Source organism: Varanus komodoensis, unplaced genomic scaffold, assembly GCF_004798865.1.
Source record: "Varanus komodoensis strain SLA01 unplaced genomic scaffold, ASM479886v1 scaffold24, whole genome shotgun sequence".
Classification (NCBI taxonomy): Eukaryota; Metazoa; Chordata; class Lepidosauria; order Squamata; family Varanidae; genus Varanus; species Varanus komodoensis.
Window position 1 is genome coordinate 11,877,061 of NW_025335641.1, and position 72,089 is coordinate 11,949,149.

The window sequence follows — 72,089 nt, forward strand, 5'->3', positions numbered from 1 at the left end:
AAGCAAAATGAGTCACTTTCTGCCCATATTCTTGAACGAGATTTTCTTTATTAGTGGTGGCATCCTCTAGGTGGCATGGGAAGAAAGCAACTTAGGAAACTTTTCAAACTTAGGAAAGTCGAGTCTCTGTGACTATACAATTTCTAACGCGGTCAAAGGATTAAAAAATAACTGGCGAATGTGATCAGCCAGACGACCCACAACAAAGGGTTTCGCCAACTGTAATGCCGCACGTTGACCGGCAGGAGGGTCGGAGCGCGGCCGCGCTCGTGTCTCCAGAGCCCTGAGAAGTTCCTAAACCGGGGCAGCTGCGAGAGGCGGTGTCGAACCTGGCCCGGTCGGGACGCCCTCCAGGCACGCCTGCCACGGTCACGCAGCCAGCAGTGCCGCCGCCGCCGCCCGGATGCTCCCGCTTTGTAGCCAACCCGTCAGGAGGGCAGCGGCGGCGCAGAAAACTCAGTGCTTTCTGCTGATCACGCCCCACAAAGGTCGTGCGAAGCGGTAAGGAGAGAGTACAGCGGGCAAAGCAAGAAAAGCACTGAGCCAGTCAACTGCCTGACTATCATGTCAGCCAAGTGTTCCAGTGTTTCTGTCTCCGGAAAAAGTCTGTGTCTTTAAAATTGATGCGCTGGCAGATATTCACCCGGTAAAGCTTTTCCTGTCATTGCGTCTCGTTGGGAATAACTGCATCTGTTGAATGATCCGCCCAAGTCTTAAAAAAGGTACCGTAATCTGCGCGGAAGAGACGTGGGTGGAAGGAAGAGAGAGATGCGAATGCAGTTTCACTGGGCTTATTATGTGCGCAGGTTGCGGGTGCACAGATCTGAGCCTCTCACTGCAGCAAGATGTTGCTCTCTTGGGCTTCCTGAACAGGAATAGGCAGGGTTTCCATGACTGGATGAGTGGAGAGGGTCTGTAGAAATTTGTTTTCTTGTGCGAAAAGCATGGAGAAAATGCATTGAAGAGAAATGCCTGTTATGCTTTTGGTTGCCTACAGCGAAGAATTGAAAATTCAGCGGGAGTTAAGCCCAGAGGCTCACCAGTTCATTCCTGAAGTGTTCTAGCTCTTTGCATGCCAACTCACATATGAACATAAGATCCTTCACACATGCAAAACTAAATAAATCTGTAGTGCTTCTTCTAAAAAAAAAAAGTGAATCCAGAGAGCCTGATATCCTTCCCTGCAATCATGTTTGTTATGCTGCCCAACCCTAATTTACCAAGGCTGTCACAAATCAGTTTTGTGATTCATAAGATGCTTGCATAGCACCAAGACTAAAGAGGGAGGAACTTTTTAAAGAAATGGGCATTACCAGCACCCAGAGTAACAGAGGATGCAATCCTATGCATATTTAGATAAAGGACTACAACTTCCAACATGCTCAGCCATGATAGCTGGGAAATGATGTGAGTTACAGGACTTTTTTCAGTCTAAACATGCTTAGGATTGTGCCTTGAGGCTGCAGGCCTATAAACACTTACCTAAGGAGGAGTAACTCCCATTGAGCTCAATGTAGTGTTTTCTGAATACATGTATAGAATTCCCCAGCTGTCACACTTCCATCTTCTGTGTCCAAGGATGCAAATTATCATGGCTCCCCTCCATTTTATCTTTTATCTATAAGCAATATACAAAAACATGCATTCTTGTTCATATCCCAGAGTGCATTCTCCTGGACATCATAACCCCATTGTTGAAGCAAATAAATCAGTTAATGGAAGGTTACCACATAATTGCCTAAATCCCCATACCCGCATCAACATCACATTTATTTTCCGGCCTTTTCTCCTCTTGCAAGGCACCTAAGGCAACTCATACAATTTTCCTCCTCCTCCATTTTATTCTCCCAACAAGCCTGTGGGAGTGGGTTAGGCTAAGAGTCATGACAGTACTAAATACTGCAGGACCAAATGGAGACTAGAACCTTCTGAGTCCCAGTCCAGTACTTTAACCACTGTACCACACACTGTGCTATGCTATGCATTCCACTGTAAGCTTGTTCCAGCTTGCATAAACATCTGTGCAAGACTGCAGTTATTCCTGCTATACTTCACCTTGTCTCTAGTATCAGCAAAGCTCTTCAAAAATGGCAATCTTGTGCATCTGGTCTCCTGATTTACCTGCCTGGATGTTCCCCAGGTCATGATTCAGAAAAGACCAAGCATTTTTATGACCCATTGGTTTCAGTAGAAGAGATTTATGTACATGTTTAACTCTCATGTTGAAATAAATAGAATATTGTTATTGTATATGAATGTCCGCAGTGCAAGGGGGTCATTTGGAGATTCATGCTGTTTTGCAGTGCCAGGAGCTCATATTGCAAATGTTCAGGTATACCACCTCCACCAACATAGAAAGGTGTGGCAAAAGGCCTCTTTCCTTTTCTGATGTGTGTTGGATTTTCAGTTGCTCACTGAATTTTTCAAAGAAGTTTGTGCCCTCCACTGCACACTCTACAGTTGAGTCAGGTGTGCTGCTGAGTTCTACCTCACACAGCATATAGTTAAACTAAGGAATTTGCTGCCATGATGTCCAACAACTTGACAATCTTTAAATAAGGAATGGTCATGTTCATGAAGAGTAAACCTGCCGATGGCTATTTGTCATGATGGCTATCCAGTACCTCAATTATGAAGAACATAACAAGAGCCCTGTTGAATTAGGCCGAAGTCCTGCCTAGTCCTGCATTGTGTCAGACAGTGGGCAGCAACATGTCTGTGAGAAACTTACGAGTGAGAGATGAGTGGAGTAGAGGAAGTATGTCTCCAAGCACCATTTGCTGGGGGAGATCAGTGGAAACGGGCTTTTGTGCTAATGTCCTCTTTGTGGGCTTCCCAGAAGCATCTGGCTGACTCCTGTGGGAACAGAATGCTTTTGGTTTGAGCAGCTGGAGCTCTTCAGATTTACTAATATGCTGTGTTGCCTTTTGCCAGTGTGTTTGCTGCAACCTTAGTTTTGCTTCAAATATTCAATAGAAGTGAGAATTTGTCCCCTTCCAGGCTGCTTGTGCAATGGTCTGTTACCTTATTGACACATTTCAAATGTTTGATTTCTTCACAGATGGAAAAATTGCTTAATCTCTTTCTTTTTTGGGAGGTGCTTTCTTCAGCAGTCCTCAGCTACCCAAGTGGAAAAATCAATGTGGCCTGCAATTCTATGTTACCCAGGCATGGAGACTCCATTTCACAGACCTCGCCACCACCGTATGCCATCTCCATTTCCAGCTCATCATTTACTGTAGGAGATGAGATCGTAGGTGAATACAAAATGTAGCATCTTTTGGTGAAGGTGTTTCCAGATGAGGTTTTGACTGGCAGTTGCACTATTTCATTCATGCAAGTTTAGAAAAGGTCCAGAGTTTGTTGTTTTCATTAATTAATTGATTAAGGGACAGAAAAAGGTCCTAAAACAATAGGACTAAAAAGTCCTTTGCTTATACAGGAAAAGGTCTTGCAACTACAAAGGTCCTGGGTGAGGCATGCTAGGAGTTGTAGGACCTTTAACAATCAATAAATGTACAGTATTGCACTCTAATTTATTCATTCATTTCTGTATCACCCAATAGCCAATGCTCCATGGGCAGTTTACAGCATAATGAAACATGACATCAAACTTTTCACATACACAAAATTAAACAGTCTGAAACATTTAAAATAAAATAAAATTATCATGACTCAATACAAAACTCTAACATTAACAAGCACCATCATGTGCCATCAGCTGCCTGGGAGTAGCCCTCTTGCGTTTCCATACCGCCTCTTTCAAAATGTTTTCCTAACCAGAAAAGATCCATCAAGGGACAAAAGAAGGAATGCTTTCTTCTGATGGTTAGTTTCATGAGTCTTTCCCACCCCATCCAGGAATACCTGGAATGTGAGAGAAACAAAGGATATTCTCTCTCTTTTTAATGGAAACCTTCATTTTAGGAAGTATTTATTACCCATAACTCCAAATGTCACAGGATCAGCCTAACCAAGAGGCCCAGTGAAGCCATCAGACATCAGATGCTCAAAAGCATGGAATGGGTGGAGTTATATGTTCCATGTGAACCCGCTTTGTATCCCCTAAGTGTCCCTGCTTCCCTGAGGTACAGTGGAAAACTGTCCTAGTGTCAGAATAAGACTCTCTGGTCAGCTTTTGTACATGAAAAGGAACTTGACGTCCTTTGGTTCAGGCAGCAAAATATTTTGGGCCATCCCTAAAATGTGAAATGACTGCATCTGGTTTCCAAATTGCTGTGTGTGTACGTGTACAGGCACACACTGATTTTTCCCGTCTGACTTCAGCCACTTGCACAACAGCAGCTGCCTTTGTCTTGAAAATCCCCAGATTACCAAGAATGGCTGTAGGGTGAGTGGGTGGAAAAGGGGCTTCAGCAACACTGGGGTGCAGGTGGAATGGACACCAGCCAAGAGCTCCAATGAATGTGTTCTCCGTTCCCAGCCAGATCACAGCGATTTGATAATGAGCAAGACAGAAGATTCTTTGTCCAGTTGAAGAGTTTCCTATTTCAATCTTATTGTAGTCTGCTATAAAGAGAGAAGAAATGCAGCTTATTATTCCTCTCTTGAACACAGCTTGGAAAGTTAATTGGTGAAACCAAACCCAAAGACACCTGTAGTAAAGCACTCCCTCTCAGCAAAGGGAATCTGCATGTTGTTGTGCTCCAATTGTTTTGGCCTGGGCTTCTGCCCCACCAAAAATATGTGATTTCTCATGTTCTTATGTGTTCTACAAGGAAAGCTAAGTCGAGGGATACCAGGCATGTTCCAGCCAATTTATATAGCTTTTTCATTGAAATAATAATGCTTTGTGTGAGCACTATCGTTATACAATGTTCTTGCTCACTGCTTTTTAAGAGAGATTTGATCATATATTTAAATTGGTGCCCACTGTTTATGTAACTGTTATATTTCACACTGTTTCTCCAAGTTGAAATAGCTACAACCTTCACTTCTGCCCTTTCCCCCCTCTCTTAATACCAGTCATAGGAAGGGATTCCAATGTGTGCTTACTTTCAAAAATATTTTTTCCTATCCAGTATCTCTAACAGCTACCAATGACTCCAGCTTTAAAGGATTTTTACTACAGGCCCGAGCAATTGGAGGAGATGCAGCTGTTGGAAGTTTTCGCATTCTGAATCCTAACATGCAAGGCCTTGAGTGCAACAGCATTCAGGTATTTGTAGCTCAGTCTTATGGAGCTCTGCCTTTGTAGCATCTTGCAGTGCAACAACCAAGCAGGCCTGGCACAGTACAGCTTTGAACTCAAAAGGGACAGAGCTTTCTGGGTGTGCATGAGGGCTTGACTCTGACCCTTTGCCCCATTGCATATAAAAATGCTTGAAATGCTCTCTGCCTGGTTTCAAAAGCAGCATGCTATGAGGGTTGGGGAAGAGGGCTGCTCTTTGAGAAATGGCACCTGGGTTGCCTGTACATCTTGGATGCATAGTAGTAGTCTCCTGGTTCTTTGGCTCTTAGCAGAGTGGCCACATATCCACCATAGAGAGGACAATTGTCTAAGGATTTTCAGAGGACTACTGAAAAGCTGTCTAAGTCTAGTTTAAAGATAAAGGACTACAAGACAACCCAACAGGTGTCTTCATTAACAGCTGAAAGCTGAGCAGCAGACAGAGGTCCCCACAGGTCATCTTCATCGCAATGGCCAAATGCATTGCCTTTCTATTTAAATTATACTAATTCTTTCTAATTTTGAGCTATACATATTGTAATGAGATCTGGAGTTAGTTTGAATCTCTAAATGGATTGAATTACAACTCCCATCATGCTTGACCAGTTCTTAAGGAATGTATTAATTTGGACAAGCGCTGCTGATAGAGGCTGCCTGGGAGATTATGGAAATTGTAGTCCAACATATTTGGAGGGGATTAGTTGGAGAAGACTAAATTAATGGCGGTTTGAGAGAAGAGTCAAAGAGCTGGGTGTTGGCTTGTCTCCCCTGGGATCAGATTTAGCAGCAGTGAAAGTTGAAGCATTTGGTGGAGCTTTAACACTGTGAAATTCCCTCTGCTACTCAGACTTGTATGTATGTGTAAAGAAACCTTATATCATAAAAAAGCCATAAGCCTGTAGCACCTCTTTGCAAGGAAAGCAAAAGTTTGGGTGACTGTTGCACCTCTGGAAAACTGGGGTGCACACGCACAGTCTGGAGAATGGGGTGCAGAGAGCATTATCAATATAAATCAGTACATGCAAATCTGCATGCACTCCTGTCCTCTAGTTTTGCCCATATGTAGGTGCCCACTCTAGATGCCAACCATACTGCATGGGAGTATTAGGAGTTTGAGGACTTCGGTAGAATTGGGGCTGCTGTTAGACATGTGTTATGGGATGGAATTTGCCCATCTCTATTATGACTGTCCTCATCTCCTCCTGAGGTTACTTACCACCCAAGACTGCTGCACTTCACCCCAGTACCAAAGCTACCCCTACATCATGGAGTTATTGCTTCAAAATGGACCGAGCTCCTTTTTGGACCAATGCTGGGATAGTAGGTTGGTTTGTGTTTTCTTCCAATGGAAATTGCAAACTGTTCCCATGTTGGTGACTTAAAATGTGTGCTGAGAAGGTTGCCTGTAGCCACCCAGATGAGCATGAGGCCACTGGGTAGGAGAGCCCTCGAAGGGGGGGGGGGCTAATTGGGTCATCTGTATGGGTTCTTCATGTGAAGGCAATATTGAGAACATCAGCTGCATTTTTAGAATCCTGGAAGAGTTAATTTTCTTTTCTATCCTTGCTTTTTTTCATTTATTGTAGAATTCTTCACTGAGTCACACAAACCGGAGAAACAAGCAAAATGTAACCGCAGTTTGGATTGCACCTCCTGGTGTGGGGCATGTTGTATTTAGGTACAGGCTTATTTTTTATATATACATAATTCATTTTATATAAAGCAGGAGCACTTCATCAAGCATCAATCTGAAGGCAAAAATAATTTTATTGTACAAACCATCTGAATGAGAACACTATGCACAATCACTTTCTTGCAGTTTTGTTTTGTTTTAGGTATGTTAGCAAAGATAGCTGTTTTCAGTGCTTTTTTTGTAAAAAAAAAAAAAAAAAAGTGCCGGAACTCACGTCGCAGGCAGTAAGTGTGGGACCACACACACGGAGCGTCCCAAGCCGAGAGCAGATAGCAGATAGCAGACACTAAAGCAGCCCACAGGCACTATGTTAACGAAGTTTGCTGCTGATCTGCTAAGATTCAAAATCACTTTGCAAAATCCATTGGAAAAAAAGGTGCGGAACGTGCGTTCGATGACAAAAAAAGCCCTGGCTGTTTTTAAAATAACCCTTACGGAGTTGCAAATGTAACTCATTGGATAACTTCCTTTAATTTCAACTGTTAAATGCAGTCAAAGGAATTTTATTTCTTTTTATATACGGACTTTTAAGATGGATTGCAACCTGATCTGAGTACAGATTCATAATAAAAAGATAAACATTTTTTTTTCAAGATAAACTCATTGGCACCCCAGACCTCTAAAATGGGTTGACTTTATTTGCATGCAATTCCAAGTTGCATATGTAAGTTATTATAATGATAAAGGATTGAGTTCTGTTCAATAGTGTTATGAGGGACGTTGAACTGTATGACCCAGGATTTTGGAGTCTTCACATTCCCAGTAAACATGGGCAAGTTTCTGAAGAACTTATCAAGAATGCTGTGTATACAGCAGTAGTTTTCTCAGTTCTTTTCATGGCAACATGGCTAAAGAGGCAAGTCACTTTCCAAGTGGCGGTATGGCTTGACTTGTTGAGATTTAGGAACGGATGCAAGACAAATAATGCAACAGTGTGTGCAGTCCTCAGTTCATATACATGGTGAAATACAAAATTTTATTCATTTATTTTATTATATTTAAAACATTTCTACCCCATCCTTCCCGATAAAACAGCTCAGGAGGGCTTACAATAGTTAAAAGCAGTGTTAATAAATAAACAATCAGTAATAATAGCGATAATACAGTAATTAAAACAATAAATAGCAGAACAATAATTAATATTCAAGTCTAACAAAACTAAGAAAAGAAAATGTGATTGGATCTTTGAAACAGCTAAAATCCTTAATTCTTAAAATGATGGTTGAATAAAAAGGTTTTACCTGGCACAGAAAAAAGTATAAAGTCGAACCTCTCTGCTTACAAAAGGCTTTTTACCTTCCATTTATTGGGAACTGATGGCTGCTACTTTAAATTACTTGATTTTGTAACATACTTGATTGCAGAAAAAGAAACAAGAATTGTTTAGACTGCATTACATGAATGGTGTGCTTCATGTTACCTGGTGAAAGATACTTGCCAGTGTATGAAGTAGAATCCTTTTATTCTCTGTATCCAATATTGTTTTATATTAAAATGATTTTAGTTTTATATTAAAATGATCATTTTATATTAAAATGATAATATGGAAGAACTAATTTGTTGTACCTGGTCAATTCCTCCTCAATCGGTTCTTTGCTGATGTTTTCCTTTTCCCCTTTTCTAGAGCAACAGTACTCCAGAATTTTAGTGTATTCTGGGCTCAAGTTGAAAGCCAGGTTCTTGCATCTTCCAGCCTGCCATTTGTTTCAGTAAGTTTTAAGATGAAAGCTTGATTGCTTTGTTTTATAAGGGTTTTCTAATACTGTGCATTTAGTGTTTTTTTAAACAAACCTTAACTCCGGTCCTATACATACTTATGTAGAAGTGGGTCCCATTGAACTAAATGAGCTTGACTAGATGTGAATGGGATTGCTCTTTTAAGATTATTTTCCTATTTAATATAAGGATTTTCAGGTCATGTAACTATTTTAAATTTTCTTATGCTGAAAATTTTGACTATAGAAAAAGTCACATCCAGATGCCTCTCTAATGTAATACACAGAAATTTAAAATACGCTGACACTCCCTCTTAGCACTTTAACCCTATCACAATATACATCTCATTATATTTTGACGTGTTTGCAGTCATCAACTGAAAGCATTAAAATAGCCCTTAATATCCCTGACAAACTAAAAAATTCTTTACTTGACATTGAAAGACCTTAGCATAGGCAGCAAACAGACCTCTTTGGAGTGGTCAATCCACAGATGGAATGCCACTAAGGAAAAGGTCATCTGCTTCACTTCATTTGGTGAAGTGAAGGACCTCAGATGATCTTACTGTCTGGATAGGTAAATATGGGAGGAGATGCTCATTCAGCTAACCTGGCCTCACTGTTGGTGTTCTCTGTCTGTCATAGGCTTTGCCCAATTTTCTGGAGAGTACCAGATCCCCTGCAAATGTCAGTGTCCAGCCTCCACAGTTTGCTTCCTCCGTCCTCTATTTTGCCTGTCCTGGCCTTTTCCCCTCATACTAGGAGTAACTTCCATGTGTTAGCATTTGAAAGAACAGTTATTTTACCATGCCATGGACCACAGATGGTTTATATCAAGAGTGTCCATGTTAAACTAAGAAGAAAGCTATGCAAGAAAAGCACAGAGGCCACATTCATTCAGTTTTTAAACAAAAGCATCCATTCCACTTTAATTCCATTACAATCAGTTCATCCTGAGCCCTTTCCCCCATTCTCATATGATGAAGGAGCCCCAGGAGCAAGTCACAATTAAACAAAAATCCAGACATTAAAATACTTGGCATGGCACAGGAATAAAGGAATTCTTTGCTTATTTTCTAATAACTTTAATACTAATTTTGAATGGGTTAATACAATGCAAACTGGTTTTCTATCTCATGTTGCCATTTCTTAGTATTCTACACAATGCTTTTCAAAATGGCTTTAATATTACTTCACCCTGCTTAATCATGTGTGCTTTTTATCTCTTCATTCTTGGGATCTTATCTTATTTTTAAGAAGGACTTTTAAAAGGTTGACTTTTCAAAGTGTGGTATGGGCACCATTGGGAAACTGCTAAATACCTGATCAGGCTTGATGGTTCAACAACAACCCTAATTTAGATTTGTTGTAGCCAAACAACAAATATCATTCTAGAACAATGATATCTGGAGCTTTTTGACTGGGGCGTCGTACTTATTGAGCAAAATGGGACTGATTTCTGGGTGGAGGTACATAGGATTGAATTGTAAATGTATTTATGATGTAGTCCCATAGGTGAACACAGTCTTATTTAAGAGGTGGCATTAAAAAATCCCCTGCAGCTAAGTGAATTGCTGACACATTTGGTGGTGGCTGGTACTTTTCATTGCAGATTATTATGGAAGAAGGGTGTGGGACACAGAAATTCTGTTTCAGTAGCCCCGCAGGCTGCAGTCCATCTGACGCAAACTGTTACTTCATGGCCTCTGAAGCACTGTGGAATAATGGTTTCAAATTCGAAATGAGTGGACTTTCAGATGGATATTTAGCCATTGGCTTCTCTGATGACGATATTATGGTGAGATCCATTACTAATTAAAAACACTTTTCCCATCTTTCTATTACATAGCAATGTTCAAGTAGCTTAAGGCTTCTCTACATGAATGGTTTAACCTGCTGCTTCTGTTTTCATTGTGGGAAGAAAACATGTCCTTTACACAGGGCTTATTCCTGAGGTTTGCATTTCTGTGCTTTCTATATATTCTAGTAACCAACCGCAAGGTGGCATTGTGGTATAGCTGTGGGGTAGAGAACTTTTTGCCAGGCTTTTTGTTCTCCTTTATGTGATTTGAAATTTAATAGCTGACTTTGCTTGCTGTGAAGAACAACTGGAAATCATGGGAGAGGCCCTGGAGGGCAATGCTGTTGCAAAAAGGCTCTGCAAATGTTTTAAATATATAAATAAATCTTCAATAGGTAGAGTAGCCATGGGATTGAACATGATAAAAACATTTTAAAAAATTAAAAGTAGCAGCAGAAAAACACTATTTGGGTGATCCTATTAAACATGCAGGTGACACAGTGGTTTAAACCGCTGTGCTGCTGGGCTGGTTGATCGAAATTCGCCTGTTCGAATTTGCACAATGGGGTGAGTTCCCATTGCTCCGTCCCAGCTCCTGCCAACCTTGCAGTTCGAAAGCGTGTAAATGCAAGTAGATGAAAAGGTACCACTTTGGTGGGAAGGTAACAGCGTTCCGTGCACCTTGGTGTTTAGTCATGCCGGCCACATGACCACGGAGACTGTCTGCGAACAAACGCTGGCTCCCTCGACTAGGAAACGGAGATGAGCACCGCCCCCTAGAGTCAGGCATGACTGGACTTAACGTCAAGGGGAAACCTTTACCTTTATTAAACATGCAGTTTAACTAAGCCCCAATGTATGTTGGAACAAAATAGCTTTTACACACAGTTCCACCATGGAGGGGGGAAGTCAAGTCCTGGTATAGGGATTTCCAGTGTTTGGGTGCCAAATCAGAGAAGATCTTGCTCTGATGTGGTAGGATACAGGTGTGAAGGCTCATGTGAGAGGAGTCACTCCTCCAGATATCCTGGTCCTAAATTATTCAGCAACTTGTGGTGCTTCAAATGTTTTGTCCTACAACTCCCAGCATAGCTCGCCATTGGCTAAGCTGGCTAAGGCAGATGCAAATTACAGGGTGAAACATCTGAAGGGTCACAGGTGGCTCACTCTTGGTTTAGGACATTAAAAGTGCTTTGGTCCATAGTTTTGAGTTTGTTAGATACCCACAAGCAAATGAACAAACAGGAAATCACCATAGGATTTGGAGCAAATGTGCGTGTCCTTAATGCAGCAAAATGTTTGGGTTTTTCTATGAACTGAATTGGGCTTCCTCCATCTTTGCTCTAGAAGTGACTTTTCCATGTATTTGTGCTGAATTGTTTGCTGATTTCATTTTCTGCTTTCCCCCTCTTCTTGGATGTCAGATGGGCTTTCAGCCCATTTATAAGTTTTTTTAAAGCACTGTGTAGGCTCATTTGATTCAATGTTTGCCAAAATCTGGGAGGGAGAATGCCCCCAAGGAACATGAAGCATGTGGGAGCAGCTTTGTGCTTACAGTTGTGCATAGCTGCTGTGACTGCAAACAGGAGGTTTTCCCTGAGCACTGGGCAGAGGCAGCGGGAATATCCATATGCCTCACAGCCTGGTGATTGCATTTTTACAGCAGGCTTACCCGGAAAGTTTTGATAGGTGTGAAAGGATGATTTGAAACAAGGGAGTAAAGAGATTTAAAAGGGTAACAAAGAAAATTACTTAGCCCAAAGGAGGGGAGGGGCTAAAATCAGATAGCACAAGTTGTGGGGAAACAGGCACATAGGCAGGAGGGCCAAATACTTCCTGATTGTTGATTGACAAGCTTGGCAGAACAAAATGAGCCTATTGTAGCCCACCAGGGGCAGGGCTGGATTGGGAAGAAGGGCTGGTGTTGGGGCAGCGGGGAGTAGGCGGGCGGAAAGCGTGTAAACTCTCAGTAGCCAATTAGGGGAAAGGAGGAGGGAACAAGTGGCTGGGATCAGGGTTCAAAAGGGGTGTGTGAACATGTGCTCAGGTGAACAGAACAATGGAAAGGAAACCTTCCTTTCTGTTCCCTTCATTGCAGTAAAGTTTTAAAAAGAACTCTCTGCATGCCTGGAATATTTTTCTCTTCCGACAGAAAGGAAAGAGTGATTATAACAGTTTTGTACATGGGGATGCCGCCTTAATCAGTCCACAACTTCTAAGGATGAGCCTGGCTGTTTTCCCATGAGCTGGTGAAAAGAGATTAAACCAATATAAACAGAACTTTTATATTGCCCCTGCCCCCATCTTTTGATCAGCCTCCCTACTGCTGCTGGTCTTGTGCCAAACTTGCCATCTTTTCTGTGCCAAACGCTTTCAGCAGAGGCCTTTAAAGATCACGGTGGTTATCTGGGGGCCTGAGGAGATTATTCAGAGGATTCCTTTCCTTTGTAGGGTCTTTTGTACTGTATTTTTTAGCTATTTAAATTCATTTTAACATTGTTGTTTTATAGTTTTTGTATTACAGTGTATTGTTTTGTTTTAGACATTGTTTTAAACCACTCAGAGCTTCAGCAATGGGACAGTATAGAAATGGAATTAATAATAATAATATTAATAAAATAGCTTATCTTGAATAATTGCTGGAAATTGGATTATGGTTATGCTTTATTTATATATCCTTTTCCAGGGGAATGATGATATCTATATTTGTGGTAGGAATGCCACAGGTGAGGTGGAGGTCCAACGTGCCTTTTCAACTGGATGGACTACTCCCAGCACTAAATCTCTGGTACTGAAACTTATCTTCTGCAGCTACAGTTTTCATAAAGATGTTATACAGAGTTTAAGTGTGGAGTAGTTGCATTTCCTACCTGGAGTGGAGAAGTGGCTTTTTCAAAACAAAGGTGGCAAAAATCCATTCCATGGATTTCTGTAAAAACACACATGCTTACATGGCCTTCTGGATTCTCAGTTTTGACATCAAATCATTCCAAACCAATTCCCATGGAAAACTATGCTAAATAGGAAAAGCTCTTCATTTATTGTTCAATCTAATAAAAATACCCGAAATAGTTTAACAGCCTCAAATATTGATTATTATCATAGTTATCACTGATTTTATTTATAAGTATATATAGTGATTGCTATCAAAATATCAGTAATAAGAGCTGTGTTTTTAGGGGGAGGTGGAGATTATAGCAACATCCTTTAACAACGGAATTGTCAAATGTTCCTTCATTTCAAGAAATTCCATATCAACCCAGTCAAGAGATACTGACAGCCTGTATTATATATTTTTGACTTATGGACCATCATCAGCCAGTGAGTATGGATTAGAAGCTGGTCAGAAAAGACAGTATTTCAAGGAAAATTGTATATGCAATTATCTAGTTCAAATCTAAGAAACAACTGAAACACCTTAATGGCAAAAGAGCATTTTTATTTGGAACAGCAAATACACTTTTCCAATATTCTCTGTAGTGGTCTGCTCACAAAACTTCATTTCAAACCATTACTTTGCCCTCTATTCCTTTTTTATCAGCAGGTAGTGGGAGCTGTGTTCAGCCAGCCCTCTAGGGGCTCTTTGCACCCCCGGTTCAGAACATTAATGTTGGCTATTAAAACGTGGGGGGGGGGTGCAAAGAGCCCCTAGAGTCTGTCCTTACCTGTACTTTTTACCATATATAGGATCCTTCCATGCTGGAGCCATGCATAAAAGAAAGGCGTTGGCAGACTTTGCACAATCCCACATTGTGCAAATATCCTCCAAAACATTTAGGGAGAAAGGAACGCATACAGAGCCCTACTTCCCAAACAGGCCATAACTACTCATTAATGTGAAATGTATGAATGAGAAGGGGGGAAAGACTTGACAAACGGTTGGGAGAAGGGAATAGTTGGAACAGGAAAGTGTGTGTGCGCGCGCGTGTGTGTGTAGAAAAGAGATCTCATTGCCTGGATAAGTCTTTTCCTGATTCACACTGAGAAGTCAGTATGAATGAGGGATGTACAAGAGAGCTACTCATAGGCATCAATTAAAAATTAATTAAGTGTAGACAGGGCTAGCCTTAAGTGAGTCTGCCCGCCACCCGCAAAAGATAGAAGGGAAGGAACCCAGTGGAGGGAAAAAGCCCAATAGCCCAAAAAGAAGTGTGCATAATCAGTGGATATGGAAGGCCAACTCACTGTTTTGAGAAGGGTAATTAAAACTGGGCAGGGGGGCTGGGGAAAAGTAATGGAATAGAGTGCCCCAAACCCAGAACAGAAGCACTCCTTACTGCAACATTTTGTTGCAGGGGTCCACTTGTAACTTAGGAATGGTCACCTGCAACAAGGTTGAAACCTGGAATACCAATATAGTGTGATAACTTGAACCCTCTCTTGGGACCCCAGGGCTCCCTGCTCTTCTTAAGTTTTATTTCTTAAGAAGTTTTCATGAAAAAGAGCAAGTTTTGTGTTTTGGGGCTCACATACCATCTCTGCCTTATATATAGGTTCTTTGGCAGATGTCTTTTAGTCTCATCAGTTTGCCTTCTGGGAAATGCTTTGTGAGCAGTCGAATGGTATTGATTTTATGAATGAACAAGTCCCCTGTGACACTCGTTTTGTGAAATGCCTACAGAATGTTTTGAATTTCAGTTGTGCCCACTGACTCAAAGAGGCTGAGAGCCCTGCTTTAGGAAATGGTTAAGGTAACCAGATGCAAGACTAAATCTGTGGAAATGCACTCTTCTATACCCATAGGATGCTTACTTTGCTATAGATAAATAGTGTAGCTGTTTGTAGAAATATTGTATAGTTGTTCATTCAGATGTGTATGATTTGAGGTACTGCTTCATCTGTTACAGCAGGGGGTCACTGTGGTAACTACTTTTTCTTCCTGTTCTTAAAAAAAAGGGCAAATACTGAAGCATCCCAAAAGACCTTTTATTACTGATCGGAAGGTGAACATTTCAGGCTTTGAAGCACAAGATGGCACCAGATCTACACCCTTGATTATTAAGGCTCACGGTAAGCCACCCTCTGGGTGTAGGTTCATTCCATTGCTTCTTTTCATGCTTGCTTTTGCAGTATTTTTATAAAGGGGGGTTCTAGTAGATCTTGGTCTGCTAAAGAAATTCTGCACTTGTTTAAATGAGCCCAAATTGTGCAGAGCGGATGAGGCAAAGGTGTCCTTCTGCTCCTTCAAGGGCTGCCCTCGACAAATTACATCCATCACACACCTCTGGATATCCTGAGAGTGCCAAAAGCTATTAGTTGCCTTTGTTAAGAATCCTTGCAGTCTCTTGAATGGAAATCGGATAGGAGAGTATAATTTTAGTTGAGTATTGCAATTTTAGGAGCAACTGCCTGAACTTGTTTGTTTTCTTCTTCCCTCCCTATCCATTTTCCTCTTATGTCTTTCTGATGATAAGCCTAAGCACATGGATTGACTCATTTGTTACTGATCTAAGCTGTGTTGGGACAGAAAACCACCAGAGTTCCATGCAAACCAGTTTGTTCCTAGTCATATGGCTGTCCTTTAGGCTCTACTGCCACAGGTTGTGACATTGCACTAAACTGATGCTCCTTCCTGTTGCTTACCCAGTGGCCAAGGCCTTTCATCTATTACTGGCATGGGCCTACAGGTATCGCACAGCCTTACCTACCCATCTTCACAGGTACTATTTGCAGGCCTCAGTCACTAACAGGAGATGTTGCTGCTAACTCTGTTACATGATGTTCTCATCAAAAGAGCATTCAGCAACATCAATTAAAGTACTAGAAAACAAAAATTGTATCTTTTTAATGCACTTTTCAGTGCAATGGATTATATCAGTTGCACATGTAATTAGGATCTTTCTCACTAAGTAAACTCCAAGACCAAGTTTCCAGCAGAATGATTAGGTGCCACTTTAATCATTGCGTTATAAACCTGGGAACAGACATACTAAATTACCTGCAAAAATCCATGTCAGTTTATCAAGAAATACTTGTTTCAGTCCAGACTCTAGGGCTTTGTCAATTATTCTTGGTAGACACACCTACTAGGAACATGCAGATTTTGTTAAATCCATTCTGTCAGTGTTTTCAGATTGCCAGAGTCTTTTTTTCTGTCATCTGCTCATTGACGGAATGTAATTTTTTGTAAGAGAATTTCATTTATTTGCACATACAACCTTGTACAAGTACTCATTTGCCCAGATCCCCCCCACACCCAAAAGTAAAATACTGATCCACAAATCTGTTGTGCTTGGAATAAGTTGGTCCACTGTGGTATCCACATGTCTGATCAACATTAATATAGGCCATTTTTTTGGAATTGCCATATTTTTAAAATGTCCCTATGCCTGCTGTTTGCTTTTGTCAGGAGCCCTCATGTTTGCCGCATGGATGACCACTGGCAGTGTTGGAATAGTATTCGCCAGGTACTTGAGGTCCATCAAAAAATCACTTCATGGCAAAGAAGTTTGGTTTCAGGTATGCATGTTTATAGAACCACAACTGGAAAGAGAAGACGGTTATTTTATATGCTTCTGTGAATAAGTTGCAATAAGTGTTTTGCCAGACTAGTTTCAGTTGGTGAAACATAATTTAAGCTTTGGAAGTGTAGACAGCACAAACTGTTTCTCTTCACAGAAATATGGAAACCTGCCATTTGCCTCTCAGAGTTCAACTTTTCTTAAATAAAAGCCTTTACTTGCCTTTATGTATTTAGAAGTTGCCATAGTAATAACATTAATAACACCTAATATTTCTAAACCATACCATAACAGGTCGCTGATATGTAGGTCACTTTTTATTAGCTTATTGCATATGAAGGGCCTACCTAAAATTGTGGTGACTGACGGCACAAATTGGATTTGAACTGGGGATTTCCCAGTTCAAAAAATCAGGATGCAAGAGATCTCCTTTTTGTATGTTGTATATCTTCCAGTTATTGGGAGACAGTGTCTGACAGTAAAATTGTGTGAACAAATATGGCCTCTAACTTTTGTTCTTCACTGTTGCCTCTTGTCAAATTCGCATTTCACAGCACAATCCTCTACACATCTACTTGGAAGAAAATTCCACTGAGTTCAGTGGGGTTTTCTGAAAACAATAGGACAGCAGCCTCAGTTGCCTTGCCACTTGCCACAGGGTGGTCACCAGAGTGAGGCAGGGGCCTCAGGTGGCAAATGCACAACAGAAGGAAGCAGAGGTGATGTGCTGGTGTGCCTCGCGACCTATACTGTGCACTCTAACAGTCTTCTGCCTTTAGGTGTAATGTAGCTCTCCTGCCACCAGTGTTAAAACAGGTTTTAGCTGCCACCAGGACAGCTTTTGCGTGTGGAATGGCCAGGAACCATCTTGTCCTTCACCTCAGACAGCAAAATAGCTTGGACTGATCTTACATAGCACAATATTAAGCTCCAGTATATTCAATGCAGCAGGCAAAAGGAGAAAAAATATCCCCTTGTCTCTAGCATTTGGATTCGCTTGAGGAAAGAAGTGAAATTTATGCCAGTCAATCCTTTTCCTTTCATGTTTTTTGTATATTCAGTACAGCCGTTTTTGCTTGCAGAGTCGCTCGGTCTCTAAGGAGTCTGTGTGACTTTCACTAAAGGGTTTCCACATGGCTGCCTGCAGAAGGTGAAAGTGCATTCATTCCTTTAAAGAGGTTTCATTCTCAAGGCCACTGAGACGGCATGTGACAACAGCACCTGACATTTGGAGGCATTATTTGTTCATATAAAGAATACCTTCTTTAAAAAGCTTCTTTATTAATGTTAATTATACATAATAATACTAAAGCAGGCAAACGGAACCAATCATTTGCTTCCTATTGTCATAAACTAATTTAGGCTGCAATTTTTTTGCATGTAGGGCTTCTGGCTAAATAACCCAGCATTCTCTAGCTTCCACTGCTCCCTTATACACTATCTCTTCTTTTTTAGATGCACCTTTTGATGATGTTGCTAAGTGTCGTGGCAACAATAATTGCTTTCATATTGATCTTTGTGTCTGCAAATGGCTGGAGTTGTGTAAGTTCCGTTTCTCAGTGTATACAGCTTCAAAGGCCCTTGTGAATGGCTCGTTTAAACTGAGAGTTACTTGAAGTTATGAAGGGGTGGGGGCTGAAATGCTACCCCTTCCCCTGGAGTTGGCCATTGGAATTCAGGTAATCCCAAGGGAGTCAGATGTGGCACTTGGGCCCTGCAGCTCCTTCTGAGTGTCAAAACTTGATACAGTGGACACATCTTGTGTCATTTCCTCACATATGGCAGGTCTGTGGAAAGTGGTCTTCTAAACATTGCTGGACGCCAACTCTCATCAGCCCCAGTCAGCATAGCCAGTGTCAGGAATAATGGACATTGTGGTTCTACAACATGCAGAGGGCCACAAGTTCCCACCCCTGCACAATGCTATCAGAATGAAAGATTTCTACAAGAAAAATCACAGATGTTATTGCAGTATTAAAATGTGCTTCAGTATTAAAATGGCTTTAGTTGTATTAACCAAGCAGAAATGTAAATTGCCACTTTTCTTTTCCACAGAGTGCAGGAGCTCATGCCATTATAGGAGGCATGGTCATGTCCCTCTCTTTCCTTCAGGCAGTGATAGCCTTTTTCCGACCTTCTCTTCAAAATAGTCGGTCTGTACATGCATTCTTTCAAGCTAATATATGACATGTCCACTATATTGCTATGTAGGCATAATTAACTGGTTTAAAAGTGTTTCTTGAATTACCAGAGTGGTCAGTGCTAAAGGGCAAAACACCATTCTGTGAAATTTTGCACCGCAATTTAGATACATTAAAAAGAACCAAAAATATGTCTGTTCCACCACAAGGAGCACGTGTAGAAAGAGCCTGTCCCTGCAATTTGCTAATGTTTACATATTTGAGAACAAAGATAACTAACATAGTGTTTTTCATTGCACCAACAGGAGGTTTATTTTTAATTGGTTTCACATGCTAAACGCATTAGTCATCAAAATTTTGGCAGGTAAGTAGGCAGATACTTCTGTCGTAACTTAAAAATACAATGCTTGAATCCCATTGAGCAAGGCAATCTAGAAATTTGCATGTCTTTGACGACTGCTACAGGACAGCCACGTCCTAAGCTCCTATGCTTAGAAACTGCAGTGGTAGGTAGAAACTTGTAACAGCAACTAATATACATAAGGGAAACTGGCCTCAAAGTGCATGTGCTCAGCATCTGACTGAAAAGATCTATGAGGTTTTCCTTGTTTTGTCTCATCTCGTTTCGTTTCATTTTGCTTTTAAGAGGCAGAATTCTAGCTCTGCATTGCTGCCCAAAAACCTAAATGCAAGTGGGCCATTTTGGTTAATTGCATAGAAATGTAAGAACATTAGGCAACGCCTACAAAAAATAGAAAAGATGTACCCCCTGCTGTGGACTTAACTCCTACTGGTCTAACAATAATTTTTTCTTAAAGGAATCCTGAGAATTATAACTATATGAGATGGGCAATAATCTCTATCAGCCAATTCTTACTTTCTCTTCTTACTACAATTCCCAGGATTCTTTATGGGAAGCTATAACTGTTGGAATTATAGATACGTAGTGAAAAAAATCCAAGTTTTATTCGAGATTCCAGGATCACTTTGGTCAATAGAAGCTATGGTAAAGCTTTTCCTATAGTGCTTCAGACTGCAAGTGGAGGACTGCATGTTTCAATGCTTGCGCTCTCTCTCTTTAAGATCACACTCACACTATCCCTGACAGCCTGTTTTTCTACATGCAGGGAATGGGGTATGTGTGGTACCATGAAAAGGTTTGTTAGGCAATTTCTACCTACTTTCCAAGATCTCTCTCTCTCTTTTTTCTTTAGTTGCTGCCATATTTCTGGGACTGCAAATGCTCAGCAAGTCTGATAGCCAGTGGATGATTAAAACCATGTGTGGCTTTGTGGGCTGGGAGGCATTCATGGTGATCATGTTGGATGTAGATCTGTGGTTGAAAAAGAAAGGTAAAGCTTGATTTTGTTCCCACCAGACAAAGCTTTTCTGCCTTTTTAAAAACAAAAATCAAGATTCATTACTGTTCTGCTTTTTTGTTTTTGTTTTACTTTTTTCAGAAATATATGAGCATTCACAGGCCAAGGTAATACTTTTGTTCTTGTGGCTTTAAGAAATTTATATTGGGATGGATCCAGACTCCTAGTGCTGTCAACCACTGATTATACAGTGTCAGCTCAGGTGGAATCCTAACTGACCATCCCTACTTAGAGGGGTTCTGGAGGAGGATTTTTGGGTGTGTGTATCTTTAAGAGCACCAGAGCAATAGTTGCTCATGACAATGGTAGTAGGAAAGTAGACTTATTAAGGTGGGTCCCATTGAAGGTGATCTGCCCAAGGTCCCTCGGAAGCCTAGAGCTGGTGCTGAATGTCGTTGCAGCTTTTTGGCTTTCTCACAGCCTCGTGCCTGTGTCCTGGTAAATTGTCCAAAAGGAATAAGGGCTGCAAATAAATAAAACTCACGAACAGACATCTTGAGCATTATTGTGGAAGATCTTGAATTTTATCTGACTGTGAGTAAACATTGCTTCTCAGCAAAACAGAAGGTTTATTTAATGTATGTATTTTTCCTTTCTAGGTGAAAAGTGAACAATTTCTCCTGCTAATCTACCTATGTGGCAACCTGTCGTTTTCAATAGCTCTTCTTATAGGTATTGCAAGAACTTAAAATGGGTTCCCTGTGGAACATTGGAATGTTCCCAATAGAACATTGCTTCTGCTCTTTTGCCACTCCGTATCCTAAAAAAGAGACTGCCAGAAATGTTTATCTCCTCAGTATAGTTATATAATATTATGTATAACACTCTGTTGAGTCTTTCAAAAAGTAGACTCAACAGAGTGTGTTATACATAATATTGTCTTATAATGAAGCAAAGCATCCATTTACAAATGTATCCAAAGATGAAAGATCCAAGTGCAGAAGTAGGTTCACATTAAAGATGTAGGAGCATCTGGTCATATTTGACCTAATTGGCTTAAATTGCACAAACCACAGTTTTTGTAGTAGATTTTAAATCATGGCAGAGGAAACTATTCTTCTCTTTCAAGATGGTATTCTAGGAATCAGCTGTTTTTATTTTAAATACAGAATTACCCTTTCCTTCTTATGTAACAGCATGGCTGGCTGGGGCATGCTGGAAGTTGTAGGACTTTTGTCCTGTATAAATTTGCATTGGGTTGTGCCTACAATTAGCTCATCTGCTGGGAGCACTGTCCAATTATTCTTTCGATGCTACCAGTCTCTCAGTCTGGAATGCTAAACAGCCTTTATTTGGGAGTAGGATCCATGACTAGTTTGGAATTTACTCTTCATGAGAATTGCAGTGTATAGATATTCAAATACATGCCCACATATGCAAGCTCCCTCATTCTTTTCAGTGGAGAAACCCAAACTGTATTCACTCCTTGGTATGACTAGATCAGTTCTCTTGATGGTAATAAATGGGAGTTTGTCAAGGTGTTGGAGGAACTGCTTCTGTGCAGGGAGTTCTTGTGTCTGGAAACACTTGCTGGACTATGACACAGATTTAATTACAACTGTATTCAAATGAGATATTGTGCTCATTATTATGTTTTTGTATTGTTTTGCTGACCATCCATCACTGATCAAATCCAAAAACTATTGCCAGGAAGACCTAAATATTTCAAATGTTTTTCAGCTAGATACAGCCTACATATTTGTGTTCTAAAATTAATAGTAAAATGCTATTTCACACACTAATCATGAGGATACTGACTTTGAAATGGAGTTACTGCTTCTCTTTCTGGCTAAGCATGAAGACCAAACTTGGGTTCTGCTGTTCAACTTCCTTGGCACCAAATAGCTCCATCACCATTATCACTCAACTCTATGGCTGTCTACTTTCTACCTAAGCTGTCCCCTTCTGCTCTCAGTACTTCTCTTCCTCGCTGTTGCTTACTCCATCAGTCAGCACAGCCAAGATGGCTCTTAATTGCTTCTTCCAGCTTACATTGCCGTTGTTTGCCCACTATCTCCAATCCTTAGCTGTGCTCAAAGGGATTTAGTAGTCTGCATGTACAAAAGGTCCAGCCCCCCCCAGTCCCAGCATGCATGTGCAGTAAAATTCTTTTAAAAACAAAGGACTTCTTGGTTTTCCAAATTCTCATCCACTCACAGATGGAAAGAGGGAGGAGATCTTCATACTTTTCCTATGATTGGTTAGCAACCTTAATCAAAAAAGGAAGTTGAGCTATATAGACCAGGCCCAGGGCCCAAAACTAGCCATCTAGGATTCATGCTCCCTTTTTTTGTCCTCCTTGCTGGTTAAACGGGGGTTCTCAGTTTTTATACCTGTTTCCCCATTTGAAATTATTGAAATGCCTCTCTTAAGGCTTGGCAGTAAGAACTTTTGAGCTAAAATTGGCTGGCATTTTGGCTCCTTTTCGCCTCTGACCCTGCCTCACTGGAATAGGACCTTGACAGCTTCTTCACAATACAATTCAGCCCTCAAGCTGAAAGAGGTTCAGTGCCTCTGATATGGACCTTAGTTGGTCCAGGAAGGCATGTTAGCAATAACTGAAGCAAAACACTAGGTGACATAATGAATATCTGTGCTATTTTTGTCTATATGGAAAGTTTATTGCCTTTGTAATGTTCAGCTTTTATTTGATGAAATGAAATTCTTCTGGTATCTGCTGAAATAAAAAATCATCATTTTTATACATAGTATTGTATCTTGGAAACATGCCATGATTCTATTTCCCAGCCTATTTCTCCACTGTACACTACAGGAACTTTAATTTTTCTTGTCCAGGTAGCTCCTAAACATATATAGCTCAGAGAAGTGAAAAAAGAAATGGACAAAAATTCTCCCCCACACTCTGCTCAATTCCATTGAACTTATCTGTTGCTGAATCAATTCAGCACTGGTGACAAGATGTTGGGGCTGTAAAGGAGGTAGAATAATAGGAACCCCCCCCCCCTTTGACATTGTTCAAGCGGCTGTGGCAGGGAAGAAAGAGAACTGGAACCTTTATCCTGTCTTCACCCCTCTTAATTAGCAGTTTGCTATTTATACCATTTTTCCAGAGTGGCAGAGAGCCAGTGTTGTAGAGACTGGGACTCAGGATACCTAGATGCTAGTTCCTGCTCAGCCATGGAGGCAACTGGTTGACTTTGGGCCAGTCACAGCCCAACCTACCTCACACGGTTGTTGTTGAGAATCATTCTGGCTCAAATAAATAAATAAGATTGAGAAGCAGTAGAAGAATGGTGTAAGCTGCTTTGAGTTCATAAGTGAAAAAGTTGCATATAAAGCCAATCAATATTACATAGATTCCAGGTAAGATAGGCTGTGCTTTAAGAAGGGGAAGCCAGCAACTGTCATGGATGCCTCCAGACCAGCCTTTTATTATGCAACTGCACTGCCTCATTCGTGGAATTTTGTGTGGAGGGAGGTCCACTTGTAACTCTCCCATGTTTTCAAACTGTATTTTCCCTCTTCTTTGGAGAATGGGCTTTTAGGAGTGGGGCTCACCCAAGGTCGTCATGGATTGAGTGGGAAGGCTTATACGGTGAGCTGGGGGTACCTTGTCCCTGATATCTTGGCAATATTCTGTTTCATGGCCTTTATTTTTATTGTGGAGTGGAAGAGCCTTAGCTAAGTGGTTGAATGAGTGTTTTTTCAACACAAGGCCCCATGCTCAAAATCTCAGGTAGCAAGGCTAAGTAAATGTTCCCCCACCTGCGACCCTGCTGACACTCAGAACCGAGTCTAACAGATCAATAGTGCTTTCCCACGTTTCTCTCTAGAAAGCTATAGTACTTCCATGACAGGATAGAAACCCAAAGGCCACTGTATAGATCAGCTTTTCCCTGGCCAGCGCCCTCTAGTGTTCTGGATGACATCTCCCAGCATTCATGGCCATTGCTGATAGACTCCTATTTTGCCTTCCATTCATAGTCATTGAAAAAGCCAAAACAATAATTATCAGAGATATTAAGCCAACACTTACTACCTATAACCTTTGCCCGGGGCTCTGTTGCATAGACGAATAACAACCTCATATCCTTTAGCTAGAGGAAGTAGGAAATAGTTAGCATTTCTTAGCTTTCATGCATTAAAGAGATAATTAGTAAGCAGTTGTAACCCCTGGCACAAGGAGCTATTGTCATAAAGTATATTCAGTTAACACTTATAATGATGTGAGATCTGACAAATAGTATAAGGAGCATAGACAAAGAAGCAATTGATGTATCATGAACTGTTTCTTGCAGCTACAAAAAGGATTCTAAGAGCTTACAATATTATTATTTCTTTATTAAATCATAAAGACACTGGTACATAAACATTCCAAAATCTAAAGTAAAGTAATACCTTCGTTAGGACCAACCAAATTTTGAGCAAGCTTTTGGGATTTCTAGATCTCTTTATCAGGCAAGATGTTACAAAAAAAGAAGTGGAAGGGAAGGCAAGAGACAGACAAGGCTGATGTAAGTGGGCAGCATTCCAAACAAAGGCTTACTGAAATCAGTCTTTGTACAAGAAATGCATAAGCGTTGCTCACTCTCTGTGCATTATTAGACTGGAAAAGTGCAATCCTCTCTACAGCCGATATCCTTCCAGTTTGGAGTGTTTGTGCCCATGATATCCATGCTCATGAGAACATGAATTCTCCATCTGATGTGCCAATGATACTCCACTTGCTTGGGCTGGGGTTGAAACAGCCTAGTCTCGAGATAAAATTAGAAATGGAGAGGCCCCTTCAGCTCCTGTTGCAGTGAGTCTTTGGGCTTTGCCCGGAGACTTCAGCTGGATTCTGATGTGATGAATGTGAAAAGCAGTTTCTCCTCTTGGTATGACACAGTTATGTTCCCTCAAGAGCTTGCTGTTGCAGGCTGAACATTTCCCCAGACTGTTAAAGGGAAGACAGCAGCATGGCACTCTTTTCCACACAGCAAAGCTACCCTCCTTAATTCATCTTATACAGAGCAGGTGGCCTTTCTGGCTGAGAATGATGGAAATAGCAGTCCAGTACATCAGAAAGGCTCCAAGTGTGGGGAAAGCTCTCTAATATTGAACAAGCAAGGTCAGTTCGTGCAGAAACACACTATGTCCTTATATCGCCTTCAAGGGTTTCTCTAGACCAGCTTTTAACCCATGAAAGGGAAATCCGTGGGCACCAGATGCCACTGACCTACAGTGTTCATTATCTCCAACCATTGGCCCTACTGGTTGAGGCTGATGGGAGCTGGAGCCCAGCATCAACCAGGAGTGGAAAGGAAATAGTCTCCTGGTTTAAAACTTTTAATTAAGGTGCTTATTAAGACTGAAGTCTGGCTAATGCTAGTCAGCAATGAACTTGGAAAAGAGTGAACGGTCAGGTGATCAGTTGGCTTGCCTTCATGCCCCATCTTGGCTAATTGAGAATTTATTTTTTTTTATTTTTTTATTTATATCCTGCCGTTTTCCTACAAAGGGCTCAAGGCAGCATACATCATTCTCCTCCTCCATCTTATTCCCACAACAACCCTGTGAGGTAGGTTGGGCTGAGAGTCTGTGACTGGCCCAAAGTCACCCAGTTGGCTCCATGGCTGAGCGGGGACTAGAACCCAGATCGTCTGAGTCCCAGTCCCATGCTCTTAACCACTACACCACACTGGCTCTCATAATGGTCAACTAAATAAAGTAGCTTCCTTTCCCCCCATTAGACTAGCTTCCTGTGATTGATTTTAATCCTCTTATTATCTTGATGAAGCTGTATAGTTTTTAAAGCATGTATTACTATTTAAGGGGGCATGCTGGACAAAAGAGCAGATGGGCTGGACAAAGTGGCTTCAGGTGCCAGCAGTGCTTTTAAATGGGGGTGGCAATCCTACAGCTTACATATGCAGTGGGCAAGCTTTTAGCTCCTTGATTTGGAAATGGAAAAGTGCTTTGCCAGTTCAGCAGCTCCAAACACAGCCAGGATGCCTATGATAACAAAGTTGTGCTGCTGCTGTTGGTCTTCCCCTCCCGTGAGGTTCCACTCTTCTCACCACTGTATGTATGTGTGTGAGGGGCTGTCTTCATCTAACTCGCCATGTATCTGTGAATATGAAGCTCACAATACATTTTTCAGACACTTCCACTTTAATCTCAGAAAACTAGAAACTGCTTGTAGCTACCTAACAGGTACAAATGGTCTCCTACTTCCTAGAAAAAGAAAGTAATCCTGCAAGACACTATTCCTATAGATTAGACTAACCCCGTGGACATAAGGAGTTCTATAGCAGTTTTCCCCAATCTCCAGATGTTCTGGACATCAACTCCCACCAGGGCTAGCCACTAGGGCCAATTGTGAGGAATGCTAGGAGTAGTTTCCCGCAACATCTGGGGGACCTCAGGTTGGGAAAGGCTGCTCCGTGGAAATAGGGAGCTAAATGAAAGGCAGTATAAGGCCCACTGCTCCACTGTACACCCGTCTCCACTCTTTTGGTTTAAATACAAAAACCAAAGATGGGCCCATCTAGCTGACCTACCTTTTGGTGAATGGAGAGAAGACTTAAGAGGCCATAGGGAACTGCATATCCTGGCCTCTCCTTTCACCTCCCCACACACCAACATGTCCCCTTTTCTCACTGGTCTTTTTTATGAAGCTTTTTTCAGTGACTGGGAGGGAAGATCTCCTCCATGCTTGTAGCTATAGGCACAAGGGAGAAGGTCTGTAACATCCCATGATACCTGAGACACCACCCAGGGACTGTAGAATTGTAATAATTAACACTGCAGGCTTCATAGTATTAATTTAACCTTAGAAAGTTTTTGTTTTAATACAAGGGAATTGTGAAATAGTTGCTGGAAACAATTACCATCCATTTGACATAATATTGAAAGCATTAAAGGTTAAACACATTCCTATACTAGTGAAATCACATATGCATTTAAAGCTTGATAGGCGTATCCTATGCAAAATATGAGTGCACATTCTGGCCAATTTAGGTGTCACTGCCATGTTACGAAACAAGCAAAATAAAGAACACCGAGAGTGTCACTGCTTTCAAGTCAGCAGGCATGTATGCTTTCTCTGAAATAAGCTATTGGTTTCAGTGTGGCACAGTCTCAGGTAAGCATGCATAGGATTTTAGCCTAGCCCCATGTGTAACATTGCCCTTATTCTTTCTTAAAGCCACAGAAGTCCACTTTGATTGGCAGTTCCCATTCATCAGCCAGTATCTCTACAGCTTCCAAAATTAAAACCAATAGGCTGTGTTTACTACAGCCTGATAGAGTGGAGGCAAGACTTTCAGGGTTGAAGTGCTGGGACTTCTTCATAAGCAAGATCACTAATTTCATGTACTACCCCACTCCCAGTGAATTCTGTTTCCTCTGAATTTAGCCACAATCCATACAGCTGGTGGCTTCATGGAATGGATATTCCCAGCAATAATATATAGCTGTCAGCAATATCTGCAGTAATGTGAAATACTCAGGGGCGCTTAAGAACCTTTAGCTTTAAAAAGACCTGGTCATGGTGGAGACGTTACTGCTAGGATTGATAACACAGCTGCCTAATGTCTTGGACCCTCCTTGGGAGCGTGGCTATGGAGATTCTCAACTGCACTTCAAAAGTTATCACTATAAAAGAATTTGAAATCTATCTAATCATCCTCGGTTCCTTTCCTAATTGTTAAAACCCAAGGTGACTGTTGATACTCTAGCATTTGCAGCTATCCATACAAAAAGGTTTTGTAAAGGCTAGAGACTAGTCACTTCAAAAAGGAATTAATTTGGTGCAGGAATGAGTGGGACAAGTACAACTAGCCTAAAAAAACCAACCAGTCAGACTAGATTCTTTCAGTTGCTTTTGTCATCTTAAAAGCACTGCATTTATAAGCCTATGTTTCTATTTCCATATTTATGGCAAAAGAAAAAACTGTATAAATATGCCTGAAGAGCTAGTGATGATCTTTGAAACTCACTTGTGCAATATAGTGTGATTCATTGTGGCTTCCCTGTGTTGCTTTTTAAAAACCAAACCACACCTTTAAGGACGGTGAGACTTGTTGGACTTGACTGGGAAATCTGTAGTTCTCCAGTGTGCACATGCTAAGCCTTGTGCAGGTAGGAGCTGCCTTGTTCTGAATGAGTTGGGAAATGCATAGGAATTCTCCATTGTTCCTTACCTGGCTGTAGGTACAATAGCAAGAAGTCGCTTCCTCTTTGCTTGTCTCACTCCATGGGGTGCTATTGCTAGGGCAGAGACCAACTGCATAAGGCATCCTGGAACAACTGCACAAATACAATGATTTTCAGATTATCTGCCTTTGTACCCTTTCTGTATTGACTCATCTGCCAGGGAAGCTGTATATGTGATTTCTGCATACCTTCCAAGGTACACTCAAATGTATGTACGTACTATATCAGACCTCTCAGTGATCTTGCTGGAACTTAAAAAAGTGACTTAGTAATTGGGATGAATGACTCAGCAAACTCTCCCCCTCTTTTTTCATTAAAAAAGAAGCAAGATACAGAAAAAATACAAGAAAAAGAAAACCAAGGGATATTACATAAATATAGCATACAAATTCAAGAACTAAAAAAATTCATAAAAAGCAAAAATTTATCTCTCTTCTGCCCACAATTTAGTCAATCAGTTCTTAGTTAAGACTTGTAAATAAATTGTTCTAGTTTATAGTGCTTGAAACCAACTAAATGTCCAGTCTTTTCAAATAATTATAAATATCATAACTTTAACATTGAGGTGAAGCTCACTAATAATATTTTACAAGTTCTGTTTTCCTGTATATTAATTAAATTTCTTATAATAAGCTTTCCAAATATATTGAAGTTTGCAATAAAACAAGAAGAGGAAAAAATTAAAAAATCAGGATGTGAAATAATTTTTAAACCAATCCAGTATTTAGGAATAAATGTGATGGGACATAATGATACAGTATTTCAAGATAATTATAAAACAACTTGGGTGAAGGTTCAAAGGACTTACTGGAATGATCTAAACTAAAAGTGTCATGCAATTTTTATGCAGGGAAAAACTTTCCAAGACTGGTAAAGGCAACTGAGTGCAGTTTTTTGGAATGGTAAAAAATCAGTGACTAGACTCAAAGTTTTACAAAATGAAAGGAAAGAAAGGAGGACTTTGCAGTACCAAGTATTATTATGTGGCTGGCTTGCTTTAGATTGCAGATTGCATTCTTAATTTTAATGATAGGCTAGTGAAATTGAAGATAGCAAGTTTTGAAGAAGGAATACAGAATTATTTGTGGGGCTAGGAATCAATCAACACCCCAGCTCTATGGACACTCTTTCTCAGATGCATGGTCCTTGCCCTTGTTAAGCTGTTTGTTGCATTCTTCATTTGGAACAGAATTTGGAGACTGGGGAATATGTGCTGAGTGCAAGAACTGAAAAAAGAAATAAAAGCTAAGCTCCAAAATTATGTGCCCTGTCTTGTTCCCCTGAAACAACGTGCTGGTATCATTGGCGTGATTGCAGCATAGGATAGAGAGATAACAGGTTTTGTACACAGTTCCTACACACCCAGCATTTCTCATTTGGCAGGGCTAGTACTATCATCTTGCCTCTGAGATTTCTGCTTGCGTAGAAAGGCTGCCACCTCCCCACTCTACAGGGAGGACACGCACACTCCTCTTATGGAATGAGGCATACAGAACTTTAAAAAATGGAGGCAATTTTCTCAATTATGATGGTATCATAGGTAGTTACTGCTCTCTACTCATAAGGCCCATTCTTTTCTAGGAACCTGGAAATGTCCACCTCTGCCTGCATGTGGTTTATTTTGACACTATCAAGTCTGACATGTTTTCCTCGATCGGCTTCATGAATGGAAACATATGCCTTTGTCTTTGAGGAGTAGTCTTATTTCTGCAAGAAGGAAGTCAAATGAAGCATTAAGAGAGCACAGGACATTTACAAATGGAAGATTTTGTCATGCTTGGTGTTTGCAGGACACAGTCCTTATCTAGAAGCACCCGGAGTCCTTGGGCAGAGTTTTTTCTTCTGGGTACCTGTTCCTCTGAACTGGAGATTGGGGTCTAAACTTCTATTGGCAAGGCATGTGCTCTGCCACTAAGCCATGGCTCCTTCTTTATAATAATGCAAACCTATACATGTCTACTCAGAGTTAAGTCCCACTGAGTGTGTGTGATTGTAGTTTAAAAGCTTCAATTGGCTTAAACTATAAAATGAAAGCCCACTGTATTACTCCTATCTAGTGCCACTTCTTGCCACCGCATGTCCTAGCATTTTTCCATTGGACATCTACTCTGCCCCTGCAGCAGTTGCAAAATGGTATGCAGGAATTTGGGCCAGAATCTTAAAAGGGGATTAAACAGCCTAAGAAACAAGTGTCTCACCCACTTCTCAAGCGACACAACTGGTAAAGATGAACATGCTGAATTTGAGAAGGTAACCCCCAAAACTTTAATTACCATTCATCAGCACCTATAGATACTTGAAGGCAGCTCTTGACTTCCTTGTCAAGCAGATGCTGCTGCTGCTGCTTTATCATTATCGTCATCATAATGCACAAGTACTCCATTTGATGGTGAGCAATATCACAGCATGACAAGCACTAAGGTATAATTCACTGAAATCATAATGCTCAGTGGCCAGCCCTCCAAAGAGAGGGTGCTGGAGCACCCTTCCCCAACCTGGTGGATTCCAGATGTTTTGAACTACAAATGCCCCTTCCCCAACCTGGTGGATTCCAGATGTTTTGAACTACAAATGCCAGAAGTCCCAGACTGACTGACTATTTGTCAGGCATGCTGGCATGGTCAGTGAGCAGGAATGTGGGGAGCTGAAGTCCAAAACATGGCAATCCATTCCCTGCCTACTTCTCTAGGCTACATAAGCTCTGTATGCTCCTGTACCAGTATTACTGGGTAACCTTCTGATGTAAACAAACTTCCTTCAACCTTGTGCTTTCCAGCTGTATTGGACTACAACTCTCATTATCCCTGACTGATATGGCTGGACTCGTGTAAAAACATATATGTGGCAGATGCTCAACAGATGAATCAGTACTTTGCTTGACATCATCTTTGGTACCAAGTCACAAGACTGCTATTTAAACAGACATCTAGAAGAACTAGACAATATGCTTTGAGGAAAAGAGTAAATGCACTTTGGAAATTCAAATTGATCTATAAATAATAGCAGGGTGATCAAGTGGAAACAATGCAAAACAGGATGCGGATGAAATAAGCAGTCCTTCTTCCAAAGCATGGCCAATGGACTAGGTGCAAAAGCTGAAATTATCCCATTCAAGGACCCACAGTTGTTTTGAAACAATGGATGCTGGGTAGGCTTTTACACATAGCACTTGAATAGTACTCAGAATATATTATTTAGTAAAAATATTAGATTGCTTGGACCAAATGTGATGAATTCTGAGATCGTTCTTGGAAAACTTTACAAGATTCTGTGAATTTATATTGTGACCTTTAAACACAAAACTGGTTTATTAACTGTACAGACCAGCAAATGTTAACGGATTTGCAATGTTGGTCTTCTTCCTTTTGAAAAGGAAATCATGTCCATCACATTCTATTAAGCATTTGCAGGCTTCACTAAATAGTCCTGTTGAGCATATAAGAATCATTGAAAATGTGACATCTTGACCAGTGTGGACAAGGGCTGAAACAAATTGAAGATGTGGGACTAATTTCAAGTCTTTTAGGCAGAACAGTCCAGACACTCAGCCATGATCCAGTATATGTATACGGGTTTTTGAAATAACCTGGAGTAATATAACATTTTCCTCTTTAAGCAAGTATTGCAATATATTTGAGGCTAGGCTAAATGAGAGAATGGAAAGTATAAGATCAGATCACAGCTTTCCCACCATCACAGTCTCATGCCTTTGGGGAAGGTTGTGATAGATCTGGCTACCAGCTGCTAGACAACCTATGGCCTGATGGGAGGAACAATGATTTTCTCTGGGTGCTGCTAAGCCACAGAACAGAAGAACTTTGAAGAAGAAATGCATATGCTTCAGTGGGCCTCAAACTGCAACAAGTAGAGCTGGTCAACATATCCCCAAAAAGGGAATTCTGGCACCTTTCCTTTAGCTAGACTTAGTTTTCCTATGTCCTTTGAATTTGGTATAGTTTGGAACTGCCTTGTACTTCCAGAATCAAAGCATTTTCAACAAAGACTGTTCACCTAGGAAACGCACCCTTACACTAGGTCAGCCTTCTTGACTATTGGTCAGGGTTGGGGATGATGGGAAGTAAAATCCAAAACATCTCAAAGGTTGCTTTAGCACATGACCAGCTATGACAGAGGTTAGTTTGTTTTTAACATTCAATTTTACTTGTTGCTCTTGCCACATAATTGGTAATAAGAAACCCTTGCCAATCTACTTCCCGTCATCCAGAGATTTCCCAATATCTTCAGTCTTATTCTGATGGAAAACTTCTATACGTGGATGCCACATGATTATTTGACTAATATGAGAATTAGGATCATTTAAAAGAGATATCGGTTAGTTTGCACAGTGGAATTTTTCTCTCTTCTTTGTAAGGTCTAATACAAACAATACATGATTGTGAGTCTCCCCGTTCATATTTCTGGATGTCGGGGGCAGTGTTGTAACCTCTCATCTTGTGTCATTTCTATTAGACAAGAAAACCAAAATGAGTTTACAAGAGCTGAGCAAGACTGTCAAGGAGAGGAGATGTTGGAATAATATTAATGGCATATAACCACAACAAAAGGAAAAGAAAAAAGAGACAGGAGAGGGTCTGTATGTTAAAATGTCCTGTTAAGTCCAAATATTATACAGAAATCATTCACTGTATATCAGTGTTTCTTGATAAGGAGACATGCAATCATGTAGACTTTATAAACAAAGAAACCTGTTTTGAAAATATAACACAAAACAAAACAAAGCTGTCAGATTGGGAATGTCCAGTTGCCCCATCCACCATTTCCTTTATGGAGGGTGATGGAGCTTGCAAAGCTAAGATCCTTGTACTGAATTGAATTTAGCTTTACTGTGCCGTTCAAACAATTTCACATATAAAGCTTTGCAAACCACAAAAGGTAGCTTAAAGGCCAGGAAGAGAATGACTATTGCCATAGATCATTTCAACTGGCATGTGCTAATTTCTGACCTGGAGAGCCAACTGTCCCTGATTGGCTGGTCTTCATCCTCCCTTCTGTGACTGGCTGAGTCTTTAAGTTCTTCAGTACAAGGTGTCACACTCCACCTTCCAGGGCTGTGGCACGGAGGGACCAAGCTACCGAGGTACCACGGCTGACCCAAAACAGATCATTAAGGTATGTTGCTGGAATTCTTAAATGAACAGTTAATAATCTGAGCCATTTGCTTTCTTAGAGAGTGGCTTGTATTTTAAGGCTTATATCTCAGTTTTCAAAAGGAATTTCATAGTGAGCTATAGCTTTAATACTGATTTCTAATATGTTGCAACCCAAACTGGATTATTGGGTGTATATTTAATACAAAGTAATGTTTGGGACTTAAAAGTGAAAGAACTAACTGCACTTTTCAGGGATTTTTTGGGGGGTTGCTGTTAACATAAGAGTGGAGCCACAGGGCTCTCCTGTGAGCATCAGGGCCAGCCCAAGACAATTTGGTGACTGAGGCAAGGGCTAAAATGTTGCTCCCTCTGATAGAAGCTGACCAGACTTGCATTTGAATCTCACTCCAGCACTGACAGAACATGTGCTTCATCACACATAAAAGCAGCAGGCTAGTCTGAGGGATGGGGTGTTCAGAAGAATGGCTAGGGGGTGCTGCTGCTGTCCCCCAATATCTACTTCATGAGCTGGTTGGCTAACTCTGCTGATCTGGATGAGTGCTGGGCTCTTGTTGCATAAGATAGTTAACCAGATAATACAAGCTCTGTACATGGTCCTCTGAAGCTATGCCAAGTTCAAAGTGTACTCAGTGAAGATTTCACGGCATGTGTTCCATCAACAACAAGAACTATGGCATGGCAATGCATAAATGTGGAAAGGAGAAGTATGAACACCTTCATTTCTCACATTCTTACATAACAGCTCATGACACTAAACAGGAGTTGCCTCCATGTATCTGAAATGCCCAGGTGATGAGTTGTTTTCACAAGTTTCTTTGTTTTTGCAAAGTTTGTTTTTCTTTTTATGTCTGAGAATGAATTTACATTTAAGTTTTCTTATACAACATTCTTATCCTTGTTCAACTGGTTGAAAAGAATGGGTTGCTGTGACTAAGAAGCACACCCACAGACTGAGCGTAAAGTATATTGTGGGGCTCACACAGCAATCTGTGTGTTCCTTGGGAAAAAGTGGGAGGAAGACCTGCATATATACCTTTTGTAGTAGGCCCAGAAACTCCTGTTGACAGCTTTGCAAAGACTGCTCAAGCTGGAAGACACGTGGGCTGCTGATTCACCTGCCTGATGAAGGATCACAGTGAGCAGAGAGAGAAGAGCAAGTTCATCCAGCACGTGAAACCAACAGAAGCATTGAGAAGGATGCAGCAAGCTCAGACCACAGCTTTAGAGTTGCCGACTTAACAGTGCTGAAGAGAGAAGAGCTGCAAGTAAACATCTTAGGGAACGGGATTTAGAGCAAGCTTGCAGCAACTAGTCCAGACTGAGTCTCTCTGGTCATGACTGCCAGGGGCTTCCTTGGTCCAACTTTCTCTAGATCATTCTGAGGATATGCTCCAGTATCTAACCTACATTCACTGAAGACATTTGTTCATAGCGGGATTCTAAGCAGAAAAGCATGTCACTGTGGTCATCTTAAACCAAACCCTTTCTTTGCTCCCCTTCTGCCATCGTGAGGGCCAGTTTGCAGCCCCAGCTCCCTTTGGTGGTGGTGGGATTGCTCTGGCAGTAGCAATGAGGTCAATGGGCTTGGCCTCCATATTGTGACTTATGGAAGCCTGTCTCCTAGGACTGAGGTGTCACTAGCCCAGTATAAATGTTTCAATACCATCTCTATCTGAGAATAGACAAATGAAAACATGAACAATAGGAAAGAAATGAAAGCATCCAGGAGATTAAAACAACAACATTTTGGCAGCAAATCAGCTTCAATTCAAAAGTCTTTAAGAATAAAGACTGTCTGTCTATTCTACAAGTAAGGCCACAGCTCAGTGGTGAATCACATACTTTTCACACAGAAAGTCCTAGCTTCAGTCCATGGCATCCCGAGATCGAACTCAGAAAGCCACCTGCTATGGAGACAACAGCTCAGTACTGAGTTAGATAAAACAATGACCTGCTTTAGGGTGCTAGAAGACTTGGGGCTTGTAGCATGTCCAGTGCAAAGGCCTTGTGTGTTTGCTCCTTATTTTCCTCCTGAACAATTATCTCTTGTAGGAAAAAAAGATGGAAGAAGTGGTGAGAAAACACAGCAAGGTTACAAATGGAAGACAGCCTCATCTGGATCCCATGTTAAATTCTGTGAATGTGGCACAGCGACTGCACAGTAAAAACTTCATCTGAAAATTCCTTTGGCATAATGCTGTGTTCTAAGTATAGGATATAATAGCTTGTCATTAAAAGGAAACTTCTGGGCCTATTGCTCAGAGTGTAAAAAGTCATTGGGTTTATTTTCTCTCTTTGCAAGCTGGTCTTCTACATATACCTTCTTTGGAATATATCAGTCTCTGTAAGACATCCACAGTTTTTGCTCAATCTAAGACCTTCATTTCTGAGCAACTATAGAGCTCATGTACATCGAATCTAATCATCTTTCAGTGCTTAGTTCTCAACCCCCCGCCCCAAAAGGGCTTGAAAGCTCATGATTTCTGCTTTTGTTTCATGCATACTGTGCTTCCTTTGATGCCAAGTCAGAGCACATAAATCTTCTGAATACTTTCTAAAAACAGTGTATCTAAGGCTGCATTATACTAATACTTGAGTGGTGAGATATGAGTATTCTAGTGCGCTCATTGTGTTTAGGTCAAACAGACAAAGATATGCCCAGAACTGAGTTCAGTTGAAAGGGATTCTTCCAGCTTGCTGCTGAAGGGTGGGACAACGCAGTACTAATAGTCTTGTTGCTATGCCATCACAGAACTATCCTCCCCAGAATCCAGAGCTGACATTAAAAAGACATTTCAGGGCAATTATTATTTAAAAACAAAAAAGTAAAATAAACGGTGAATGCACATTTTATTGAATCATGCTTCATTTGTAAACTGATTTCAGATATAATCAAATTGTCTGTAAATATGATTAAGAAAAAAAATGGAAAGCACAGGGGAGTGGGGGGTCAAGACACTGGTATGTCCTTTTATTATTAATAGTATGACAGTTGAGGGGAAGCCAAGCTCAGCAAAATAAAAGTTTTGAAAGTGTGTTTGGATGCATGTAATTAAAATGGGACTTGGTATATTGACTATATGAATCAGGTTAACAGTTTCAAGTTTAAATTACAATCGGTTTCAAAGCAGCATTTCAGTTTAACAAAACAGGTTTTACATTACAGGGTGTTACATATTGCAGGGTTCAGACTGGGACTCGCATCTCCTTATTCACTTTGCAACGAGGGCAGCTTACAGAGGAGGGAGTCCAAAATATCAGCAGAAGCTTGCAGGTCCAGCTTTCTGAGCCAGAAACTAAGGTGACCATAGAGAACCCACCACCTCCTACCTATATAACCTCCTATAGTATAACTACTGCTTTTCTTCACCCTGAATATTTTGTGGGACATTCTTTGGAAATTAGAAACACACTTTTCTCTTTTAGATCAATAATGAAATTTAATAAACTAAAGGTGTTCCAGGCAATGGGGTCCTAGTACTAGTAATCAGAAGGCATTGTGCAATTACTCTGTCTTTCCTTATTTAGATTTCTATTTGCACACTGCCATAACAAATTTGAAGGTGTGTATTTATAGGTGGACATCTAGAAATAAGAATTATTTCAATAGAAATATATGGCATATCATTGTAATGAAGAGACTGAGAAGGCAGCCTGTAACCCTCCAGATGTTTTGGCCTACAGTCCTCATGAAACCTCCCCACTAGCTGTGAGGACCCAGGCTAATTGAAGTGCTAGGCCAGAACATCTGGATGGTTGCAGGTTGACTACTCCAACCTGCACAGTCTGCTGTCTGCACGTTAACTGCTGAGAACTCAAGGTGCCTTTACTTCCTCCTTAGGGGTCAGACAGAGGATGTCTTCAAACAGAGGACTGTAGTCTGCCAGCTCTCCAAAACAGAGCAGTGGTCTCTGTAAAGGAATGAGAATAAGAAAAAAGATAGAAGAATTGGGAAAATCTGGGGGCGTTGTGAGTGAAAGTTGACCACATTTAGACCACCCTTCAAATTCAATGAATAAAGCAGGGCAAGAACAAAATAGATGCCTCACAGGGAATGTCCCCAGTAATGCTATACAGTACAACTGAAGTGGGAAATGTACTGGAGTTTCTGTTTATACAGTCTGCCACTTAGAGGCAGGACCCACGCATCACTTCTGTGGGCCTGGTACATGTGTGGACTCTGTCAAGTTCTAAATATAGAACTAAAAGCACTAAGATTAATTTCTCATGTTTAAGCTTCCTTCTGCTCTTACTTCTACTCCTTTTCTAGGCTCCTCTTGTTTCAAAGTCCTCCCTCCATAAAGAGAACAATATCCTCTGCAGTTTTCCCTAATCATTAGGGCCTAATTTAAGCAATAATTTAAGACATGTAACTAGCTTTCAAAGCTGTTATTTGGAACTGCAGGTAGGAGTATCTTTCAGGTTATCAACCCAGCAGTGTAAAATTTCTGAGAGATTCCCTCAGGAGTTCCATGAGCAAACATCACTATCTCAGGCAAGTTTGAAAAATTAAATAAAATAGTTTCAGGTAAAGCTAATATCAATATTTCTTGTAGTTCATTTTTAAGAGGGTAACTTTCTCAGCTTTCAAAGTTTTCTATGTGTGTGTGTGTGTTTTAAAGGAAAATCTGTGATTCCCTTATTAAATAGCAACTACAGGGTTTAATTCCCTTCTGCATTTAAGCCACAAGCCTAAGTCTCCTCTGCAGTATTTTACAGGCTGTGGCAAAACCAACAACAGTTGTTTAAATTTACCTTTTTTCTATAGAAGGATGTAGCCCTGTCAGCAAGTTTTTGAGAGTCTTTGGCAAAGACCCTAAGTTGGCCCCCATACCAGTGAATCTACCTTCTCACCACTCTTGTCACCTGCTGCTGTCACTAATCCGAATTTTCCCATCACATAGAAACATAGGAACAGAGCGAGTCAGAAGGGGCCTCCTGGACCATCTAGTCTGACCCCTGGCTCCAGTTGGCTCCGCTCACGGCATGCCCGCCATGTGCATGTCCAGCCTATCTTTGAACACCCTCACCGATGGGGCCTCAACGACCTCTCGTGGAAGCCCATTCCACACCCTCGGGGTCCTGACTGTCAGGAAGTGCTTCCTGGCATCCAAATGGAACCTTGGCTCCCTGAGCTTGGCTCCATTGGAGCGCGTCCTGCCTTCCTCTCTCCTGCAGGGGAGAACAGGTCTCTACCCAAGGTCACTGTTGCCGCTTGCTTGCTGGACTGGCAGGGAGCCTGCAAGCAAGTAGGCAGGGACATCTACTGCTCTTCCTTCTCACCACCACCATGGACTGGGGCAAAGCAAGGCAGGCAAACAAGCTGGTTGCAATGTTGAGAGGGAGGAGCAGCTCCAGGGATGGATTTCTGCTGGGATGTTGGCCTTGAGGTGACCAGCCATGCTTACTTTTCATGTTGGCCCTGTTAGTAAGTAGCCTAATTACCATGATTATAATAAAAAATCCAAACCCATGAATTAGTTTGTTATAAGAGCAAAATACAAGTGAAGTTAATTATCTCCTACACATATTATTATTAGTGAAATTCCGGTTTGCGTAGCACAAGAATCCACATCCAGATCACTGTGAGTGAGTGAGTGAGTAAGTAGGTGGTCACTGCCTGATAGCCTCTAAGGGCTCTTTGCCATGAACCAGGAACTCTACTGTTCCCCCTCCTTGATGAGCCAGAGTTGGAATTTTGGGTTGATCATTTGCAGTACAAGTGATTCAGCAGTATGAATTAACATGCTTGGTTGTTTGCAACAGCCCATGGTTTAAACCAGTGTTCGGCAACCTGCAGCTTCAGAGCTGCACGTGGCTCTTGAATCCTTCTGCTGCGGCTCTGGAGCCCAAAATATGCGTCACAGCTGCCGATCTGCAACTGAGGCTCCGAGTTACAAAGTACCAATAGGTGATGATGAGTCCACTCAGGAACGCTGCACTAGCAGGTTAAGTAAATTGCGACATTGGAGGGAAAGAGTGGAACAAGCTTCCTGCAGGCTCTCATGTTACACGAAATGCTGCTGAAAAGATTCTCTTTGTCCAAATGTAATCTCCCTCTGAATGATAAAAGCTGCACTTGGGACCTGTCACACTTCACATCACTTGACTGTTTATCTGCTTATCAGTCACTAAACACACCTATATCTGCAACTTCCCCCGGTAGGCCAACCATGGATAAATCGAAGAAAAGAAAAGTTTCTGAAGAAAACCAAACGTTTAATGATACGTAGATAGATTCATTTGCTTTTACTGCTGACGAACTTATGGGGGTTGCTGTTTAATGCATGGAGCCCTTTAGCACTGACTTTGACTCTTCAGGAAGCTGTTCTCCTATTCAAAATATATGAAAGGAGTCCTACTAGTTTATAATGTAAGATTAAAATAACAGTTTTTAGTGACTGAACAAGAGCTGCAGCTAAATCATAATGAAGATATACATAGCATTAAGGTAAAAAACGGTATATGCAGTGTTATCTTCATTTTAGATGTCAAAAGGGTTTTGTGGCTCCTGGTGTTTTCTTTTGTGTGGGAAACAGGTCCAAATGGCTCTTTGAATGTTAAAGGGTGCTGACCCCTGGTTTAAACCAATCAAATCTGGGTTGTCATTATGTTCAAACACAGCTTGATGAAAGAATGCAGGTGGGAGATTTTTTAAATCAATAATTTACATCTATTGTTGTACTGCTCAAGCAGTTGGATAATTTTTTTCCTGATATCTCACTGGAATCTGGTTTTCTCTGGCATGATCGAGGAGAGACCCTGTCCTTCCTCTTTGTGACAACCTTTCAAGTACTTATAGAATGCGATCATATCTCTCCTTAGTCTTCTCTTCTTGAGGATAAGCATGCCTAGCTCTTCCAGTCTTTCCTCATATGGCTTTGTTTCCACTCCCTGGATCCTTTTTGTTGTCCTCCTCTGAACTCTTTCCAGTTTGTCTGCATCTTTCTTAAACTGTGCTGCCCTGTGCTAAAGGGGAACTAGGACCTCACATGATTTGAAGTGATACTTCTATTAATGCAACCTAAAATAGCATTTGCCGTTTTGGCAGCCACATCACATTGCTGGCCCGTATTCAGTTTGTGATCCATAATGATTCCAAGATCCTTCTCACTTGCAGCACTGTTGAGCCAAGTAGTCCCCCATCTTGTAGCAATGCATTTGGGTTTCTTTTCCCCCAGGTACAGAACTTGGCATTTGAATTTCATTCTGTTGTTTTCAACTGAGCACTCCAACCTATGAAGATCACCTTGAATCTTCTTTCTGTCTTCCACGTTATTAGCAATCCCCATGCATTGTTGTACCTTCTAAATGATAATCATTTCCTGTACTTCCTCCTCCAAATCAGCAATAAAAATGTTGAAGAACACTGGGCCCAGAACTGGACCCTATGGTACCTCCGCTTGCTGGGGAGAGGTAACACATGCTGGGGAGGGGGTAACACATGACTTGCTGTGCATCCCCTAACCTAGTCTGAGACCTTCAGGTCTGGCAGAGGATGGTGCCCCAGTCTAGTCAGTTTCTGGGGGCAACGTTGTCCCCTCAGGTACCAAAATGCCAAATATTTAGAATATTTATGAGCTACTCTTGATCTTACAGTATCAGGGCTGTTTACAAAATATATTTTAAAAAAACACTAAAACCACTGCCACAACAAAAGACACACTTTTTTGACATACATTATTTGCATAGTTTGGATGAATAAAGCTTGTGGGTTCCAGTGGAAGGTTTAAAAAATCACACTAAATATAATGTAGTTATGCAATTTTAGTAAATATTATTTGTGGACTCTTGTCAGCAGTAATCCGACCAACTGGTCGTATGTGAATTTATTCTCTTTCTTCAGATGGAAAAATATTCCTTCTTTGTGGCACTTTCGTGCATGCTGTTAATGCGCAGTGCTCCTGGATATCCATATGGTGATGTTTCAATAGACTGTGATTCCATGTTGCCAAATCAAGGAAGCCCACCACAGATGTCTACTCCCCCTTTTGTCATCACAGTATCGTTTGATAGATATGACGTTGGAAATGAAATACAAGGTAAATTGCACAAACTTGTTGGAAATATTGGTCAGAGATTGCCAATTCATTGTTAACCTTTGGCCAGATCCAAGGGTCCTTGAAGTCACTTTATCTCTTCCTGGTAGACTTACTGAAGTTTTAATTTTTTTATGCATGAGTTCCATATTTAGGAAGCTATTGCTATTGCTACTATCTGCACTATAGATCCAGTCCTGTGAGGTCAGATCATATAGCAAAATGTATTTCTGGCACCCAGATCAATAATCTGGAGCAGTAGTTCAAATTCAAACTCAATCCCAGGGGACAGATGTGGTCCTTGAGTTCTCAATCCAACCCTCTGGGGTTCCTCAGAAGACAGTGGCCCCTTTCCCATGTCCCCTTCTGACAATCTCCTTTCCTTGACCATCAGTGTTTTGGCGGTTTCCTGATTTTCTTATATCTGACAAGACTGTAATGCCTGGAAGTTTGGCCTCATCCCAGTTCAGCCCCACCCACTATGGAATGCAGTCCTGGGGAACTTTTCCAAAATGAAATTTGGCTTTTGGCTGAAAGCATTGCTGCATCCTAGCCTACAGCATGTTGATTTTGCAATGCAGAAGAAGCACAAGTTGAGTGTTCAAACACAAGATGGATCTTCCTGAGCATTCAAGTTTCATTTTCAAAAAACAAGTTCTAGCAAGTTTCTTGCCCTTATAGCTACAAAATGATATCTGAAAGTATGTGAACAATGCATTGTGATATGCCAGAAGCTGCAATAGATTCCCTAGGGTTGGGAGCAGGACTCCATGGCTCCTTGCCTCTCCTCACCATTAGCAAAACCAGAATAAAATGTGCATTTCAGAATAGATTGTGTGACATTAATTATGCAAATATGCTGTATTTGTATAAATTATTCAGGCTACAGCTGCTTTCATTCTTGTAAAAATAAAACATGAAAAGTTGCAATCAGAAAAGTATCCTCTTGTATCTTTGATTACAGAACCTATTCAAAACTGACTTTGATTCACTGTTCTACATGCCGTTTCTCATGGCAGAGAGTGCACTTTGTAAACAGTGCATAGTAGCTGGTAAAGTTTCTTGTTGGAAGTTACTGGTCTTCATGGAAGACCACAGCAATCATAGAGAAGGGCTCTGATGCAGAGCCTTTAACACGCTTAAACTTAGTTATATTTTTGCTGATTGCTCCTAGTGGTTCTAGAAGGAACGTCACCCGCTGGTTTCAAAGCATTTATGGTACAGGCTCGGGAAGTCAATGGAAATGTTCCTGTTGGAATGTTTCGCATCAATGATCCAAATTCACTCGGTCTTCCATGCGCCAATGTTTCGGTATGTACTGTTTTGTTCAGATAATCTACTTAGTTAAAGGTGCCATTTGGTTATTTGTTGACCAAATCTTTCTGTTTCTTTCATTCTGTTCAGCATTTTGGTTCCAGTTGCATTATTAGAGTATTTTGAATTTGCTGTGTAAGGCTTGTGCATCCTCACATGCAACAGCTCAGAATGGAGTGCATCCATGTTTTGCTCCTTTTTAAAAAATAAAACCTGGGCTAAAGATATATTTACCCTTCACCCAGGATTAGTCCAAGAGACTTGGCTGTATGGTACAGAGCATTGAACAATATTCAGATATCGGATTGTGTTGTTTCCTGGTGATCTCATGGCATTTCTAGCAAGATAGGCAGAACTTGGATTAGTTTAAGTATAGCTAAATAACATGCTACCTTAAATACATTGTAGATCATACTAACTCAGTTTTCCTCTTCTATGTAAGCTACCTGTTTCTGATCTCTCACACTCAGATGGGGGGTGCTAAACCTTCCTACCCAGCCACTTCCCTTCCAAAATTTTTCCTCAGTAAAGGCAAAAAAAGCTTCATTGGTGTCAAAGCTATCAACCCCTATCTATTCTTGGTAATCTAGATTGGGAACCTGTGTGCTTACACTAAAGTAAAGAAATTAGGATCAACTGCATGGTATGAGTTTTATCTTTCTCTTTTATGCGTAAGTTTATTCTCAGTTTTTTCCTCTTTCAGAATTCAGCCGTAAGTCACAGCAATCTCATGGTCAAACGCAGAATTACAGCAAGTTGGGTTGCTCCTCAGAACACGAGAAAGATTTGGCTTGTGTAAGTTGCAAATTTCTAGCTGTGGAATGTTTATTAAAGCTATAATTTAGGCATGTTTATACAGAAAAAAGTCCTACAAATCCCAGAATTCCACAAGCAAATTTAGCTCTTTCTGTAGAAAAGAAACATACTGAAATAAAAAAGCAAAACATTAAAGTGAATGTTTTTGCTCATAAATTTCGGGCTTTTTGATGCACTTGTAACCCCTCACTTCTGGTTCATGAGTACATAAGAAATGCCTCATGTAGACAGTTAAACATGTGATATTTTTAGAGCAAGGATAATGCAATATTTTATATGTTGATGTGGTATGGAAAGATAAAATATCGCTTACTAATAAAATATTATTGGTATGGAAAGTCTAAATCCCATCTTGTGTAATGGGACATGAAGAAAGAGGAAAACCACCGGGTGGGGGGAGGGGCCTTGCATAAAAGGATGTTCTTTGAATTCACAAATAGCCCTATTACTGAGCATGTTATCTTTGAGGAACATTTTCCCCTTGAAGAAAATTTGTGTCAGGGAGATAAGGACATAGGGTTATACTTCTGAGTCAAGACCATTCAGTAGGTCAGGAAAACCACAACCACCTGAGGGATGAAATAGAGGTGACTTTAAATGTGTGCCTCGCAGTGATTTTTAAAAAATCGTTTATTTTTCAGTTGGTGTGTTTTGGTGAAGGTCACTTGCACCTTGAGTGAAAAGTATAATGCAAATTACCATGAGTGTAACTCTTAAGTGTTGATGATCTTTCAAATCTTGATAAATCTACTCAGACTATGACTAAGATCTGGGGGCTGCCTCCAATTAATACCACCAAGGGAGGCTGAGAAAGGCCTTATCAGTGGTGGCCCCTAGTTATGGAATATGCTCCTGCCTAGTACTAACCTTAATATCTTCTCAGCACAGGACATTTCTAGCTGCTTCAACATGCTTTATGATCTAGTCCATATAGGCTATTGTAACTTTTTATATGCATTTTAATTTGGTGCAACCTTTAAATGATGTTTTTCATATTGTTTGTAATTTATCCTCTATTGTTCTGTGCTGTTCTAAACCACCCAGAGAACTTCATCTATTGGATGGTATGGAAATTAATTAATTAGAAAAGAAAAGTCTCATCCTCATGCCAGATCCTCATAATATCTCCTTTTTTTCCTCCCACAGGGCAACTTTTGTTCAAGATTCTGATATCTATTGGGTTGATGTTCATAGCAAAACCCTCTCACCCAGATATTCAGACACAACCAATAATTCCACCAGTGTCGATGATTCAGAGACAGCCAACAGCTCAGACTTGGCCAATGATGTATCCAATGAAGATTATGATTTCAACACACTCCTTGCTGAGAATGAAGCAGGTTATGAATCTGAGACTCCTGTTGATTTTGAGCCAATCCACAAAAATGTTGCAGGAAGGAGTAAGAGGAAGGTATCTATGAAACACTGGTTCCTAGCCAGATGTGTTTTAAAATGTGTTTTAAATATTCTTTTAAAAGGACATTCAGCTCCATAATAATGAATGCATCATATCCTTTGGGATTTAACCAGTGTAAGCCTACTGGGACAACATGTCATCAATAACATGTATTACATTACAGAGATGCCTCATGTTTAATTCATGCTATTCTACGCCCTTCAGTTTGGCCTATTCATTTATTCTCCTCCCTTCATATCCTGTTGTCTTAACAAATCTTTCCATAACTGACCACGAATCTGTGGTGATTTTAATGTTTCCTTGTGTGTAATCCTGTTGGTTATAAATTGATGCCATCTCTGTTTTATTTTCAGACAGTTCTGTCCATGAATGTAAACTGTGCTGAGGTAAGAATCTTTTCTCAATTATTCCTCAAACAGTAGATTATTAAAGGTTGATGAACTCTTGTTTTCAAGTGCACCAACTGCATTTTCATTCTAAAACAGGGGAAAGGAACCTTTTTCCTGTTCATGTTCTCATATCACCTCAGTCAGGGAAACTTTCCAGTGCTTACATTCCAGCAGCAGGCAGATTCATAGCCGAAGGTCGGCAGAGTTACAGATATGACCGTTCCCCTAGTTCTGTACACCAAAAATACCAAAAGTTATTCAGGTGGTTTCCTTCCCCAAGTTATACAAGGTTCTCTCAATTAGCTTTGTAGTTGGGGCAGGACAAGGTGGAATAAATAATATCGATAAACTGGAGCAGAGCTGGTGAGAGATCACAGCCAGGCCTTCCAAAATTACCAGCTTCAGGAGGCCTTGAGGCATGTGAGGGTTCTTATCACAAAGGTAAGATCTAACTGTGCAGAAAGTGATGCTTCTGTCAGCTGCAGAAGGGCATAAAAACAAAATCCAAAAGCAAGCAAGCACCTTGGATAAATTGCTAGGTGCTAGAGCACAAAAAGAACATCTGAGTTTCTTATAAGTTAGCACACAGAAAGGCACTCTTCCTTAATAATTCCACCTAGTCCAGAAGCTTGCACTGCCTTTATTGAATTCATACATCTCTTAACCAATTTATTGATTATTGTTTGTCAATAGTCAAGTTCCTTTCTGCGTTAATATTCTTGGATTATACTTGATTATACATTTGTATGGTTAAAGGGTGACAAGCTGAGGGGGACTTGTCAATTCCAAGGAAAAGGTTGGCATGATCAGAAATGGTTTGATACTCTCTTCCAGACTTTTCTAAACAGAAAACCTCGATTGTATTCTTCAGTCAGAAGGATAAGTGTGTTTTAAAAAACTTTTGATGCATTTTATGTTTTGGTCAGGGTGAAGTATCTCATTCAAGCAGCAGTGGTTGTATGAAGGTAAGCGTTGCTTTCTCAAAAGTCCCTATTCTCCATATCAAGAAGAAGCTGACTGAGCAAGGCAGAGAGATTTTTTGGTCTAAATATCCATAGGATTGTGTCTGGACAACAACTAAAGGACCATAGGCTTGTCAGGATACCCAGATTCCAGGTCAGAATTCCCCCCTCCCTCATAATCTAATAAATCAGCTAGGCTGGCCATCTAGCTGATTTGCAGGGCAAGAGGAATGTGGGGTTGAAGATCCCCTCCATGCTTCAGAGGGTTACAGGCACTCAGACAGCTCATTAGATCATGTGCTTCAGTGTTTTGATTTGAGGCAATTTTGCTCAACATTTTTATTCAGTAAGGATCATTCCTTTGCATAAATTTATCTGATCCTTTTTGCTAACCATCTGCCTTTTATGTTATATTTTATGAATATCTTTCTGTTGTGACCCAAATATATTGAAAAACTATATTCCTGATGACTGCTTCAAAGATACACTGAACAAATCACACATCAAAGATTCAAAGAACTAGGCTACAATCCAGCACAGTTAAATGGCCCACTGAAATTACTTTCGGAGCAGATCTGCTTATGAAGATTCCATTATTTTCTATTTTTAATATTTGAATGACAATGATTTAGGTTGGAATTTATTCCCTGCCATATTCTGTTTAAATTCTTGATTTATTTTCAGAGCACACAAGGATCATCTCAGAGCAGTGGCAGCAAAGCCAAGGTAAATGTTCTTTTCTTTGTAGTATTTGACTTAATTTTTGTTCCAAGGTTTGCTCAGGGCCAAGCTACACATAACACCTGGCCATGTGTAATGTCAGCCCCACAACTACTGTTCCACAACAAGGTGTTTTCAAACCTTTCTCTAAGAGCCATTTGGTGTGCACTCTGGATTCTTCACACACTAAAGTTTGCAGGCAGGTTACATAACATCTTCCAGAGGCTTCTTTCAGATTGAGGAAAGGCTGGTATTACCTGTGAATGGCTTGATGACTAGCTCATATATTCACACAATTCCAATAGGCCACAGCACTACCAAGAGGTTGTGCAATGAAATACATAGAAAGGCGGGGAAAGAAAAGCCCAGAGAAAAAATGATGTAAAGGAGTGTTCAGAAAGAATTTGGTAGTAGAAGCTTCAGCCAAGTGGTGTGTTAAAAGGCGTCATGCAGAAAAGCTCTTAGTGGGGGAAGATTTTGCAATGGAAAGTCAGTGGGGAAGTGCTCGTTAACCCTTCTCTTACACATTGTTCTGTCTTCGAAACACCCTTTCTCATGGAAGCTTTTACCCTCACTGGGGTTCCAGATCCAGTTTACCTCATATGGTAGCTCCCTTGGAATGTGGTCTTAACAGATATAAAACAACATAAACGGAAAGCGTAAAGTCTATGTGTGTGCATATATGCAAATAAATGCTAATATTCAATCTTGAAAAGAGAAGCCCTCTTCCCAAATTTGGGTGGGAAAGGTGATATGAGGTGCATGAGGCTAAGGAACACTTGCAACCTCTTATCTGTGGAGGAGAGATGAAAAATCATTACATCTGCAGTAAACCATCAAATGCTTTGAATTTCTAGATGGTGCACAGCAAGCTACTGTTCAGATTGATGAATAATGTGAAAGAGATTTTTCTTTCTTCCAGATTATAGTGAAAGAGGGCATTGTGGTTAAACAAGGAGGCACCAGCGGCAGTGGCTGTGCTGGGGTAAGTTCATTCCTTTCGAGGTCTTGATTTAGAATTTCATGCCTGAGGAATTGTTACTTGATACTGTATTTTTATTTCATTGCACTACCATCTTGGGAATTTTAGAGAAGGACGGTATATACGTGCATACATACATACTCAGCAAATGTATACTGCAAGCATTGTATATCTGTGCTGCCAAAATAATAATATAAAACTTGTATTCCATGTTAGACCTACATAGAATGGACCCATGAAAATGAATGGGATTTAAGCTCAACTTTCATTATGTCGCTGTGTACAGTGGTACCTCGGCTCACGAATGCCTTGGCTCATGAACAAATCGGGTCACGAACAAAAATCTTTACTTGGGTTGTGAACACCACTTTGTGTGGCAACCAAGATTGCAGCCATCTCCCCCCCCCCCGCCCAGCCCCGGTGGGGATATGGCCACGATTGCAGTTCCATTCATGCAGGGAAGGCATCCGTGATCAAAGGCGCGCTGCTGCAGGAAAGACGGGTGCAGCAAAGCAGAGCCATGGGGCAGATTGCCGAGAATCCGCTTGTCATCCGTGCAGCCACACGCCCCTGATCACGGATCGCAGTTCCGTTCGTGCAGGGAGGGTGTGCCTGATCAGAGGTGCGCTGCTGCAGGAAAGACAGGACCAGCAAAGCAGAGCCACGGGGGGGATGGCTGAGATTCCGCCGGCCTTTCCTGTAGGAGCACGCCTTCCCTGCACGAACGGAACTGCGATCGAGGCCATCTCCCCACCCCCAGCACACTGTTCGCGTCCATCTCTCCCTCCCCCAGTGCGCTCGCGATCACGCCCATCTCTCCCCCCCACCCCCCAGTGCGCCGGGATGACGGGCATGTGCAGGGATGAGAGGCGTGATCTTGGTCGTGCTGAGGGGGGGTGGGGAGATGGCCGTGCTTGTGCTTGGGGTGCCGTGGGGGGGAGATGGCCACGATCTTTGTTGTTGTCACTTTGCTTCACATTTTTCTGATTTAAAAAGTGGTTACAGAACAGATTAACCTTATTTACATTGAACCTTATGGGGAAATTTAACCAATTTGGGTCATGACCAGAGTCCTGGAACGGATTACGTTCGTGAGCCAAGGTACCACTGTATATGTGCGTGTATTGTATATTGTGCATGTGTGTATGTATTACACTGAATTTTAATTTTCTAAATGTTTTTTAAACACTTAGAAATGTTTAATTTAAAACATTTTAATTAAATTACTTTTAATTCAACCAACACAAGGCAAAGGTTAAGTACTGAGGCACCTCATGATAATAGCTAGGCTAGTCAATTGTCGAAATGGCTAGGTAGCCATCCGAATTCCATCCCTGAAGGCAACTGATCTTTACCATGTGTATGTACAATTGTGACATCTATAGTTATTTGTTTGATGTGCAGTTTATCATTTAGTTAGGCCGTAACATGGTATTTTTTTTCACCTCTCTGCTCTGAGTATACAGGGCCTGTTGGCTCTAAGCTGCCTATATGTTTCAAAGGCAGTGGTGTGCCTGTTACCTAGTAAAAAAGTTATACAGCTGTTCCCTTTTTTGTTCACAGGGTGGAGTAGCAAGTGTGTACAATCAATACGGCTGCAGAGATGTAAGTACTGTTATAACCTCTTTCTTTCTATTCCCTACAGCTATTCAGGAAGATTTTGTATATGGAAAGGAATATGCAGGACTGTACTACTTTTCTCTTCAACCTTTTAGCTAAAAGATTAGTAAGAGAAATATTTTTACTACTCCAGTAACTTGGCTTAGGGCACACTCCTATGCATATTAGCCAGGGCAATGTCCTACAGCTCCCAGAGTTCCCCAGCCAGCCACGTTAGCTGGAGAACGTTGGAAGCTGTAGTATTTTGTCCCCATGAAAACTTGCATAGGATTGCACTTTAAGTGTCTGAAGGAACTTCCAGAGGACAGAATAATCAGTGGATTTTTTCCTTTTCTTGAATTCTTAAGGCTATCCTAATAAGTTTCATTCTTGGTCCTCTTTCTTCCACCAAGCATAGACTCAGAGGTGCCATTAGAAGCACCATTTAGTATTCCAGTAAGTAGTGTTGGTTGAATTGTAGCATTGAGAAGAAGACATTAAATGAGTTTTAGTTTGTTTAGGAAGTGCAGCTAGCATTGGTGACAGGATGCAACCCAATGTCTTGATCCAACCCAGTGCTTTATGTACAAAATGCTAGTTACCAAATGTGTTAGAGTTGTGCATCCTTCATCACAGAGGATTAAATGAAAACAACTGTATTACAATAGAATGAACAGATCTGTAGCTTTATTCCATGAATCTTTTGCAACTATTTTCAGTCTTCCTGTGATTTCTCAACTCTTAGTCCATCCTTCCAACTTTGGTATGAATAGAAAAAAAATCTTGATTCTATCTCCACCACTGCCAGTGGCAGGGATGTGAATAGACAACCTATTCTGTTAGCATTTCACCTCAGAATGGTGAAAATGGAGGGAGCTGAAGATCAGGCAGCTATTAGATGCATCTTTATTTCAAAGAATGATAACTAACATATATGGCCGATCTATTTCTTACAGTCCATTTCCTCCAGTACAGACAGCAAAGTAAAGGTATGTGATTTTTCTTCTCAGTTAAACTTTAATTAAACACTGGTCAGCTATGATCCTTGTTTCAGCAAGCACAAGCATAACACATAATTTGCTGTGTGGACACTGGCTGTGCTACATATCTTGCATAATATTTATTTTATTGATTATTCCAGAATGTATAAACTGCTTCAGATTGAGGGATAGGGTTCAGTACAACAAACGATTTTTAAAAAACCACAATAAAAGCAGAAGCATCAATAATACTGTGGCTGGGATTTAGTCATTAGTCAGAAAATGCTTGTCTGGAAAGAAAAGTTTTCGACAAACATAACAAAGGAACCTAGGCGCATCCCTGAGTTCGATTGAAAGTGCATTCCATAGGGAAGGAGCCAACACATACACAGCCCTTAGTTTCTAAGCACAGTGCCAACCCATGTGAGATCATCAGAGGACTTCAGTGATTAGGCAGGATGATAAGAGATGTCCTCAGGTACCAATGACACTGCCTCAAGGTGCATTACAAGCCCATCTGTTGGATACTCTCACCATTTCGAATTCTAGTAAACATCTTCTTGTTTCTTCTTCTGGGGCCAGTTTGCACAACTGGGCCATTACATGTAATCACCATGACTTGTTTAAACTTCAGTGTGTGCCAGGTGCATGCCAGGTACAATGTGAACAACAGCCTGTGGGTTAATTGAGGGTTGTTTGACCCTCAAATAAGCCATGCTTCCTATGCTGGGTTGGCACAAGAAGTCACACCCAGCCAGTGGATATTCCAATGCCCTTCCTACATATTCTGAAGACATTTCTTTGTCCTGGAAGTGGGAAAAACCACCAGCACTTTGTTGGAGAATAAAATTATCATCACCATCATCATTTATTACAGGTGGTGACCTATCCAGAGAGCAACCCCTACCCACCTGAGGTAAGCAGGTTTGCCTTCCATGTTTGGTCTTCCTGTTTTTGGTCTCCATGATAGAAGCAGGCCAGTTTGTTTGAAAGTTAATGGGGCTTGAGTCTAATTTTTAGAGCAAATAGGGCATGTGTAAAAAAGCATTCTGAAAATTTTCTCTCCCATGGACTCTCTTTCCCCAGATGCTTTTCTTATAGCCACTTCTCTCAATTTTGCTATCATATTTCACCTGAGGAAAAAGCACCTGGGAGGCAGGTAGATGTCTGAGATGTAGATGTGAGTCACGGAACAGCAAAGCATTTAAAAATGTGTATCTTTGTGAAATGCACATGAAAAAATCTACACAGGTAGTCCCCGGGTTACGAACGAGTTCCATTGCTGAGAAAATAGACATTTGTCTTTAAGTCAAATTTGTATATAAGTTAGATCGTGTATAGTCAGCCCTCCGCATTTGTGGGAGTTAGGGAAAAAAATCATGAACATCTCTAGCTGCCCCTTGCTCAAACTCACTAGTGTCTCCTTTTTGCAGCAGGGAAATCATAGAATCATAGAATAGTAGAGTTGGAAGGGGCCATGAAGGCCATCGAGTCCAGCCCCCTGCTGTTGCAGGACACCATGTTACACCATCCCACATGTTGGAGAGATTTCCCTCTCTGGATGGGCAGGGTAGGAAGGCATGCTGGAGGCCTTCCTCTCTACCCTTTTGCTCCATCTCATTCTATGGTGATGATGTGAGCTGCACAATAGGTGGTGGTGATTTCCCCAGTATTTTTGTAAAAATGAACAGACTTTATGGCAGTTCATTTGTTAGTACAAATTTTGCATAACTCAGACGTTCATGACTTGGAGACTGACTGTACTCTTGAAAATGCCCCCAAACATGATACAATAAATAGTGGAAAAATTCATACAATAAAAAGTGCATTCATGTGGGGAAATGCACATGAGATTGCATGCAAAATATTGTGTGGAAACCTCCCCCACCCCCAAACCTTACCATCTGATACAGTCATGAATCAGAATATGCTTCAAAGTGGAATCTGGAGAACTCCAGTGAGCTCATGTTTTGCTGATTTGCACATCCTCATGGGTGACATCATGATTAGACGCTTTGCAATAAAAACGAGGGCCATCAGACTGACATCATTTTAATAGAATGCCAAGCCAGGAAATATTTGTTTCCACTTTTTAATGCCTGCGATAGATTGCTTAACTCTTGGTTCAAAATTCTTTTTCCACAGCTGTTTGAAATCTTTTGCAATTACAATTTCTAAATATGTTTAAGAGTTTTTCTGATTGGATCGTTTCCATAGTAATTATAGAAACACATTCAAAGGCAATTCATAGATGACATGCAACACCATTACATCTAAAGAATCTGAGCAGAGCCTCTTTGTTTAACATGTGATGGTCTTGCAGTTTCATTCAAAAATGTAATCTGGTGTTCAGCTGTAGCTTGGAAATAATTCAACAGTTGATTAGTCCTAATTCTATACAGGCCCTGCAATCTATTGTTGCTCATACTAGCAAGCAAATTTTACTTGGAGAGCTTTCTATGTCACTTTTGGCAGCTGCAAGAATGGAAGTATCCCTTATTCAGTACAGGAATAAGGGATATACTTCTTTTAAAAATGAAGAAAATCTGGAATATAGTCCTGAAGAAAAAGTAACACTGCACAGAAAAACAATTTGAAGATTATTTCAGCAAAATTCATTTTGAAACAGTATTTCCTTTATTGTCATTGACTCAGTGGACATGTTTGTTGCCAAATATAAATGTTAGCAGCTTCTAAACATGCATGTCAGCATTGCCTGTAGCTTCTGTCATTTGGTATATTCTTAAAAAATAGTTATGATCTTGGGTCATATGACAGTAAGGCTTACCTCAAAGTAAGTCTCATGAAACTTAGTGGAGTTTTCTGCTGAGTGGATATGTAAATAATTCATTACAAACTAACTTTGCTTAACGGTTCTCAGGATCAGATTTTCAGTAAGACCCTAACAATTAATAGAACCTTCATGGAAGTGGCATTTTCTGTGTTAGTTTTTCATCCCTGTTCTTTAGTTCATAAAGAGCTCTTTTGTAAGCTAGTAATACATCTAGTGTTTATTTCTCCCTTTCCCAACAGCGTGAGTCTTATTCATCGGTAAGCACAATACTTCCTTTAATACTCTTAATCTATCCCACAAGTATTAGGAGGATAAACTCTGGCCTAGCTTACCACCCACACACCTCAGTCTAACTGCACTAGTGATGGCTTCTTTGACATCAGTGAGAGCAATTCTATAAAGTTCATTTATCCTGAAAATTCAACAGGCCTCATATTGTAGTTTCCAGGCGGAGAGGTTTCCAGGGAACCTGTGGCCATCCTAGTTTTACTTAACTTCAACTTCTGTCAGTCTCAGCTAGCATGGCCCATTCCTGGGGGTGATGGGAACTGTGCTCCAACAATATCTGGAGAACTTGGAGTTTATTTACTTATTTAAGGCATTTTACCCTTTTACCAAGGTCTCAGGACAGAGATACAACAGTAAAAAAAGGCCTGATGCTGCTATAGAACAGTAGTTGACAAGTTTTCGCACTTCAAGGAGTTTTCTCCTCACCTTTACCTCTTATAGCCCAGTTTTGCAGGATGAGTTCTAGGGTCACAGCTGCCCTGCTGATAGCTGCACAAGCTGGTTGGATTTCAGGTTTTTCTGCATGAACACCCAGGACACTCATGTGGTTGCACATTTGTGGGGAGAACTGGCAGAGGTTGGCAAACTGTCTTTCTGGGAAGCTTGCCTACCATTACAGATCTCATGGAGGGACCTCTGAGAAACTTCTAAGGAACCTGGACCTTTCAGAACACAGTTTGAAAAACTCTGACTAAAGAGCAGACCCTGCTTGCTTGTAGATTCCTCCCATTTTCATATCTGTAGCCAACATAATGATTTCCTATTCTCTTTTAGAAAATCGCAGATTCCACATATGGTGGAATAATCTACTCACAGGTAGGATGTTTTTCTTCATCCATTTAATGTAACTGTTCCAGTCTATACTTTTCACTTAATTTTCATCTTGCTCTCAATGCTTGCTATTCTCCTGCAAGCATGTGTATATACAGCTGCCAGTTTAGATAAGACTTCATCTATCCACAAGAGTTTATGGTGTAATAAATTTGTCAATCTTTAAGGTGTCACAAGGCTGTGCTAAACCACAAATCCCACTTCCCTTAATAACCACAACAGTGGTTGTCTGGTATGTATCCGTGTTAAATGGAATGTGTAATACTCATTTCTTTGTGCAGCCCTTTCATAGGGCAAATTGTACAGCCACAGTTTGAAGGCTTAGCATTTGGTTGTAATTGTGCTGTTTTTATTGCTTGGAAGTCACCTTGTGTATCAAAGCAAGTAACAGTTCCCCTCTAATAACTGTTTCTATCCAGGGTTCAAAACCTCCAAGTGGTTCAGCAGAAAGTATCCATATTACAGTTCAGGCAAGTATCATCCATCTGCACAGCAAGTCTGAAATGTGGAAAATTGTGTTTCTCAGAAATGTGTTGCATAATGAGAAAGCCCTGCTTTTAAACTTCTTCTCAGTGTGTGTATGTAGAATTTCAAATGTCTCCTATTTTATTTAGAGGCATTCCTCATTCTACATGATTTCAAATGTGTCTTGCTCTCCTTTCCAAACTTTGTAAAACTTCTGAGCACTGCCTTGCAATGGTGACGCATGCTCTGGTAACTTCCTGATTGGAATGTTGTAATGTGCTCTACATGGGACTGCCCTTGAAGATGGTCGGGATAATTCAGTAGGTTCAGAATATTGCTGCCAGGTGTTAACAGGGACCGGCAGGAATTCACATGTAACACCAGCCCTCTATCACTTACACTGGCTACCAATTGAGGTCCGGGCCCAATTTAAGGTGCAGGTGATGGCCTTTAAAGCCCTAAACAGCTTGGGACCAGGATACCTGAAGGAGCGCCTTCTTCCCTATGTGCCCTCCTGCCCCTTGAGATCTGAGGCAGAGGTCCTGCTCCGGGAGCACTCCTTGAAGGAGGTCAGGAGGGTGGCTTCCCAGAGGAGAGCCTTTGCTGAGGAGGTGCCCCATCTATGGAATACGCTCCCCAGAGAGGGTTGCCTGGCACAGACACTTTATTCTTTCCGGCGTTAGTTGAAACCCTTTTTATTTTCCCATTATTTTAATGTTTAGTTGGTTTTAATTGGTGTTTTATCTTGAATCGCTAGATGCTGTGTTTGGCTTGGTTTGGTTTTGTTATTTTATTTGTTCCTTATTGTAAGCCATCTGGAGACGTCAGTGGTGGATGGGGTACAAAAGTTTTAAATATATAAAATATAACAAGCAACTCTTCCTTCAGAAAATGACAGATGCCCTGAAGCCCCAGCATATCTCCCCTTCCCATTCTTTTTTTAAATTATTTTCTTAACATAAACCAAATAAAAGAAGAAGAAAACTCATTTCCAGTTTAATGTCATTGTCTTAGAATAAAATCATTCCCAAGTCACTGGGGAAAAGAATCTGCATGGGTGGATGGGTTTAAATAGGACCTGAGGTTCCATTAGGGGATCCACTATGAGGAAGAGCGACAGGACTTGGGTGGGGACTTGATGCTCGGGTTTGGTTGAGGATTATTGCCTTGAAACAGCCCATAATAAAATATATGACTAGTTGCTAGTTTCTTGATTTTCTTCACAGAGTGGACAGGGGAGCCCAGCTTGTGATAAGGTCAGTGATCTTTTCACCCCATATGTTACTTTTATTTATATTATTTATATATAATATAAAAGTTTTGATGAAACCTGTTCAGTGAGGACCATGCAGCAAACTGAACGGTCAACCAAATGAAGTGAACACTACTGTAAGATGCCGTGATCGCCACCAGGTTGGATGGCTTTGAAAGGAAATTAAACAGATTCCTGGGGGAGAAGGCACTCTGTGGCTCCTACTCAGGATGTATATCTAAGACTTCCAGTATCGGAAGCAGTGTGCAATCTGTATGCCAGTTGCTGGGAAACACTAGCAGAGGGTTCCACTGCCCCCTTGTCCAACCTGTGGGCTTTCCATGGGCGATGAGGTTGACCAGGCTAAACTCCAAGGAGGTCCAAGAAACAATTATAGCCAGGGAGAGGTGGAAAGAACCAAAGGGCAGAAGGACTCGTGCTGAGACCTGGGAAGGCAGTACTACCCATTCTTTCCCCATGCTGTGGCCTTAAGCACAACACTGTGAACCGGGGCACTGACTTGGAGGCCCTGTTTTGGAGCTTGGCTTATTCTCCTGACAGTTGTGCAGGCCTGTTGTTATTTCTTTTGCAGGGAGCTGTCTTTATGAACATTTAGGGGGAAGGAATTGTTTGTTTGCAGAAGTGCTTTTCTTGTTTTTTTTTCAAAGAGGAGAAATCCACAATTTTATATGCATACTTCAGTGCACGCAGTAGAATTTACTCCCCTCTCCTACACAACCCTTTGCAGTACCTGCACCCTAAAAATAACCTTCTCTGGAGGCTCCCACTACCTTCTGTAGTGGATTTGGTGGCTGTGTGGGAGCTTGGAGGGAAAGGATTTGCCCCTTCCTTGTATAATTGACAGAAGCTATTCTGTGAGCAGGAGGGATTAACTGGATACTACCAGAGGAACTGATACTGCCTGTTAATTCCACGGCCAAGCAGGTTTTGCTTCCTGATTCTGAAATTCAAGTTCAGTAGCCTGTTGTCCATCACACCAAGCTACCATCCAATCATGCACTCATTATTCCATACCCATGGTTATTGATGGTTTCTTTAAATGCCATTGTGACCCTTCAGTTTCACGTCTGAATTTTCCACATTATCTCTAGAACAGGGAAATGCAGTATTTAACTATAAAAACCAAAAGAAATGCTAATTTCATTTGTGTATTCACACAATTCCAGTATACCGCACTCTCACCTAGAGGTTATATAGTGGAACAGCTAGAAGGGAAATGCTACTTGTGCAGTGCTCGGATCTCAAATCTGCAACAAAATTAAAAGTAAATACTGCAGATGAACAGCCTCATGTAGGAAAAGGACAAAAAACGTTTTAGGACAAAAATGTATTCAAACAACCTGTTTCTCAATCAAGTAATTGCTGTTCCTTCTGCTTCACAGAGTTCACCCTCATATAATATCCAGACTTGTAACCAAGTAAGCATTCCTGTGGTATGGGTTTTAATTTGGTGTGTGTGTGCTTGTGTGTGGAGAGACAGGGGTGCATGTGACCACCACTGAAGCTGGTTTGTAATTATCTCTTATCCACTAAATGAGACATTAAGGCTAATCTTGTAGCTCCTGAGAATAGCTATTTTCATGATAAGGAGTGCCTCAGTGGGACTAGCAGAACAAAATGGGTTATTGATTTTTCTTTGTTCTCCAAGCATATGAGCAATGGGATGATAAAACAGAGAAAAAAATAGAGGTTGATTTTTTAAAAGGAAGAGCTGATGATATTAAGCTTCCCCAAACCCGTGTCCCCAGATAATTTGTACTTTAGTTCCCATCAGCCTGCTACCTATGGTCAGGAATGCTGGGAATCATAATCAAAATATCTGGAGGGTACCGGGTTGTGGAAGGCTGGGCTAGGTGATGGGACTAGTCATCCAAGAAGGAAGTGTCATTCCATTACAGGAAATACAAACATCTTTCAGGATTGATTCTGGTAATAGGATGGATTATGTTGCAAGTAACACAAAGCAGCAGCTGTGCCAAGTTCTCCCGCCATGTAATATGTACTATCAATCAGCTCGTGCACTCCTGGTGTCGTGATTGCTTATTTTAGAGATGGATGACACAGTTTCTCCATCATTTAAGCACCTTTAAATACCTCTTATTTCCATGCGGGTATTTAAAGTCTGTGCCAAGCACTCGCAATGTATTCAGTGGAACAGCAAGCTCCTTAAACTTGGCTGGATTATGCCCATATGGTTTTAGGCTGAATCCTATAACGAATCTTTGGCAGTAAGCGCCACTGAACTAAATGGGACTTACTTCTGAGTGACCATATATAGGGCCATGCTGCAAAGGTTTCGATATTTGGGGAAAGTATTTTGACCTGAGCTTTGGCAGAGTTCCACCATCAGACCCTCCAATGTATCCCAAGTCCAAGGAAGGGGGAGGGGGGGAGAGAAGGGTTTCCCTCTGTTTCTTTACTGTTTTCTTTTTGTTTGTTGCTTTCTCTCCTATTGCCGCCAATGGCAGAGAAATGAAATGGAGTGCTCCCCTTGCTCTAGAGGCAGGAGCAGGGACTGGAAGGCCTTCCCAGCACATCTATGGATCACTGCTGATAAGTCCCCCTTAGCCCCTCTCTAATGTTGCATGGGAAGGGCTGCAGCTGTTTCCACAGGGGCTGGGAATGATGGATCGAGGTCATAGCATCCTTTCCAAGGTTGGATCTTTGCCCTTGGAGGGGGAGATGTGAGTCCTTGTACCAGGGACCATGGGAGTGCAGCTTCATGATCATTATTCCACTTTACTACAGTCCTCTGTTTCTAAAAATAATCTCTAAAGTTACCTTTTTCATTTCCGGTAGCCTGTTCACACAAATCCAGAATATCTGCATTTAATTTTTCCGTTACATAGCATGGCTTGCATCAATCATCAATTGCTTCCGGAACATGCTACCAGCCCGAATGACTGATAAATAATAATATGGCTAAATGCTGCTTTTTTCCTTCACAGCTGGGCCAGTCCTCGGATTCACAGGGCAGCAATTCCTTTGGCACACAGGTACACAGATTTTCACTGTCTATCAAATATCAAAGAACTGCCTGCATTTTACAACAATAGCTATTAAAAGACCCTCTTAAGTGTGCAATCGTACACATCTTTAGACTAGGTCATGCTGGCTGGGGCACACTGAGAGTTTTAAGAGTTTTTTCTTTAAACATGCTTGAACCAATATTCACCACAAGGGCCACTTCCTATAGTTATTAGGAAGTGTTCAGTGCAGGAATGGAGCCACGTAACCCTCCCCAGGTTGGACTACACTCCCATCAGCATTTTCCTCTTGAGACTCCTGGCCTATGAGGCCTGTTTGTGATGCCAACATGAAAAAGGACTAACAGACATTGCAGTCCAACAACACTGGGAGGATGGCACATTTCTCACCTGTGCTGTAGTGTGTACCTATGCTGCATGGACTATCCCATCTCCCCACTTTTGATCTTTCCTTTTATCTTCCTTTTATGGCAGCTGCATGCAATGATTCTTCCTATATACAACTGTCAAACCCTTTGGTAGGGTAATTCTAGAGAGCCACATTTGAGTGATTTGAATAGAATTCAGTCTATATTACTTTGCTTTTAATTGTTGTAGATGATTTCTTTGGGTTTTAATATTTGATTGTAATTCAGGTGATATTACTTCTTGCAAGTCACTGTATACTTTTGCAGAAAAGCAATTAACACCCACCACCACCACCATTTTTCTCTTCAGGGTTCAAAATCTCAAAGTGGTTCATCAGAAACTGTTCGCATTACTGTCCAGGTAACTATCATTCAGTTCTACCATGTACTCACAGTATGAAAGACAACCTTTTTCAGATATGTGCAGTTAGCAAGCAAGTCAGCCTAAATTTCAACTTATTTTCTGTGTGACTTCAGTATCTTGGGGTTTCTGTACACAAGACATTTATTGTGCACTCACAGTAGCTTGCAGGTGATTACTCTTATGATTCTGTGTTGAATGCCACTTACCTTCAGCGATAAAAATGTGACTTGATTAACAGTGAAGAGAAGGACCGGCAGTTTACTTGCCTCTCTTAAAATGAATTGAAGGGCCGTTGAGATGGGTTCAGTGTTCAGCAGAAGGTTCTGCTGCAGAAGGGACCAGGGAAGCAGGCAGCAATTTCCCAGAGCAAAGAAAAGCCTTATTTGCAGGAAAATGATGCTACATGGGCATCAAGGCCATTCAGTCCTCATAATCTCAGATGCAGATGGTGCATTGACAGGGTTAGCATTCTCTTGCAATTTTGAAAAAAATGTGTCTTTCAAAGAGCTGCCATTTTCTACCTTGTCCCAGCTGCCTGGGTAATTATTTTCCCATGGGGAAGACCCAGGATGATACCGCAGGTGTGGGGGTTAGTGGAAGCAGAACTGGAATGGGCAGGTAGCTTGAGGGCAGCTGTGCCGGCAGCCCTGATTCTGTTTGCAAGAGCGATTACCTACCAAACATCCCTATCTGCCATCTTTAATGGCTGATGTATGTTTTTCTTTACAGGGCCAGCCTTCAGGCTCCACACAATCTGGCACCTCCTCTGGTGCACAGGTAATTTATGCATGCATAGTGGATGAGAGCAGTATCCATTGTCCTCCAGATGTGTTGAAATAAAACTTTCATAAAATAAAATCTACGGCCAGGATGGGTCAGTGCTGGCTGGATGGTTGTAGCTTAGCACATCTGGAGGGCACTAGATCGGAGAGGGTGGAATATAGTATGTGGACCTCAGAAATCCAGTTCTAACCTTTCTCAGTCAAGAAGCTTCTGCAGTGACCCTGGGATGGCCACATTGTCTCAGCCTTACAGGGTTCTTGGATGGGGTGGAGAAGAAGAGTCATGCATCTCCTCTTGAACTCCATAAAAGAGAAATGGAATAAAACATGCTGTGAACATGGTCATTTTGATTTGACCATCACACTACAGCAAGCATCTTAGACGTGTTTGTTCAGCCTTTGCCTCAAAATTAGAACCAGCGACTACTGTTAACCTATAACAATTTGCATGGAAGATGAATGGAAGGAGGGAGAAAATAACATATCTCAAATAATAAAAGGGTAAAGAGTATTTAATGGATAAGCTGTGCTGTTTGTATACCTGGACCAGATTCTAGGCTCCAAAATGCCTGAATATTTTCTTTTGGTTGCATTCGGGACTGTCTTTTATGTGAATGAGTCCTTGGGCCATTTCTGCACATTTTTATTTGTGGATGAATCCAGTGTTTCAACTATTTTGAGGTAAACACTATAAATTCTAAGAGTGTTAAACCATTATAGATTAAAGGCTCCTATATGCATGTTTGGATGGAAGGTCTACATCACAGCCATGCAGCTCAAGTAGCAAGAAGACTTTACTGTTGGTGAGAATGTGTATATTCCATCCCTTTAAGAACATACAAAGAGCCAAGTGGATCAAGCTAAAGCTCCATCTAGTCCTGTATTCCATTCACTCAGCCTGCCCACGGAAAGCCTAGAAGCAGATGCGAGTGCCTGAGCACCCTTTAAGTTTAATGATACATTTTTGTTTCTTACTTTTAAAGCATGGTGGATCTTACTCAAGTGGTAGCAGTTCTTGTGGTCAGGTATGTTTCCCTGTTTGACACTTTAATTAGAAAATTGTCTCACTGTTCGTTATCTAGGAATAGAAAGAGTTATGTGAGCAAATTTTTTAAAAAGTGTACATTAGAGGGAGAGTCTGAGAGATCCTGTTAATTGCTGATAGCAAAAGATAGAAGAATGGACAGCTGCCACAGTTGTAGTACTTTCTGGTACTTGGTGACTTTTCCTTTTTTATTTTCTGTTTGGAACAAATTATAAAGTTTGTGTATAAACGCTTTCCTGTGGTATGGAGGATCCACAGGACCATCTCAGACATGGACAGAAAGTAGCTTTGGATCTACTGACAAATCTCTGAGTGACTTGCAGTAGATCAGCAGAGATTTCTGATTCACAGTTCCTTTACAATATCTGTAATAAAATGACTCCTTTCCTGCCTGAAATTAGACATTTCAGTGAAATGAAAAAGTTTGGGACTACCAGAAGTCGATTTCTATATGGAAATATAAGTTCCACTTAGTTCTGATACTCAGCACAAATGTCTGAGCTTAGGATTCTGTAACATTCAACAAATGTGTCTTTTTGCATCATCTTCTGGTTGCTAGATCTTGGGGTTGTAGTTCAAAACTGAAAAAAAAGATCCTGCAAGTCTGATGTTTGCCCTCTTCTGGTGCAGTTACTCCACACTCTTTGTGTATACTGAATATTTATTTATTGCATTTTCGTACTGCCCCTAGCCAAAGCTTTCTGGGTGGTTCATTGACAAGGAGTCCTATCTTTCCTAGAAAGGCAGTGAAATCCTATTTCTGTAGGCTGATGTACAAGCTACACCAATATATAGTGTGTAGCAGACAAACACTGGAGAAGGACTGTGGGGAGAACTTTATTACAACCTTTGCACCTGTTTAGAGCATATGCGGTTCCAAATACAAGGCACAGCCAAGGTAGCGAGAATGGAGTCAAAGCACTTTCCATATAAAAGAGATAACCTGCTGCTTTACTGGGGTGGCATCTTATTTTTTCTCTGTGGGGTTATTAGACCTGGGTTATTTTTCCTCTGTTCCATTGCACAACAAAAGGTGGCACTGTGGGGTAGAGCAGAATTTTAAAAATGATGGTGCCACCTAGGAAAATAAGTGCATTTTCTTGCTCAAAAAATGCTGTGAAAATGACTGGAGTACTTGAGAGAGGAAGATGCTGCTATGAAGAGGCCTCACAAACTTCTGTGCATTACATTTCACAACTCTGGAAAACTTTTCTATATTAGTAAGGCTAGAGATAGTGCATTCCAGCAGTGATTATGTATATCCGGGTCATAATAAATATAGAGCTAAAAGGTCAATTTAGGGTTGGCCTCCTACCCCAACAATAACAAGAATGTACTTTTATTTTCAATAGGGAACAACATATGACAGCAATCCATGCAATCAAGTAAGCTTCTGATTTCACTTTATGAGTTATTTCTCAGTAATGTCTAGATTTGGAGTCTCACTAGGAATCACAGTGACTAAGGGCACAATCCTGTGCAGGTTTAGACATACAAAAGCCCTACATCCCCATGCTGGCTGGGGAATGCTGGGTGTTAACACTACTGTTTCTATCTGAACCTGCATAGGATTGTGGCCTAACAGACAGGCTGTGCTAAGCAAGTATAAAATGGCAGGCAGTACTGAACCCCTTTCTCTGCCCATACTTCCCAACCCACCCTAACCCTTCTCTCCCAGTCAGAGGGTCACATCTCCTCTCATGTGTACCTGCTTAGACTCTGCATCAGTTTTGGAAGCCCTCCTTCAGATGTCTCTGCTGAAGGAAGTTCGGTAGGTGCTGTAAGAGGAAGGCCCTTCTCAGTCGTGTTGCTTCATGCCTTCCCCAAGGGCACCTACGTGATTATTTTTGGCGCATGGTGGAAAACAGCATACACTGGCTTTCTTCATATAACTCTTCAGTGTTAATAAAGCCATTTACGAGAAAAAACAGAGAAATTCAACATTTGGCTATGAATTAGAGGCATTGTGGACTTGACCTCATGATGCATTAGATCCACGTATTCTGTGGACCTCACCTTTAGAAAAATTGCCCCATTCTGAAACCAGAAGCTTAATGGATGTTGGGAGCAGTAGTAGTTCAATGTGGTGACAGATTCCTTCTTTGTTCACAGGGCCAAGCATCCAGTTATAACAACCAGGTTGGAACTCTTTTTTTGTTTCTTTCAGGTTAGGTGGTTTATAGACCTTCAGGCCATTTCATTGGAAGACACAATCATAAAATGTCCATAAGACGTGTGGTTGAGACAACATAGGACACAACCCACTTGAACGTTCTCCTTTAGAGTCCCCACTGAACTATTGCACACATCCCATTCATTTCAGTGGGGCTTGTGCAGAAAAACCTGTATTTTACCCTGACTTTCTATACCTTTATTCTTCAAATTAGCTTTAAATTGTACTCAGATAAATGCCACAAATGCTTCCATATGATCCCCACCAAAGTTCTAAACGTCAAATTTCTGAAAGCTGGCTAACTTTTAAGAGGCATTTCATTGTGTACATTTTATTCTAACAGCTTTCTATTTGTTTTCTTTAGGCTAGTTCACAGTCACAAGGCAACAGTAACACCTGTAGGCCGGTAGATTCCCATTCTCTTCATTTATACAGAGACTAATCTTGATTTACTACTCAGAAATGTAACTTTTTAAGATGAATTCTGTTGTATTCTTCCAAGGCTAGTTTTCCTGGACAGGCAGTCTGAAAAGCCAGGAATGGGTGGGGCAAGTCCATCAACTCCCAACTTAGGGAGTGGCATACCAGCTTCATTCACGAATTAACTAATTAATTGAATTAATTAATTCAACCCATTCACTGCATACATTTGTAGCCTATAAATGGGCAACTGGAGGACCAGTGCAAAGGGGGCTTCCATTTGCTCACCCTTCCTTTAAGATGATCCAAGAATATTATGAGTTTATTTAAATTGTGCCTGACCTTTCTAGCAAGGGAATTGGCATTCGGTGTACCAATAACATCCAGGGCAAAATAATAATTGCTTTTTGTGTCTTTATTTTATTGCATTCTTGTCTTGCTTTTCTGACAATTTTTGTCTCCCAAAGAACCTCCTGTCAATAAAAAAAGATAGAGGGGTTGACAAACTCTTGAGCTAGCCAAATAAGGTGGCAAATCATATCAACTGCAAAGTAATGATTGAGTCGTCTTCTCTCTCTGTCTCAGAGTTACAAGGACAATAGGTGTTGACTGGTAAACAAGGCTTCTTACAACGACAATAGGAGTTGAATGGTAAACATGAATTTCTCTTGCATGATAATCAGTCTTACTCTTAAAAATGTTTTATAGTATTACATAATTGTACTTGGAGAATGTTTTTGGCAGGATCCTTAGGTAGAGTGTGGCTCTTGACCAAACTGAAGTCTCATGCACTTAATCTTCCCCTGCCTGGTCCTGTACTTAAGGGGTGCAAAAAGTGTCTCCTGCATGTTGTGTGTTGTTGCTCTTGTTACTGATGATGATGCAATGTATACCCTCACCACACATGCACCAAAGAGCAAGCAGGATAACACTCAGGCTATTTGGATCAGCATGACTGCAGATCTCTGAAGAGTTACTTAGAGATAATTTCCATTGAACTAATTGGTGCTTGCTTCTAACTAAGAGGGTTCACCTTCTAAAACACATTGAGCTTTTCAGAAGGAATTCTTCTAAGTTCAGTGCAGTTCGTAAAGATAATGAAATGGAATTAATCATGACAATGGAAGAGTTGTTGGATGACATGTTTATATTTCTGTACTGCAGCAGTGTGGAAATAAACCCCTGTCTGGAGGTGAAGAACAGAATGTAAAAGAAAAGGCATGAAAGTGAGCTCTGCACAAAAGGAGCACTGAAAAACTCTGAAGTACAAATAAATTGCATAATTACCCTTTTTTGCTGTACGTCCCTTCACATGCTGTGAAATGTTCATATTTTGTGTTGTTCCAAAACAAATATTTTCTGTCTGCACAGAAAGGTTGCACATTTCGCATAACCTAAAATCAGTGGCAAAAAGTAAAAAGCATCCTATTGTACCATGTTCTCAAGACTAGCACTCTTTTATTACACAAGGCTTGTGATGCCTGCATATCCCAGGAGACTATTTGGCACATTTCCTCTGATACCTCTGCAGTGTCAACCAAATAGCTGCTCTTTTGACTGTGCCTGTTGCTACAAATAGGTTCCACCAGGGGGCACTGTTGGCACTTTTCCACGTCGGCTATGCTAGGGTAGGGGTGAAAGAGCATTTCAGTTCAGTTCACAGATCACTTGAAAATGTTCCCCTTGCATGTTTAAACTGGGGCGTGTGTTCTCGCAAAATATTTGAAAATTCCCAAACTTGCATTTACATTAAAGAAAGGTGCAGTTAAAAGATACAGAGATATGCACTTCTCACTCTCAAAATGTGCACTTTTCTCCCTTGAATGAACTGGGGGGTGGGAAAGGGTCACAAGTGGGTGAGTGTGTCAAATTAAGCTTTGAAGTGAAGGTTGTAAAATGTTGGCAAGTGTGAGCATCCCTCCTTCTGTTGCTAGCCAATGGCCTTTAAGCAGTGCTGAAACAGCACTTTATATAAAACTGTCTGTCTCTAGTCATTTTATTGTAAAGATCACAACCTTTATAAACTTCATGTCAATGGTATAGTCCAACATATTTGGAGGACACCCAAAACTGACAGTTCTGAAGCTGAATATGTTGGATCGACAACTGATGTTGCTGAGTGGCCACTTATTTTCTCTACAATTGTGGTCTTTTGGCTCATGATGAGTGAAGGACATAAATCAGCCACAACTTAGGGTGAAGAGCTGTTTATGAACAGGTTATCTTCTTGCAGGCATCTGCACCAACACATGGAATGCCAGGAAGAGGGGCAGCAGTGTGCCTGACCCCCACGACAGAGCCGGCAGTACAGCCCCAAGCCCTGTCTCCTTCAGATAATTAGCCCATGAAAGGGGTTTTAGCACTCCAGCCCAAAGGATACTCTTGGGAAACAAGTCCATGCCTTTCAAATGACTGTATTTTGCACAATATGGATATAAAACCCATTGAAAGGAATACTGAGTGGATGTAACTGTTCCAACTTCTAAAGCTCTTCCTTGACCTGGTGGCTGCCCAGACAACTGGGACTACAAATCCCAGCCAGGTCAGCCAATTGTCAGGAATCCTAGGAACTGTAGTCCAAAGCCTGTGGAAGGTACCAAGTTGGGGAAGGCTTTGTTTACAGGATCACTGAAAGCATGCTCCACTCACATTCTGCACATCTCAGCTGCTGAGGCTTTGGAGGCTGCAAGCAAGTAATATGTCTATTACAATACTGTGAGTCCTGTCTGTGCCTCTGTAATGTAAGCGAGGCAAGATCCTAGGGGGAAGACAAGTGTGCCTGAGCAGCCAAGCATTTCAGCTTGCTTAGGCTGCAGCGATCACATTAGATACTTGAAAGCAGGGTGGCAGGAGTGGTCATTGGAAAATTCCACTTTAAAAAATCAGGTTTCACTGGCTTCAGGGAGGAGAAGGGCTGCCTTCCAGCAGTAGGTGGGGGCCGTAGCCCAACAGAAAAGACAAGGGGTGACCAAAGCCAACCAAGTCGTCATCTTCCCTCTCCCTTCTCCAAGAGGTGGTGGAATCAGGGAGAAGGAAATGACTTCAGGAGGAGGCTTGGTGCGCCAGGATGGTGGACTGAATTCAGTGCACAAGTTCTCTTCTCCTAGCCTACCTGCTGTGATTAGAAGTCCAACCAAGCTATTTTGGAACACTCAGGTGCTTCAGCAGGCTTGGAACTTACAACCTCCACCCAAATTCCTTTTTAAAAATAAAATCACCTAAGGAAACAGAGTATCTGAGACTAGCCTTGGAATGCAGTTGACCCAGAGAAAGAAGGTTGTGTCTCTTTTCACCTTCTATATTTGCAAATGATGCTCACAAAGCACCAGCAACACTCATACAACCACAATCTGCACAGCAGTTCTAAAGGTTTTGAATAAAGGATGCATTATCTTTCCCCAGTTAGAAATTCTAATATTTAGACTGCTTGGAAAACCCACTGTTTTTGGAACTGAAACTATTTATGTAAGATGTGCACACACATAATCTAATAGAAACAACTGGAGAACAACTTTAAAAGTAATCTTTGAGCAGAAAAGCCCTTGAGATAATGCCCATGAAAATACCGTACACAAGCCAGTCGAAGTTGCACACTTAACAGCCTCAGTGAACCCTCGATGTGTCTATTCAGAACAAAACCCACTTGAGTTCAATGTAAGTGTGCACGGAAATTCAGCCTTTGTCTCGCTGAGTTCAAAGAGCATTCTTACCAAGAGTCGCAAAGAGCTCTGATGCTTGAGCCTTAAAGAAATCAGAAGACTAGATTGCATGAGCCTGGTGGGTTGGGCAGTGTGGCAACTTCCCTTGCTTTACTGGGGCTGGTTTTTTGTTTTTGTTTTAAACATTCCATGGAGTTAATAGGAGAGGATTTATCTATGCCAGCTCTGGGGCTGGGGTAGATCAGGAACTGGTTTGCGGGAGGGTCTGGGAGGCAAGAGAGCCGTCGGGTCCTGTTGATCCATGCCCTCCTGGCATATTCACCGACCTAGGCTGGAATGCCTAGTTCCCCTCACCCTGCTCCTTCAGCTGCAGAGGTTTTCTTGGGGGTTGCAAGGGCACATCTGAGGTCAGCTCTCCCCCTCCAAGAATAGACCTTTCTCTCTGCACTTGGAGGGGGCAATCCCAGAGTGTCTCTGGCACACTCTCCCTGGGACCATAGAATTACATTCTTAGAGCAGTGCCTAATTTCCTCTATAAACCACTTTACATGGTGTGGTTCTCATCATCCTTCTTTTCCGCCCATCAGTGCTATTAACAACTAGCCACAATCACCTACACACTATTTTTTACACTGATTCCCAGATAAAGAGAACTAGATAAAGCCCTTCCTCCACAATTTCATCATGCATCCAACCATTTCCCAATGTAGTGCATGTGTTATTTTACGTACATACCCTCTTACAAAATGTCCTTTCCTAGCTAATATAAGACATTGTTACTGGGTATGTTTTTAAGGAAAAGTTGGTCATAGACAAATGCACCCGTTCTAGATTCAACATTGTAAGACTCTTTAGGGACCTGGGAAAAGCCAGAGAATATGTTCGGGGGAAACATGTTTTTATGAACAGTGTTTTACTAGAAACAGAGTAAGGCCTACCAGAGGCTTCTATAAATGTTTAGGCAACTCTATGTTGGAGGGGTGGGGAGAGAAAAACTGAAGTTTGAAGAACTGCTCTAGATGTTGAAAATGTGGAGTAGATGTCTAAACGTTACTTGAGAAATAGACCAGAGAGAAAAAGAATCAGGGTTGGTCCTATCACACCTGGTCACATGCCATAATATTCAATGAATAGAGAGATAAATATGGGAAGATCATTGATGTGGGAAGATCGAATGTAAAATCTCTTGGTACTATATTACAGTCAGCATTTTCCAAAGCAGTAAAAAGTTCCAGGGGCAATTTTCTACAGAATCTGGTGTTGGGGGTTGTTTTGTTTTTGCAAGGAGACAAACACTAGAGAAGTATGTTGTGTGTCAGTGTATATTACAAACACTGACTAAACCAAACATGGGCAAAGAAGTGAATACCTGGACAGAAGGAGAATGTAGTTTCTAGCCAGCAAACACAAACTTCAGGACTTCTAAGGCAGGCCTGTGGAACATACGGCCTTCCAGATGTTATGTTTGCAACTCCAAAATCTCTCATGATTAACTATGCTGGTTAGGGCTGATCACCACCACTGGAAGGACCACACATCCCCTGTTCCTGCACTAAAGGTCTAAGAGTCCTTGTTAGCCTAATTATCTAGCACCCACTACCAACCAAACAACTATCACTGGTCTCGTCTCTTCTCTTCTCAAGTATCTTTTGCTCTTCATTGCCCATTGAAGTGGCATCTTTATTAACTAAAGATAATAATCATAATATAATCAGCCTTGATACATCTGTGATGTCAGCGCACAATAACATATTGACTTCATAACAGTAAGGTAAAAAAATAGTGAAACATGAGAAACCTAAGATTTAGGCCGGCCTTCCCCAACATGGTGCCCTCCAGATGTGTTGGATTACTATTACTATAATTCCCAGGCAGCAGAGCCATACTGGGTGAGAATTATGAGAGTCCAAAATATCTAAAAGTACCAGGCTGGGGAAGCTGGTTTAATTTTTGCAGGGACAAATTGTGTAGGAATACCTGGAAGTCAAGAGATTTGGGGCTTTACACATGAGAAAAAATTGCCATTAAAGATTTTTGGAGTGGCTTGCTTTTAAGTATCAGTGTATTGCCACTCTGCCTACCGACAAAGGTGACCTAATTTGACCTGCTTCCCCTCCCTGTCTTTGTATCTAGCACTACCAGTGTACCTTCTCCACCCATTTCTGATTCCCTCTCCATTTACCTTCATAATTCCATCTGCACGTGGAAGAGTTTCAAGGTCAGGCTGGGTTTGTCATGCAACTTCTGTCATCACTAATTTCACCACTAAAGGTACATTTGGCATGGTTGTCTGAAAGACAACCCAGTGCAGTCCCACATGTATTATGTCCATCATCAGTTTTCTTCTCAGAGGAAACTCCTCTTCAGCAACTATTTAATCCATGCTGTGCTGCTGCATCCTGCCAATAAAATGTTTCAGGCACAGAATGCCAACACATACTGAATGCTTGGCTGAAAATGACGAAGGAATAGTTACTGCAAAATTTTGAGCCAGCCTTCACCAAATCTCCTGATAAAAACCCTAACTACAACCCGTCACCAACAGCTAGTATAGGATCTGTCATGCAATGCAGCTTGGCCACACCAGCTTGGAGGCTGTTTCAACTTCTTGGGTCCTCTTGGGTAATACCCACAAGTGATAATCAATGGAATGCCAAACAGGGAGCCCCCATTTGAATGAAAGCAGCACGCGAAACCTTCTGGCATTTGCAACCAACTCTGCTCTTTTTATACATTCCATACATTCCTTTTTCCTATACAGCCCCTTTCCCCATGCACCCTCAATGCAACTTGCACACTTGTACAAGAAAGACAAGCAAATAGAAAGACAGGAAAGGAACAAGAGATAGCCAGCCAACCTGATTTATTTCTGCAATACATTCGAAGCAACTTCCTGGGGCAGATGTTCAGTGTCTTTTGTCCTTTTCCCATCATACTTCCTGAGCGGGAGAAAGAGCCTTTGCCTAATGCATATAGCTGAGCATGAAAGAGTGCAAGACTGAGGAGCTCTGGGTTCAGTCCCCACTCAGCCATGCAGCTCAATGGGTGAGTTTGGGCCAGCCATAGACTCTCAGTCCAACTTACCTAACGGGGCTGTTGTTGTGATGATAAGAATAAGAGGGAGGAGAATTATGTAAGCTGCCTTGAGTTCCTTGGAAGGAAAAAACCCTACCCCTCTCCCACCCAACCAGTGCCACCTATGCACTTTCACTAAAGCACGCATGATGGCGAAAACAAGCTGCCCCTACACAGCATGCAGCTTGCAGAAGCCTACAAGAAACTGCCCTATTTAAAATGAAAATCTATGCCAGTGGGGCCCCTTATTCTTTGCTGCTTTTATTTTGAGATCCACAGGAGCTATCCATGGTGCTCCTTGATGATGCATCTCTTTTGGGGATGGAGTTTGATGCCACAGGTAGTTCCCCTACAACTCCAAATAAAACCTGCAGTGGATCAGGAGCCCCACTGACAAAGCAGTGGGCAGCCTCTCCTGTTATCACCTCTGAACATAGAGGGCTGTCGTATATGGAATCGGACATTAGTCCATCCAAGCAGGAACTGCCTACTCCGGCTAGCAGCAGTTTTGTAAGCTCTGGGGCAGGGACTCTTCACATCTCTTGCCCCTTGGGTGAGCACGTGCATGAGGCTACACGTTTGCGTGCCTGTAAGCAAAAGTGTGTGTGCATGTGAGTGGGCAGAGCCAAGCATGG

The 72,089-nt window shown here is 41.3% G+C and overlaps 1 protein-coding gene across 1 annotated transcript; it reads left to right on the forward strand.

Annotated features, from left to right (window-relative positions):
* Positions 1-537: 537 nt before the first annotated feature.
* On the forward strand, positions 538-30,251 carry LOC123024568 (putative ferric-chelate reductase 1). The gene is made up of 17 exons (XM_044432446.1): positions 538-722; positions 3,062-3,257; positions 5,043-5,179; positions 6,778-6,869; positions 8,509-8,593; positions 10,212-10,397; positions 13,087-13,188; positions 13,580-13,721; positions 15,297-15,410; positions 16,750-16,859; positions 18,317-18,403; positions 18,917-19,014; positions 19,308-19,366; positions 20,217-20,354; positions 20,463-20,488; positions 20,981-21,053; positions 30,123-30,251. Exons 2-17 carry the CDS (start codon positions 3,062-3,064, stop codon positions 30,164-30,166), a joined length of 1,689 nt encoding a protein of 562 aa, XP_044288381.1. The 5' UTR covers positions 538-722; the 3' UTR covers positions 30,167-30,251.
* The last annotated feature ends 41,838 nt before the right edge of the window (positions 30,252-72,089 follow it).

Bases quoted from the DNA above. Each gene is read 5' to 3' on its own strand.
- LOC123024568 (XM_044432446.1), top strand. From the start codon at position 3,062: ATGGAAAAATTGCTTAATCTCTTTCTTTTTTGGGAGGTGCTTTCTTCA. The intron at 18,404-18,916 runs GTAAGTTCCGTT...TCTTTTCCACAG, and splicing joins CTGCAAATGGCTGGAGTTGT to AGTGCAGGAGCTCATGCCAT. The intron at 21,054-30,122 runs GTATTGCAAGAA...ATTCTTTTCTAG, and splicing joins TTCAATAGCTCTTCTTATAG to GAACCTGGAAATGTCCACCT.